The sequence below is a fragment of the Zingiber officinale genome, chromosome 6A (assembly GCF_018446385.1).
Source record: "Zingiber officinale cultivar Zhangliang chromosome 6A, Zo_v1.1, whole genome shotgun sequence".
Classification (NCBI taxonomy): domain Eukaryota; kingdom Viridiplantae; phylum Streptophyta; class Magnoliopsida; order Zingiberales; family Zingiberaceae; genus Zingiber; species Zingiber officinale.
The window spans coordinates 77139020-77211108 of record NC_055997.1 but is presented as its reverse complement, the minus strand read 5'-3'; the positions used below and the strand labels follow the sequence as shown (position 1 = coordinate 77211108).

The 72089-nt window shown below is 41.9% G+C and overlaps 2 protein-coding genes across 2 annotated transcripts; both read left to right on the top strand.

Annotated features, from left to right (window-relative positions):
- Positions 1-31311: 31311 nt before the first annotated feature.
- Positions 31312-32044, top strand: LOC121994088 (GDSL esterase/lipase At5g45910-like). The gene is made up of 2 exons (XM_042548252.1): positions 31312-31598; positions 31688-32044. The coding sequence occupies exons 1-2, from the start codon at positions 31337-31339 to the stop codon at positions 31924-31926; spliced, it is 501 nt and encodes a 166-aa protein (XP_042404186.1). The 5' UTR covers positions 31312-31336; the 3' UTR covers positions 31927-32044.
- Positions 32045-42759: 10715 nt separating this feature from the next.
- LOC121994087 (GDSL esterase/lipase At1g28600-like) lies at positions 42760-43640 on the top strand. Its single transcript, XM_042548251.1, has 3 exons — positions 42760-42901; positions 43016-43289; positions 43383-43640. The coding sequence occupies exons 1-3, from the start codon at positions 42785-42787 to the stop codon at positions 43574-43576; spliced, it is 585 nt and encodes a 194-aa protein (XP_042404185.1). The 5' UTR covers positions 42760-42784; the 3' UTR covers positions 43577-43640.
- Positions 43641-72089: the final 28449 nt, after the last annotated feature.

Genomic DNA, 72089 nt, shown 5'->3' with positions numbered 1-72089 from the left:
TCAGCTTGAAGAAGGATAACATGTCCTCAGATAGCAGCCTGGTCAAATCTAGTCGCCAGCATCTCAGCTGAGCCAAAGCATTTGTGAAAAGGAGATCATTGCTAAAGTCCCCCACATAAGGTACCACAGGGAGGATTCGTTGTCAGTGAGTAGGCCACTCTACAGCAGAAGGAAACTTGAGAAAAAACTACTTATCTTTCCGAGACGGATCAGAGGAGGGGATAGGGCAAAAGAAGGTAGTCCTAGTGCGGGCCTAGAAGCGGAATAAACCTTCACTGTGCTGGCGGGGAGTAAAGAAGTAGTGGAACAGGTGGGCAGACCAGGAAAGTTCGCAAACTTCACACAAGATCACGAAGCCGCACAGAATCTTTATAGAGTTGGGAGTCAGCTGGCCTAGAGAAATTCGGAAATAACGGCTTACGTCGAAAAACAAATGATGAATGGGAAAACGAAGCCCGACCACGACTTGTTCCTTATAAAAAGTAACGTAGCCTGTGGGAGGAGAAGAAGCCTGGTGCTGGGTGGTGGAAATAATGATATGCATGTCTCTGGAGATCTCATAGGTGAAGCGAACATCGTCCAGATCCATACCATCAAAAGTTAAGACTCCGGGAGGATAAATGATGTTAGGGAGGGCCATAGGAAGAACTTAAATGGAAGACAGGAACAAGAGGATAAAGCAGGAGGCAGATGGCACAAGGAATCAGGAGGGCAGAGAAAGCAGAGAGAGAGAATAGAAGAAGTGGACAAAAAGGCTCCATAAGGAAGCAACGGCGACCTATTTATAGCTAATATCCACAAGGATAAAACGGTAAAATCGCCATCTAACGACTCATAATAAAAGTACTTTACAATACGTGTGCAAAAAGGAGCCGCACGATCGTCACAGAAAACGAAGTGCGAAGAAAGAGGCGGGAAACAGTAAGTGGCGCGAAGTACGAGGGTTATCATGAGTTACCTCCGGAAGGAATGATACTATATTACGAAGCGTTGGGGACTCTTACACTGTTTTTGTTTCACCTTTGCAAAGTTTAAGGGGTTGCTAAGTCAAAGGGGTGAACCCCGCTCGGGAGCCAGCTTGGGATACTGAGCGGGTAGAGTTCTAGGGCAGGAGAATTAGTCAGAGCGTCAACGAAACCAAAACAGATCCTAGGTCACGGAAACAAACAGATCGCCTGCCATGGAAGCGAATAGATACCAGGTCACGGGAATGAACGGATCGCGGGTCAGGGGAGCGAATAGATCCCAAGTCGGGAAGCAAGCAGGTCCGCGGTCAGGAAGCAGGAAACAATTCTCAAGAAAAAGACTAGGAGATTTCCTAAAAGACAAAGGACTTCAAATAAAAGTAAGTTTCAAATATCATACATTCTCATACATGAAAGATTTCATATCATGATTGGGGATTCGTGGGAAGCACATCACTTGGGAGAGGAGCCGGAAGCGCCAGAAAGTTCTCGTCTGAGGCGAAGGACGAGAAGGCTTCATCGGGAACTTCTTACATCAGGCACTCCCTGTCCAGGAAGTCAGCTGGGGGGGACAGAGTGAAGAAGTCTTTGCTTAAACAGTTGGCGCACTGCGCCCACGCCTCCGTAGCAGAGCATCCGATCGACAAAATCCCCTATCTTCTTCTAGAACAAGGGAGACTTAATGAAGGAGAGGTTGTAAGCTTCGAGATGCGCGCCTTCGCCTGATATGTACTCCACCAATTCCACCCTCACTTCCTCTGTAGAGGCCAGGGCCAGTGCCTTCTCTTGTTTTAAGGTGGAAGCCTCCGTTTGGGCTTTAAGAAGGTCGGCCTGAAGAGATTTGATGGTGGCCTGATCCCAATCCTGCTGAGCCTTAAAAGTCTTCTCCCGGTCAGCACTGGCAACCAAGTCCACTCGAGCAACCTCCAGGTCTTTTTGTATGATCTTGTTAGATTCCTGGAGTGCCTTCAGGTCTGCAGAAAGAGCGGCTAGTTTGGAGTCCTTCTCCTTCAACTCGTCCGTCATTTGACGACGACGTTGCCCCTCTGAATTCAACTTGGGGCACTGGTCTGTAGGGCCGCTTGCAGCTCTTTTATTTTTTCGGTGGACTCCTGGACTAGGTCCCGGGCAGACTGAGCAGACTCCCCGGCCGCATACAGATAGGAATTTATAAGGTCAAATGGGTCACAGGGAGTCAACGGCAACTCCGATTCTTGAATACGAGCCTTCAGTGACTCGATTTCTCGGAGCAGGTCAGCAGCAAAATGGGTCAGGCACAGGCCACTGGAGCAGACCTGCCCAGTAAAAAGAAGAGGGTCAGAAATAATGTCCAAAAACAATGTTAGAGTCAAGTCGAGAAAAGGGAAACTCACCAATATAATATGTTGGGAAGTTAGATCCGGACTTTCCCACTGAGAGTCGGCACAGAACTGCTTGTTGGCTGATCGCCAAAGGGTGGCTAGGCCACCGTGAAGCTGAATTTTACCACGGACTGGAATGTCACCAGTCTCTACTGAAGTCCCCATCGAATCTGATTCAGCCTCAGAGGGTAGGCCCCAAGAAGAGGTGAAATCCCGTTCGTTTCTCTAAGAGCGTCCCCTGGTGCGTGCAGCTGAAGGGGAGGGGGCGGTTGGAAGGGGTCGCAGAGCTCCCGGGCTGGTCTCCAGCAGAAGGACCGGTCTATTCAGGAGCTAAGACCTGGACGAGAGTAGGGGTCGAGACTTCTGCCACTCGAGGAGACTCCTGAGCAGGAACTCTGAGTGTTGTCACTTGGACTTTGGGAAGCTTGGAAGAAGCCCGCTCAGGCGGGTGAAGAGGAGAAGACTGGGCCGAGGGAGTGACTCTCTTGCATTTACACTGAAGTTGCAAGCGTTTGTCTGGCGGAGGAGAAGGAGCCCTCTCTTCCTCGATGGGATGCAGAGCCAGCCTCAGAAGGGCCCGCTGGCAGAAGTAGTGGAGGGGAGGACTTCGATGATTCCTCTGCGGTTTCATGAGAGGAAGTAGCTGAAGGGGCATCCAGACTCTTTGCAACCTCATCACCCACAGCTTACAGAAGATCACTGGGCATTCTGGCTGATCCCTTTGAGTAAGCCCGAAACATAGCAGCCTCTGCAAAGAAAACAAGAAATACTTCAGTTAGTGAAGTCCGGCAGAAGGAAAAGCAACATCTTACCAAAAGGAGCTCCTATATTTGCTGGAACCGGGCTGAGTCCGAAGAAGTGCAAAAAACCTTCTCGCAATATCACAGAGAGGAGAAGTTAGACTCCTCGTATTTTCTCGGAGGCAGTATGACAAGTAGGATGATGGGTATGGTCACGCAACTCGAAGGGGGAGGGAAGAGCGGAGCGCCATTGGGTCGGCCAGGTCACCAACTTGGACAGCCGGATAAAGAAAAAATGAGACTTCCAACCTTTGTTGGAGGAAGGCATATCAGAGAAAAATTTACATCCGACCCTGGACTGCACCATGAACACGCCAGGCTCGGATCGTTTCAGCGAATAGAAATGATGGAAAAGTTCTACGGTTAGAGGAATCTGGTACACCCTACAGAGGATGACCATGCCGCAGATGGCACGAATAGCGTTCGGTGCAAACTATGAAAGAGGGATCCTAAAGTACTGACTCAAAGAAGAGAAAATGGGATGAAGAAGAAAGCGGAGACCTCCCAAGAGTTGGTCCTTAAAGAAGGTTACAAAGCCCTTGGGAGGTGAAGAAGGGTGCTCAGTCGGTCGGAAGCACGCAGTTGGTAATCAGTCGTAAGGTGCAAGCTTTCCTGAATCTAGGCTAAGTCACTACTGATGTGTGTAGGTTATATACACTTTTATGCATGTCTTGACGCACATCTACTTGTATTTCATTAGCATAATCTATGTTTATTGCACCCTATTTCATTGTAATGTCATACTTCCATTATATTTTATTCGGAGATCTGCTCTTTGCTTGTTTTGATTGTCAGGACACTATTTGGAGCGAAAATGGAGCTAAAACGTACACGGGAACAACTCCGGAAGAAATCCAGCTTGGGTCGTGTATGCCACATGGTCGTGTGGCCATTACATGCTTTGGTCGTGCCAGCACCAGATGTGAAGAAAGGTCATGGCCGTGTGACCCACACGGCCGTGCCATTATCCCCGTGGCCAAGCAGCACATGGCCATGCCAAATGGCATGGCCGTGCCAACTTTCCAGAGGCAAGAAGGCCACGACCGTGTGAATCCACACGGCCGTGTGACCTTGGCAGAGAAGAAGAAGGTCATGGTCGTGTGATCCACACGACCGTGTGACTCAATCCGGGAGGGAGCCGTCTGAGGCCATGTGGATTCCACACGGCCGTGTGACGAAGAACACGGGCCGTTGCCACGCCAAAAATAGAGCTGTGCTGAATTCTGGCAGATTGCAGACCGTTCGTAAAACGGCCATAACTTTGTGCTCCGTTGGAGTTTCAGGTTGTTCTTTATACCAAAACGTAGAAAACTTCAAGATCTACAACTTAGATTCAGGTCTAATAGAGAGAGAGACTTGTATGCCCATGCTAAATGGCACGACCGTGCCTCCCAACCGCGGATTCAACTGGACCTCCGCCTGGACTACAGACCAAACTTTGAACCGCTATAACTTTCGGCTCGGTTGGAGCTAGGGCTCGATCCAAGAATCAGATTGAAGATAATTTCAAGAGATACAACTTTGGTTCAGGGTGAATCACGAGAAAACCTGGTTTAGTGGGTGAAAAACCGATTTACCGGACCCCTTTTTTCCTGATTTTCCTAGGCAGTTTGGAGGAGGTATAAAAGAGTCAAGATCCTCATTCTATGACTCATCTTGGGTTTGGGACTTCGTCCCTCTCCTTGGGGAAGGGTTCTCCCCTTAGAGGGAAACCCTAGAGCTTCATTCTCCTCCATTCCTTGGCGATCCATCCATCTCCGGAGCAAGGAGGCATCCCCAAGACATCGGAATCATCGGCAAGCATCTATTCTTCCCCTTCTTCTCAAATCTAGGGTTATAAGTATATTTTTCTTTATGTTTTGGGACTGTTCTTCCTTAGTAATGGAGTAGATCTCTAGATCTAGGATATAGGAAGTATTTGTGATGTGATAATGATGTAAAACTATGTAGATTTGCCATGTTTTCTATTCAATGACTTGTTGATGCCTTGTTCATGTTTGATATAATGTGTGTGTGAATCTTGTTTATATCTTTTGAATGTTTTATCAAATGGTTGTGTAAAATTATTAATCCCATAGGGGGATACCCTAGATCAATTATTTGAGGGACGTGCGTGACAGACATGCCCGTGTAAGGACAATTTAGGGTATCACCTTGAAAGGAGAAGCAAATCTCCACAAGGAAGTAGGGGATCGGGCATAATCACTATTTCTATTTCTATGTTATTGTATGTTAGTGTGTTTCTATGTTGATTATCCGAGGGACGCACGTGACAGGCAAGCCCGTGTAAGGACAATATAGGAATCATTCCCATTTAGTAGCATAGGACATGGAGTAGGAGATCATGCCGGCTTATCCACTGCAGGGGAGAGTCGGTAATGAATCTAACTTCCTACAAGAGCATGAACATAGAGGATAGGATCTAAGCAATCTATGTAACATCACCTAGCATCACAAGAAAACCGAAATCCTAGAATTCATCATCCACCATCCTCTAAGCTCAATCCCTCTTAAGATCCATTCTCTCTCTTTTCTCTTCTCTTTCTCTTACTCTCTTTTCTCACCAATCATAGGTTTGTCTAGATAAATCCAATGATCATCCAGGTCGGTGTTCTAGATTCTCGCTCCAGTGCGAGTTATAAGTGAGCATGCTCTCACGCCTAATGACCGTCCAGGTCGGTGTTCCAGACTCTTGTCTTAGTGTGAGTTATAAGTGAGCATGCTCTCGTGCCCAACGACCATCTAGGTCGGTGTTCCAGAATCTCGCTCCAGTGCGAGTTATAAGTGAGCATGCTCTCACACCAAACGACTTTCCAGGTCGGTGTCCCAGACTCTTGCCCCAGTGCGAGTTATAAGTGAGCATGCTCTCACGCCCAACGACCTTTCAGGTCGGTGTCCCAGACTCTCACCCCAGTGCAAGTTATAAGTGAGCATCCTCTCACGCCCAACAACCGTCCAGGTCGGTGTCCCAGACTCTCGCCCCAGTGCGAGTTATAAGTGAGCATACTCTCACGCCCAATGACCGTCCAGGTCGGTGTCCCAGACTCTCGCCCTAGTGCGAGTTATAAGTGAGTATGCTCTCACGCCCAACGACCTTCCAGGTCGGTGTCCCTGACTCTCGCCTCAGTACGAGTTATAAGTGAGCATGCTCTCACGCCCAACGACTGTCCAGGTCGGTGTCCCAGACTCTCGCCCCAGTGCGAGTTATAAGTGAGTATGCTCTCACGCCCAACGACCGTTCAGGTCAATGTTCCAGACTCTCACCCCAGTGCGAGTTATAAGTGAGTTTGCCCTGACGACTAATGACTTGCTTTGTTAGTATATTTTACTCTCGCCCTAATGTGAATCCGCAAGTGTACTCTCGTGCTCGACAGATCTGTAGCCATACTTCTATTGTCAATTCGAAATACAAACAGACAAGTCTGTATAAACCACGACTTTCCAGCCCTTCTTCGGTAAGAAAGAGGTATGGTAATTAAATTATTCTTTCTAAGTTATCTCTTCTATCCAATTTTCTTGGGAGCATGCGTCTATGGAACACGATACTATGAGATACAGAGAAGTACAAACCCACAACCTTAGAGGTGAAGAAGACATGGAGTATTATTTAAGCAAAGGTGAAGAACATTTTTCAGTTCACATTATCATTACAAGATCCAGATCTGGAGGCCTGATCCCTCTTTACCAGATGAGCCTGAGCTTAAGCTAGTTCTTCCTTGATAAGTTTGATAGTGTTCTGCAGTTGGCCAATGGTTTCATCCTTTATCCGGTTTTCCTCTTTCAAGAGGGCCACAGTATCTTTGTGTTTCATCTTCAGGTAAATAATATAATGGACCTGGCTCTAAAAGTCTGATTGAGCCTTATGCTTGAGAGCGATTTCAGCTCGAGTTCTGGATTTGACGGCCAACCAGAGGCCTTCCATTTCACGAGTAAGGGAAACTTGAAGATCTTTGCTTTCGGTCATCTCTTGTAAGGCTTCATCTTTCTGGGCCAGTAATTCGGTCAATTGGGCAATCTGTGGATGCAAAGAAGAGGGTTCACCAGATTCCATTGCAGGTGCCATGGAGGCGGGAGTATGAGAAGATAGTTGATTCTATTAACAAGGGGATAGCTTGAAGAAAGTAAGGTGGAAGTATACGCGACTCTTTTATAAGGGAAGAGAAGGGAAAGGGATTACCTCGGAACCTGAGACGACGTTTGGGAAATAGTGTGTCATTTATAAGAAAGTAGTATGATCGAAAATCGAAGAATCAACACACATACAGTAAAGTCCCGCCTATCTTTTAGGAAGGCGAGAAATTCTGAAATAAGATAGCGGGAAAAGGGGTTAGCAAGAGATGCAAAAACCAAGTCAGGTGACAACAGGACTTGGGTCTAGTCAGTCGGACTGAAGCCTCCTTCGACTAGACTTGAGGGGGAGGCTTGTGATACGGTGCATGATCGTGGGGTCAGGGAGATGACGTGGTCGAAAGTCAAGCCCATGGGATAGTCAAAAGTCAAGCTCACACGGCGGTCAGAAATCAAGCTCCCCTAGTGGTCAGAAGTCAAGCCCACCTGGCAGTCAGAAGTCAGGCCTACGTGGAGGTCAAAAGCCCGGCCTACGTGAAGTTCGAAGGGCCTAGCCACAAGATGGTCTGAGTCGGGCACAGGTGGCGTCCCGAGGTTAGGCCTATACAGCGAGTAGGAACTCGGAAGCCAGGATCATAGGCCAGGACTTATAGCCTTATGGCTCAAGACACATAGATCAGCGTGCACAAGTTGGGATGTACTAACCAAGGATATAGGTCAGGACTTATAGCCTTACAGCACAGGATACATGGACCGAAGCGTACAGGTCAAGATGTGCTAACCAAGGATATAGGTCAAGACTTATAGCCTTACGGTTCAAGACACATGGATCAGCGCGCACAGGTCGGGATGTGCTAACCAAGGATATAGGTTAGGACTTATAGCCTTACGACACAGGATACGTAGACCGAAGCATACAACTCGGGATGTGCTAACCAAGGATATAGGTCAGGACTTATAGCCTTACGGCTCAAGACACATGGATCAGCGCGCACAGGTCAGGATGTGCTAACAAAGGATATAGGTTAGGACTTATAGTCTTACAACACAGGATACATGGACCGAAGCATACAAGTCGGGATGTGCTAACCAAGGATATAGGTCAAGAATTATAGCCTTACGGCTCAAGACACATGGATCAACGCGCACAGGTCGGGATGTGCTAACCAAGGATATAGGTCAAGACTTATAGCCTTACGGCACAGGATACATGGACTGAAGCGTACAGGTCGGGATGTGCTAACCAAGGATATAGGTCGGGACTTATAGCCTTACGACTCAAGACACATGGATCAGCGCGCACAGGTCAGGATGTGCTAACCAAGGATATATGTCAGGACTTATAGCCTTACATCTCAAAACACATGGATCAGTGCGCACAGGTCGGGATGTGCCAACCAAGGATACAGGTCAGGACTTATAGCCTTGCGGCACAAGATACATGGACCGAAGCGTATAGGTCGGGATGTGCTAACCAAAGATATGCAGAACAGGATACATGGACCGAAGCGTACAGGTCGGGATGTGCTAACCAAGGATATAGGTTAGGACTTATAGCCTTATGGCTCAAGACACATAGATCAGCGCGCACAGGTCGAGATGTGAAAACCAAGGATACAAGTCAGGACTTATAGACTCATGGCATAAGTACAAAGATCAAAGCATACAGGTCGGGATTCAGGATAAGCGGAAGCATACTGAGACATACAGGTCGGGATTCAGGATAAGCGAAAGCATACTGAGGCATACAGGTCAGGATTTAGGATAAGCGGAAGTAGACTGAGGTGTACAGGTCGGGATTTAGGATAAGCAGAAGCACACTGAGGCATACAGGTCAGTATTTAGGATAAGCGGAAGCAAACTGAGGTGTACAGGTCAGGATTCAGGATAAGTGGAAGCATACTGAGGCATACAGGTCGGGATTCAGGATAAGCGGAAGCAGACTGAGGTGTACAGATCGGGATTCAGGATAAGCAGAACTAGACTAAGGCTTAACAAGTCACAACTTACAAGGTAAGGCGGGTCGGGAGTTCACAAAATAGGACACGCAGGACAGGGATGGGCATACAAGTCTGGAGTTATGAAGCGGCAAACGCGGGTCAGGAAATGTAGGTCTACACCTACAGGTCGAGGCTGGCAGATACAAGGACCCAGTCCAGGGTTAACAGATCGGTGCAGGCAGACACTATATGACAAGCGAGCCAAGGAATCGTAACAACCTGTCAGGGAATAATCACTGCATGTTAGAGAATATGCTAACGGTCTGGTGCTCACCGCCCGTTGATTCCTTCCTAGACCTATAGGAGGGTGCCACGTGTCATTCACCGCCAGACAAAGTCTGACATCTGACATTCTCTGACACCCGTCAGACTCCAGAAGCATCCATTGCAGTATAAAAAGGGATGCTTTGTCCCTTACGCAGGTACGCTCACTCGTCATTTTCATTCTCGTCTTTTACTTTCCGTCCTTTCTCTGTGCTTCTGGGGAAAAAAATACCTGACTTGAGCGTCAGAGGGCTGGCCCGGGGACTTTTTCCCTGGTTTCTGGTCTCTAACGACTCGTGGGCTCGTCCGAGTGTGCGCAGGACCCTCGCTTTGTCATCACCCCTCGTCATCCGCTCGCGTAAGCTTTTCCGGCAGGTGCCAGATTGACCAGGCTTCGCAACAACTTTCCGTCAACCCCCGTGATAGTGCGACCCACCTTCATCCGACTCTGCTTCCGGACGGGATCAAGCAACAATAGGAAAGAATTTATCAAGGACATAATCGAACAACTTCTTTACCAAAGAGCAGTCTTCAAGCATGACACCAAGAGTGGAGAACTTGCTGCTCATGGCGCTAAGTTTACCAGCAAACTCATCTATTATCTCGGTTTCTTTCATCCGGAGGGTGTCGAACTCACTCTTCAACGTCTGCAACCATGCCTTCTTCACTCGATCACTACCAAGATACCTCATCTTGAGCCTGTCCCAGACTTCCTTTGCCGTCTTTTTTTTTTGCGATCTGGAGAAGGATGTCTTCGGGGACACACTGCAAGATGTGTGCATGTGCCTTTTTGTCCTTCTTTGCATCCAGCTGGGCTACTTCTGCTGGCTCCACCGCCTCCTAGACTTCCTAGGCATCAAGAATCGCTTTTGTCTTGATTGCCCACACAATATAATTGTGAGGACTTAGCATTGGATAGGGAAATGGCACTCCGTTGTTCTCCTTCACAGCAGCTTGTGGGACACCCGACATTATTATGGAGTCATGGATTCTTGGGTGTTCAATACTAACTTGGGAGTTCTATACTAACTTTGCTTTGATACCAGATGTTGGCTTAGAAACTGTTGGTATCACACCCAAAGACACGTACACTCACTAATGTGAAAAATGAATAGAGCGAGGAGGAAAATAACTGCTAGAATACTTTCTTACAGTAAGAAAAAAAATGAATTGATTTACTACACATTTCTAGGACTCTTTAAATGCACCACTAACTCATGAAAATAGGAAAGACTAATTCCACTAATTTATCCTATGAAAATAGGAAAGACTAATTCCACTAATTTATCCCATGAAAATAGAAAATCTTATCACCACTACTGCAAGGAAAAAAAATCGTAGCCACTACGTGTCATGTCCGGATTAATATGCTCACAAGTAGAACAATGAAACTCTAGGATAAGAAAACAATGAAACTCTAGGATAAGAACTTAAGACAGGAGAAGGGCACCGGGATCAAATCCACAGGGAACACTCAGAAGGGATACCAATCTTTTTTCAGTCCTGAACCACCTATCGAATGTGCGAGAAAAAAGAAAGGAGAAAAGCGACGTGCTCGAGTGAGAACTCGGATAGGTAAGGATCGAGAAGGCAAGGGATCAAATAGGATATCAAAGAGAGGCTCGAGCGTGGGCCAAATAGGAGATATCTAATATCTAGAGTAGTTCTCAATTGGCATGTTAGACTTGGAAAGAGGTATAGTATCATATGTTAGACCTGGAGTTGGCTGGCTGGCAAGCTAGAGAGTGAATCGCAACAAGTCGTAAATGTAGTTAACTCCTTCCAGATCAATTATCACATTGCGTTGCGTGTCCATTCACTCTACGCCAGTCAAGTTAAATTCAAATAGTTATTCCCGGATGAATATTAATTCAAATCATAAACTGAGGTATTACATGTATATGTTAGTTTATAACTTACGAGGGTGGCTATACCTTCCCTTGCTTCAAGACATGGCAGCAGAGGACCACATCTAACTCTCCACTCTACTTCTTCCTCCTTTCTCACTTTTACATGTCTTCTTTGTTTATATTCTCTGACCTCATGTTTCAATGTCTTCCTCTACTAGATTTGTTCGAGGAAATAAAGGAATCGACCAACTTAAACTCACTTTTAATGCATGTATTGTATCATGTCAACACAGGTATAGGAGAGGATTTTCTGTTTTCATCCCATAATAGGAAAGACAATAATGTGCAACAATCTCATTCATTTTCTAATATGAAAAATATTCTACAAGAAAATTAGTCATCCCACATCTCAACTAAGATCACATTAAAAATTTCATATAAATAAGAGAGTAACTTTAAAATGTATTAAAAAATATCATAACAAAGTATTTATCTTTTTCAGTATTTATGCAATACTGGTCAAAAATAGTGAATTTAGTTAAGCTCACTAAAATAGTATTAATAAATGATTACCATACAATCTCTTATTCCAGCAACTTGAGCAATGTGTCATAGCTCATATCTATAACCCTGAGTATGAACATACACACAAAAAAAACCAAGGCAGGTGTTAGCCATGTGTCGCGACTTTTATCTGAATTTGCATTAGACATTGTGAATTAAGCATTGAAATAATGAATAAGACTATGCTACAGTTATGGTACAAGAAAACTTTTATCATGAATAACCTTCCAATATGTAAGAAATTTATTGAGAGTTATAAGTAAGATTAAGGATAATAGAAATTGAGTGCATGTCTGTCTCCTTAGCATAAAATACACAAGATGAGAGATGTGGAATTAAAATTAAATGTCAGTTTAATCAACTTTTCATGTTCAGAAAACAAACTTAAGGTCAGACTAATTAAAAAATAAACAAAATATGAACTAGTAGAAAGAAACTGGCAAGCAAAATAAAATATATATTAATTCCAGACATGACTTAGTTTAGCCAAGTTTAATAACAAGCATTAAGATCACAAAAATAAATCATTCACCTTAATGTTGTTTAAAGAGTCGACAATTATGATTTTGTTTTTCGATAATGACCTATCAACTTCTGATCTAAATACACTCCTCAGGTTTTTCTCTATTGGCTTATCTACAAATAAAGACAGGAAACATATTAATTAGTTAATAAATTTTTGAATCAAGCACTAGATATTGAAATTTATGATATAGCATAAAGTTAGCATGCACTAAAATTCATAGTTAAGGGTAGACAACACATATAATATTGTCTTGTTATATGGTTGCATGTCAAATAATGAGTACATCATACAAAATCTAAAGTTCTCAGCATCTTTCCTTTTTAGGATATAAATTGCAACAAAAACTATTAGAAAATTAATTTCAAGGAATCATACTAAATAGCAAATACAACACTTCTAAAACCTAAAAATTCATGGCGCAAAAGGGATACCTACGAAGCTTTGGTTCCGAACAAGGTGTAGGGAGGACTCGTATATAATCCTCACCAATGGTTTGGGGTCATCCATGGACTGGATAGTGTTGGCGAGGAAGGCAGTCGTCATCGGCTTACCACTGCAGAGAGGGAAGGAGCGACAAAGGATGGAAGCTTGCATTATGATTGAGAAGAATTTTGGTGGAGATGGAGGTCGACGAGGAAGGAAAAGCCCTTGACCTCGGTGGACGAAGGATGGTGAAACTCTAGTGGTCAACATTGATGGAGCTCTGCTATCTCCCTTCTTCTCCCGTGTCTTCATCTCTACACGATGATCACTATTCCAAATTGACGAACTCCTTGAGTTACTGTAGCTTCTCATTTAAATCTCCCATATCTGAATCAACTGCCATTCTCTAGATCTTAATTAATGGTTGGATTATTTCATATCTAGATCAAAAGGTTTAGATCTGGATCAGTGGTCTTAATCCATTCTATCTTTGAGTTGGATGGACCAGATCTTGATGGGTAACCTAAATTCCTTCATATATTAGATGAATGGTCTAGATCAATCCAAGTTGGTCCTTCTCCTTGATCACCTATAAAATCAATTCCATAAATTAGCACATAATTACTTATAGTGAAAACATGTGTGTGTATATATTGTTAGAGCAATCTAGGTGCCCTAGGTTTTGATGTTTTAGCAAATGTTTAAGTTAGATTTATTATTGTATTTGATATGATTTGTGAGTGTGCAGGATACAGGTACAATAAGGAAAGTTCAAGTGCGATCTTGACAAAGGTGAAAATCCAAGTTGAGTCTTGACAGTGTAAGTCTAAGCATGTAATTTTGACAATGTAAGTCCAAGACTACATTTAGAGGTCGAAACCTTTTCCGGACTTGCATTGATGACAAGTCATCAAGAAGATGAACACGAAGAAAGCTCGTCTGAAATGAGCATCGAGAGTATCGATGAAGGGGGAGCGACAATAGAAGAAAGCAGCAGTTCAAGGGGAGTTACAGACAACGAGATCGACAAGGTAAGTCAAGTACAATCTCTTCCACCTGATAAGTTGTTTAAATGTAATAAATTATTAACTAAAGATTGTTGCAAACGTGAAAAAGAAAATAAAGAGTTGAAATTAATTATAGCTAAATCTTGTCCATTAGAAGAATTTGACAAAGTAAAATTGGAAAATGATATTTTGTAAAAATAAATAAAAAAACTTGAAAAATTATGCATGCTCATATAATACAAGTAGTAGAAAATTTAATGGTCTAAATTGATATTTTTATTACCATAGAGGACAAATTAAAAAAAAATCAGAAATATATATCAAAGAAATTTCTAGTTAACTCAGTTGGAAGAAACCTATATTGGGTTCCAAAGACTTGTCTAAATTAAAATTTAATTAAACTTAGAGCTTTCAGAGAGTATATTAAATATTTAATTTCATTATGAGGCTTTGTCTAGAAGTGGTTGATGATCCAATAACCAAGAAAGCCTAGTGCCTCACCACAGCCTGAAAGCAGATTAATGAAATAAAATGTTTAATTGACTAACTGGTAAAGCATTTAATTATAATTAAAAAATATTTTAAATAGTTACTCATTTTTTAATCTTTTTAAACTTAGAAATTTTAACTTAAAATTTTTTTTATCAGCTTTACTTTTTTCCAAAATTAATTTTTGCAAACTTAAAAAAATATTGATGTCAAAAAAATGTTTACTTAGAATTTTTTTCTAAAATTATTTTAAGTACTATCAAAATAACTTTCAAAAGTTTCAGAGTTTATCAAAATGTTGAAAATCAATTTTTAAAAAAAAAAATCCTTTTTTTTTTTGAAAAATTTAACCCTTAGATTTTTTTGTACCCCAATTTTTATGTGATCAAATGGAGAGAAGGGAAGATTAGGTCTAGGGGGAGGTAGTTATTTCAAATTTCATTTTTTAATTGCAAAATTATTGCTTTTATTTTATGTTGATTTACCCTAACTTAACTTGAATTACTTACATCAAAAAGGAGGAGATTGTTGATACCCCAAGGTTGTTTTGATGTGATCAAATAAGTTAAAGTTAGGTCATGTTGTGTTTAACCCTGTATCTAAGTGTGTAGGAATTTAGGAGTACAGGAAGTCGAGCAAAAGACGCAGCTAGCGAGAAAGACGACATAGGAGAGAGCCGACGAGCTTGGTGTATCTGAGGGACGAGGTACTACGGAAGAGTATGAGAGCGGACGAGAAGGAGGCGAACGGCATTTCCGAGGGACGAGAAGCCGGAGCGGAAGCTTGCTCAAGGAGAAGGCCGGAAGTTGGATTCGGGTGAGCCCTATTCCGGATGGACGAAATCACCCAAGCGAGCAGAGCCAGAGCAGAAGACTCGGAGCGAAGCAGGTGGAGTCGGAGTGGAAAACCTGGATCGAAGCAAGCAGAGCCAGAGCGGAAGGCCCGAACTAGAAAAGGTCAACATAGCTGACTTTCCTAGTCCGGGCACCCAGAATGAAGTTTTATTCGGATCGCATTTGACCGCGATCTGTTACGAAGGAGATAAAATTTTATCACCCTCCAAATGCTTGGAACCCTTCCAAGCGCCCCGACCAAAGCTATAAATACAGCTTTGGTCCAAGAAGCTAATGAACAACAAGTATTCTTGTAACAATATTTGTACGCCTCTAGTTTTCATTTAGCTTCTTCTTTGTGTGTGATCATTGTTGTAAAAAGGTTTCTCCACCTGAAGGAGATATTAGTGTATTATACTTCCTTGGATTAACAACCTCCCCGGTTGTAACTAAGTAAAAACTTCTGTGTCTCTGTCTTTTGATTTCTTTATCATTTCTTATGCAAGTATTTTATTTTAAGTTATAAGTTGAGAAAGGTTCTTTTGTTTCATTTTGTGCATGAGCTATTCAACCCCCCCCCCCTCTAGCCGGCCCCCCAACGGGTCTAACAGTATAAGTTGTGCATCTCCCTACATGATTATCTAGATGAATATGGGCATGAGTGGTGACCATACAGGATGAGTGTCCTAGGATGAGCTCTAGGGAGAGCCCTTCCAAACATAAATGATAAAGGAATATAGATTGATTACGGATAGATAGTTTATGTCCTCCAAAGAGGTACCTCTCTATAGGTCATGAATAAGGACCGAAAGAATATGCTCTAATAAAGGTTGTCACAATTACCTCATGTTGTTATCCATTATGCTACATTAAAGTTCTATTGTGAATTACTTCATGCTTACTATGTTAAAGTTCTATATTACGAATTGCATCATGTTATTACCCATTAGGTTAAGTTGAAGTACTGTTGGGAATTGCTTCATGCTTACCATGCTGAAATTTGATTGTGAATTGTTGCAGGTTTATTATGTTCAAGTTCTGTCCTATGAATTGCCTCATGTTATCTTCCAGTATGCTATGTTGTAGTTCTATAGTGAAATTACATCTGATTTACTACAATGAGGTTCTACTTTGTGAATTTCATCATGTTAAATCCTCAACAATAGGTTGAAGTTTTTATTTCACATGACCATATTTAATGTTATTTGTTCATAACTTTACTTAGACTTGCTCTAGTGGACATTGAAGTTAAGTAGGAGTAGTACCCATTTTCTCTAGAACTGATTTTGTTTTGCTACTCCTATCATTATATCTACTTGTGGAATATGCTTGTTGAGTCCATGGACTCATAACGTTCATGATGCAGGTGGGGAAGATAGCATAACAAATGTGGTAGGAAATGAGGAGGTGGAGTAATTGAGGAGATGAGATGAAGTACATGGCACACTGTCCAGGAAACTCTAAAGCATGTTATGCCCTTTAGTCTTTTGTATTGTCATGTATGAGTTGAAAAAAAAATGAAAAGAATATTTGTTTGATTGCTTCCTTGGTATGTTTGGATTTGAGGTTTATTGCAGTTGCTAGCTTTCCTCCTTTGAAAGTAATATGGGTGTTTCTTGTTGTGGTGTTATGAATAAAAAATATGGTTGTTTTAGCTCACATCTTCAGTTATCACTACATCTGAATGGTCGAGACGGGCATGATGTAAAGTAACTATTGTTGGTGTAATATCCCTCAAGTCAAGGTTGACCTGGTTGACCAAGCTTGAGCCTTGGTTTCGGTTTCGATATTTGAAAATACAAGACTTCGATGATATGGACAAGTGCAGGTGTAGTTGTTCATTTGGGGAGATTATTTGATGTAATTCCCCTCTGATCAGGGTCTGATCAGGTTGATTGTAGAAGAGTCAAGTAGGTCAAGGTTGACCGGATACTTGACTGTGAAAGTCCTGGTGAGTGAAGCCAGGCAGAATGAAAATCCTGGTGAGTGAAGCCAGGTGAAAGACCTAGTGAGTGAAGCTAGGCAGTGAGGAAAATCCTAGTAAGTGAAGCTAGGTGAAAGACCTGGTGAGTGAAGCCAGGCAGAAGAGAAGTCCTAGTGAGTGAAGCTAGGTGAAAGTCCTGGTAAGTGAAGCTAGGCAGAGGAAAATCCTAGTGAGTGAAGCTAGGTGAAAGACCTGGTGAGTGAAGCCAGGCAAAAGAGAAGTCCTAGTGAGTGAAGCTAAGTAGAAGGGAAGTCCTGGTGAGTGAAGCCAGGCACGGGAAAATCCAGATGGGTCAAGGTTGACCAGACATCTGGTAAAAGTCCAAGTAGGTCAAAGGGATTGATCGGATACTTGGCACGAGGAAGAAAAGTCCAAATGGGTCAAAGGGATTGACCGGACACTTGGTGAGGGAGTCCTAGCAGGTCAAGGGTGACCGGATGCTAGGCATGATGAACCAACAGGTCATAGATTGACCGAATGTTGGTTTGGGGGCTTGGGACTTGATTTTGGGCAAAAACCAATGTCCGGATCGATCAGCCGATCGATTGGCTGATGCCCAATCGATCGGCCGATCGATTGGGAAGGTCCCCGTGACAAGCCTCGCGTGGGCAAGTCGCAGAGCGCACAGAACGCCTATGGATCGATCAGCCAATCGATCCAGAGCTCTCAATCGATCAGTGGATCGATTGGGAAATGGCGATGTCGCGCGATAAGTCCTGGATCGATCAGCCGATCGATCCAGGCGTATTCCTGAGAGCACAGAGGCGCTCTGGATCGATCAGTCGATCGATCCAAAGCCTCCCTGATCGATTGGGAGCAATCCAATCGATCGGGATCCGACCGTTGGCGTCGTATTTAGCTGCAGGCGTTTGATTTCTTCGGCAGAACTCATGGCATTCATCTCAGATCTTCACAGCAACTCCACAGCTTCTCCACAAAGTTCAGATCGCCAGTTCTTAAAGGTTCTTAGAGGTTTTCCAAGTCAAGAGGCGGATCTACAGCTGAAGAAGAGAGCTAGGGTTAGGGTTTCCTTGTAAGCTTGTGTTGTATTTTTGTTTCCCTTTCCCTTTTTTCTTGTTGTGTGAACTTGTAGGGCTTCTCCGCCTTCGGTAGTTACTGAAAAGGAGTGTTTATTAGTGGAGGTGTGTGTGAGTGTGTGGATCCTTGGACTAGTCACCTCCTTTGGAGGTGGATACCAAGTAAATCTACTGTTAGCGTTGTGTGTGTTGTTTCTTATATATTTTCGCTGCACATCTTTGAAGAAACAAGCAACGAAGCACACGAAGAACGCGCCGAGCTATTCCCCCCCCCCCCCCCCTCTAGCTACATTTCGGTCCCAACAAGTGGTATCAGAGCAAGGTTGCTCTTCACCGGAATCATCGCCGGAAGGGGCAAATAAAATAAGCAAAGCTAGAGGGTGAAGAAGTTGGAGCAAATTCATCAAAGTCAAAGAATTCACGAAGCTCAACTTCAAGATGCAATTCCAAGATGGACTTGGATTTGACACAAGGGTGGCTCCACCATACGCTTCAACAAGCTTCGATCTTTGGAAATTAAGGATCGAGAATTTCTTAATGGTGGAGATAGAGCAATGGTTTGCTCTCATGGAAGGTTTCGAAGCTCCAAAGAACTCCAAGGGAAAAGTCCTCAAGAAAAGCAAATGGAGCAAAAAGCATATTCATAGGAGCGAGGCAAATGATAAAGTGACCAAGCTTTTGGTCAACTTATTGCCTAACCACATTTGGCTCAAATTGGAGAGTTCAAGGATGCCAAGGAGCTATGGAGAAAATTGGCGTCAATTCATAAGATCCCCTCCACTGCACCAATCCAAGAAGAATCCAAAGAGGGTGACTCATTGGAGAAAGACCAAGAGGATGACTCCGAAGTTGAGAGATGCTCAACTTCCGAAGAAGAAGTCCAAGAAGAAGCTTCATCTTCGAGGGAATGCAATGAAGGGAACAAGGAGGGAGTATACTCCTTATTCCATGTACAAGATGATGAAGCCTCCACCTCTAGGATTGAGGGGGAGCAATTTTTGGTGACACCGGATCAAGAAGAAGGAGAAGTCTCCACTTCTGAGTCAAAAGAAGAAGAGGATGAAGAAGCTTTCACCTCCACAAGTCAAGACAAATCAAATGGAGGAATATCATTATCGAATCAAGAGGAAGCCTCTACATCCACATCACATGGAGGATCAAGTGTCATCCCTACATGTGAAGGTAAAAATATCTCAATTAATAATAAAAATCATATTATATGTTTTGAGTGTAGGGAGAATAGGCACTACAAGAGCAAGTGTCCCAAATTGGCCAAGAAGAAGGGCCAAGTGACACAAAAGGGCAAGGAGAAGTCCAAGGAGGCCATCCCCACAACAAAGAAGAGCAAGGAGCACATTGTGTGCTTCTTGTGCAATCAAAAGAGGCATTACCGAAGTCAATGCCCTAAGGGGAAGAAGGTGGTCAAGGCTCAAGGAGGAAGATCAATCTAAGGGGGGCCTCCAAGATAAAAAGAAAGATAACTTTTATTGAGTCTACCCCTTTAAATTATGGTAAAAAGCATGCTAGTTCTAATTTATATCACTTCAATGCTATTTACCATGAAAATAGGAGGCATGATAAAGTTAAGGAAAATCATGTAGCTTTTCATGCTAAATCCTCTCAACCTAGGTTTAAAATGGTAGATAGGAATTTAGGTAAGAACCCTAAGGATTCTAGGTTTTTGCTTAAGAAAAAAGAAAAATCAAGATTTTAGTGAAAAATCTAAGGTTGAGGAATTATGGAAGGAAAATCAAGTATTAAGGTCAAGACTTGATAAATTAGAGAAGACCCTTAGAAAAATCACAAATGGAACACAAGGGTCTAAGGGTAAAAACCTAGGTTTAGAACAACAAAAGTCATCCAATGTCCATAGAGGTTTGGGATACAGACCTAAGGCTAAGAAGGATGAAATCTCTTACCATAGGGTTCCATACAGTTATGGAACCAACCCTAGGTCTAAGGGTCAAGTCAAAAATACAAGGGAAGTTATCCCTAGGAGTATTTTCTCAACTAAAGTGACTAAGACTTTTAAGAAGTTTAACAAAATCACTAAAAAGGTCACAAGGGAAGAAATCCCTAAGGTTGACCTAGAAAAGGTAACCAAGGCTTCTAAGAAGTCAAACAAGGTCACTAGGAAGGTCACTAGGAAGGTATCTAGGGAAGTTATCCCTAGTGAATACCTAGAGCATCCAAGGAGCACCAATAGGTTTTGGGTTCCTAGGAGCATTTTCTCTACCCCATAGATGGGTTAGAGAGTGTCAACTCTAAGAAGAAGGGTAGTTAACCCAACTTTGAAGAAATTGACACTCAAGAAGCATTTTCAAGGTTATTATTAACTTTTGAAAATGAAATAGATTTATGATTTACTCTTTGAAAGAGTAAAATGTGCCAAATTTGAGAAGTATTGATTTTATTTTTAAATTTCACATATTGGGAAAACATAAGGAAATACCAAGTTGGGATTTTGGTATTTTCATAGTGTTACTCTTGTGAAAGAACGAAATACGCCAACATTTGAGGAATAAGCTTAATTTAAATTGGCATAAGTTAATCAAGAGAACTAGAAATGTCAATTTAGGTTTTGACATTTTCTTGGAGCGTTTAGAGGACAATGTAGGGTTAATTTTTAACTTAGCTAAGGGTTAAGGATACTTAGATAGGTAATCTAGGTATTTTATTCATGATAATTTACCATGCTTTGTTTGCCTATTATATGTCATGGCATCATGATTATTTTTGCATTCATGCCTTATTATGAAAAATACAAAAATATCATGTCATGACATACATACATCATGTAGTCATAGGAAATTTTCTTTTGAAAATTATTTCTTTTTGATGGATGCCATAACATTATCATGAATTATGTTTATTTCCTTAAAAGTAAGGACAAATGGCATTTATCAACAGGTAGTATCAACAAGTGACATCCTAGGTGGATGTTCAATATTAACAAAATGCCTAGATAGATATGCATGATCACTAGATTAGGGCAAAACCAAATTGTACATCTCACAAAGACCTATAAGGTGACTTGTATGTGTTTTAGTGCACAGTAGATACAAGTGAGATGTTAGGATGATGAACAAAACTCAAGATGTTGATTTAGTGCATTTTTTTGAGTTTTTAAATTCATCAAAACACATAGTTATTTGTTTTCCCATCATTGGAAAAGCTAATGTACAAGTCATGTGCATTAAGCCCAAGGAACATGGTGGGATATTGGTTTTGAAAATATTTTTAAAATGATTTTGGAAAACCTTAGTGAAGGCTATCTTTTGATAGTAATCACCATTGAATAGTTAGACACAAACTTGAAGAAAACACTAAAGTTTTTACAAGTTTTCAAGTTTGTGTCAATCTTTGAAAATATGATGTATTTTCATATAAAACTATTTTTTCATGATAAAGTATACCCTAAATAATGTCTACACAAATTTTCACGATTTTTAAAATTTTGTAGAATTTTCTAGGGGTTTCTGAAGTTGACTGAAATGAAATTTCAGCAACTATTAGACCTCAATCGATCACCCGATCGATTGAAGGGTCTCAAATCGATCGGGCGATCGATTGAGAGCAAGCGTCTCACGAACAGAAGCTTCCTGGATCGATCCATCGATCGATCCAGCCCTCTTGAATCGATCAGTGGATCGATTCAGCATGGTCCGATCGATTGGGACTCAACTCCAATCGATCGAAGCTGCTGATTTTGGCTGGGAAAGCCTGATTTCAGCTTTTTGAACCATGGTTAGTCTAGGTAACCATTCCAAAACCCTTAAAAATATATTTGTATACATAAAAAGAGTGTTTTCATGTTGAAAACAAGGATGGATTGGTTGAGGAAGACTAAATTGAAGTTTAGGTTGAGGTTTGATTTCAATAGTGAATTTTTAAACCTCAAACTTATAAATTTGGGTTTCCTAAAGGTTTAGGGACTCCAAGTCATTGTTGGTGCAATGATAAAAATTCACGACCATGTCTTTAGGGGGAGTTACTCTTTAAGGACATGAAAATTATTTTTCATACACCATTGGAAGGTGGTTAACCTTCTTTAGTAAAAATGCTCAAGGTTGGGCATGTGTTAACAATGGAGAGTGGATATCTTCATTGTTTAAGTTAAAAATGCTCAATAATGGGCATTTGCCTACATTGGGGGAAGAATATAGGGTTAAAGGAAAATGAAAGGTATGGGACTTTCATTATCGGGTTGATCACAACGAGTGCAGTTGTGAACAACAGTGACTAACTCTTTAGGGGGAGAGTTTGTTTTGATGTGTGCCCAAAGATGGGGGATGTTTGTGATGTGTGCCAATAGGGGGAGAATGAAGGGTTTAAGTTAGGACTTCATTATCTAAGAGGGAGTTTGCCCTCTTAGGAGGAGAATGAAGGGGTTAACTTATGCCTTCATTACCTAGTGGCATGAAGAAGGTTTAGGCTATGGGATTAGCCTAATTTAAATGAGGTATTGCCAAACATCAAAAAGGGGGAGATTGTTGGTGCAATATCCCTCAGGTCAAGGTTGACCTGGTTGACCAAGCTTGAGCCTTGGTTTGGGTTTCGATGTTTGAAAATACAAGACTTCGATGATATGGACAAGTGCAGGTGTAGTTGTTCATTTGGGGAGATTGTTTGGTGCAATTCCCCTCTGATCAGGGTTTGATCAGGTTGATTGTAGAAGAGTCAAGTAGGTCAAGGTTGATCGGATACTTGACTGTGAAAGTCCTGGTGGGTGAAGCCAGGCAGAAGGAAAATCCTGATGAGTGAAGTCAGGTGAAAACCCTAGTGAGTGAAGCTAGGCAGTGAGGAAAATCCTAGTAAGTGAAGCTAGGTGAAAGACCTGGTGAGTGAAGCCAGGCAGAAGAGAAGTTCTAGTGAGTGAAGCTAGGTGAAAGTCCTGGTAAGTGAAGTCAGACAGAGGAAAATCCTAGTGAGTGAAGCTAGGTGAAAGACCTGGTGAGTGAAGCCAGGCAGAAGAGAAGTCCTAGTGAGTGAAGCTAAGCAAAAGGGAAGTCCTGGTCAGTGAAGTCAGGCACGGGAAAATCCAGATGGGTCAAGGTTGACCAGACATCTGGTGAAAGTCCAAGTAGGTCAAAGGGATTGACCGGATACTCGGCACGAGGAAGAAAAGTCCAAGTGGGTCAAAGGGATTGACCGGACACTTGGTGAGAGAGTCCTAGCAGGTCAAGGGTGACTAAATGCTAGGCATGATGAACCAACAGGTCATGGATTGACCGGATGTTGGTTTGGGGGCTTGGGACTTGGTTTTGGGCAAAAACCAATGTCCGGATCGATCAACCGATTGATTGGCTGATGCCCAATTGATCGACCGATCGATTGGGAAGGTCCCCGCGACAAGCCTCGAGTGAGCAAGTCGCAGAGCGCACAGAACGCCTATGGATCGATCAGCCAATCGATCCAGAGCTCCCAATCGATCAGTGGATCGATTGGGAAATAGCGATGTCGCACGATAAGCCCTGGATCGATCAGCCGATCGATCTAGGCATATTCCTGAGAGCACAGAGGAACTCTGGATCGATCAGTCAATCAATCCAAAGCCTCCCCGATCGATTGGGAGCAATCCAATCGATCGGGATCCAACCGTTGGCGTCGTATTTAGCTGCAGGCGTTCGATTCCTTCAGCAGAACTCACGGCATTCATCTCAGATCTTCACAGCTTCTCCACAAAGTTTAGATCGCCAGTTCTTGAAGGTTCTTGGAGGTTTTCCAAGTCAAGAGGCGGATCTACAGCTGAAGAAGAGAGCTAGGGTTAGGGTTCCCTTGTAAGCTTGTGCTGTATTTTTGTTTCCCTTTCCCTTTCTTCTTGTAGTGTGAACTTGTAGGGCTTCTCCGCCTTCGGTAGTTACCGAAAAGGAGTGTTTATTAGTGGAGGTGTGTGTTAGTGTGTGGATCCTTGGACTAGTCACCTCCTTTGGAGGTGGATACCAAGTAAATCTACTTGTTAGCGTTGTATGTGTTGTTTCTGAACGGGCATGACAGGACAAGCTCCACTCCTAACTACCACTCTCCCTTGAGTGGCCGAATGGGCAGCTAAATATGACTGACAACTAGCTCATACCATAAGGGAGTAATGGTCGATAGCATGCAGTGCGATGATGAGCATGATATAAATAATCATGATACCGACATGATCATTATCAATGTAACATCCCGATCCACATAAGTATCTCCAGTACATGATCTATCAATCACCTAAGTCTATGGATTTGAAAAGATCCAACATGTGTCTACTAATCAACACATATAATAAATAGCAACACCAGAGACGTACGCACCCTACAACATAGGTATAATCATCATAATACCTACAATAGTACATACCAAACCCATGTACGCACCCAATATAGGTTTAATCGACATGATTCATCCGATAGTAATCACCAGACATGTGTGCACACACAATCTAGGTATAATCAACATGTTTTCTCCAATAGTATACATCAGACACGTATGCACACTCAATATTTAAATGGACAGTCAATATGGTAATTCTTATAGCACATACCAATCATATGTATACTCAACATCATATGCATAATCAACATATTTACTCAGTCAACATGATATCCTCTATAGTACATAGTCTACATGTGTACACACAACAAAGTATATATATCTAAAGCCAAGACTATATATGAAATAACTAGATTGTCTATAAGGTCAAGCAAATAAGTATCAAGCAGGATAAAAATGAATAGATTTAAGGTAAACCAACCTAATCCATCAATAAAAAATAACTATGTACTAAGTTCAATGAACTAAATAGGCCAAAAAAAAAGTACCCGCCTTTATTTATCGATCATGCTAAACAATACCCACATCGTGATGCTCACCTCGGATCAAAGTCTTATAATTCCATATTGTACAAATTTAGCTAATCACATATGAATTAAATAGTTAAATTAAAGTTCCAAACCTATTTAGAGTAACTATAATCAAATATAATCATTGATTAACCATCTAAACTAGAGTTAAGTTGGTTTAACCCTAATTAATCCATCATCTTCATTAGATTAGGTTTATATATGCATATTTCTAAAACTCACCCAAATTAACATATTACATTCGGATTCCAATTTCTTATGAATTAATCAAAAATGATAACCCCAATCAGTTAACGATTCCATTTAACACCATCAACCTAATGCATCAATCAACATAGAAATGGATCTACAAAGTTATTCGAAACTAATTGAATTTAATCATCTCAATTCCTTAATCAACCCATTCATTTAATACATGTCTTAAAACAACTAATCACTCATTAACCAAGCTACATATATTACTACCTTAAAAAGAAATCTGATACAAATCCATATCAACCTAACACTATCATCAGCAATCAACCAATCCATCACTGAAATGCAAACTGATCAACATACATAGCTTACATTAATATGGTTGTTCCCCTATTATCTCACAGCCGAAGATCTTACTGTTAGAAAGGGTGGTCGACGCAATGTGATGTTGCAGATCTCCCAGACCAATACCCTAACAAAGCACAATCAACCCATCTACCTATGAGTATTAGACTAAACTACTAATGAATAACCTCTTAACCTAGAGATCTTACCCTCAATTGATCTATAATTTCTATTCAGATCGCTAACACTTGCAAAGATTCTGGTCGAAATAGTGTTGTTTGGTCGGTATAGGGATTCTGACCTACAGCTTCACTTCGGAGCAAAGGGAGAGGTCCGACACTAAACCTAGAGGTAGAGGGTTAGCCAGAGGGGTCCGAAGGTCAAAGCCGAGGCTCACAGATGCGCAACAATAGGTTGATGGCTAGGGCACGACTCTCTGCCCTTGGATGAAGACTACCCTGTGTGGGGTGGCTTGAATGGAACGGAACAAGATGTGGAGGAAGGAGGAGAGTAGCAGCTAGGGGTGTTCATTCGGTTCGGTTCGGATTATTTGGGTTATTCGGTTCGGGTTATTCGGATTTTATAATTTTCTAAATCCAACCAAGAACCAAACCGAATTAGCTATAAACCAAACCGAATTACCCGAAACTAATTCGGGTTATTCGGTTCGGGTACCAATTAACCCAATTTTCTTTTCATTTCAAATTTTCAATCTTCTTCACATAAATAAACTCTTAATAGTTTACATTTATAAATAAATAAGCTCCAAATTTGATAAAATAGTTTCATTCGATATAAGAAAAAAAACTTACACATTCCAAAGATTCCAAAGATTATACTCAAAAAAATTAAAACATATATATTAATTCCTTATTCGGGTTTCGGGCGGGTTATTCGGATGGGGAGTTAAATCCAAAACCAAACCATTAATCAAATTAACATTTCGGGTCAGTTCATTCAACCGACCCGAATTTCATTTAACCAAACCAAATAACCCAAATGTTATTTGGATCAGGCGGGTTAATGGATTGACCCGAATAATGAGCACCCCTAGTAGCAGCCCTCGGTCGGTAGTGGATCAGCCAGCCAGGGGGTTCGACCGGCGGTGAGGGACTTTGTGGCTCTTGCGATGACCCACGGCATCGCCTCCCATGACAACTGTGGCTGCTGTGTCGCTGGCTAGTCTCCCATATTCGGATGGCGATGGCGGCGTGATCCAGCTTGGGCTATCGGAGGAGAAGGGAGGAAAGGGGATAAGGAGGAGCGTGGACCGTGATGGGAGGGAGAAGTGGATAGGGTAGATTAGGGAAATAAAATCTAGATATTTATATTTATACTTAGAATTAACAATTATAACCTCTAGATTAATTAATTCAATCAACTCTCAATTAAGGAATATCTCAAACAAGTCTTCTCTAAATTTAATTGATTCATCCCCTTAAACATTTCATACGGACTTCGTTTAAATTCTAAAAAATTTCTAAAATTTTTTTAAAAATTCCATAAGGTTATTTTTCCAATAACACTTATTATTTAATTTGTTGTATCTTATAGTTGTATCCTAGGAAACAAACATTCATAATAACCTTGAAACATAATAGGAGAAGGACGAGTTTGTTTTAAAGAAACTTCGTCATGCAGACCTAAGCAACTCTTACTTTCATCTAAGGTCTCGGCTCGACATCTCAGTCTCTGCTAGACATCTCTATCTTGGCTGGACATCTTGGTCTCGATTGTATATCTTTATCTTGACTGAACATCTTGGTCTGTGTTGGACAACTCAATCTCGATTAGATATCTCGGTCTCTATTGGACATCTTAGTCTTAGCGGAACATCTCGACCAAGTCTTCCAGGCAATCCAATTTTTCCAAGCAGCTCCTTTTTATTTGCTAGCCTAAGATTATCCGTTTAAATTATCTCAACGATCTAAAATTATATTTTGAGTACATTTCAATTCAACAATTATAACTATCTTTATAATAAAAGGTTGTCCAACAATTGGTTAATAAAGTAAAAGACTAATGAATTCGAAAGAACAAGTTATGTAAAAGAATATAAATGTAGTGTCGTCTCCACACTGAGTAAATAAAGAAAAGAATCAATATTTGAATTTCACTAAGTAGGAATATTCTAAAAGTTGATTTTTGAGTGCTTGTACTTTAAATTCATTCGATAGATAAATCAAAGGAGAAGATTATCCATCTCTGAAATTAGTAGAGCAAAAATTAGACATCTAAATTAGCAAAAAAAAAAAATATGAATGTAATATGAGAGTCGCGAAACGATTAGATTAGGTTAGAAAATGAGATAATTATATGTATATGTGGAGGCGTGGGGCAGCTATAGGGACTCTGGTTTTAAAATATAAATATTGAACACAATTCTAAAATGTGCCATCAGTATTTCAAAACAAAGGGAAATGTTATTCAGCTAAAAAAACATAATTAAGCAAGTTATTTTAGAATGTGAAATGAGTACCGAAAAGTGGTGATTGAAGGTGTAAATCAGGTTGGGTTGGTTGTAACCAAAGTGATGACTAGAGTCTGGAGGTGTAAGTTGGGTTGCCCAATCTAATCTAAGACATGCCTAGTATGATAGTATAGTGTCGTGTTGGATTTGGTATGGTTCGTGCATTGAGTTGGACAATGGCATTGGTAACTCAACCTAGGGTGGCCATCGGAACAAGCCACCTACTACTTGGTTTGACTGAACCCGATTTGAGTTGCATGACCCAATGGGGTTTGGGCCATATTGGGCTTGTCCCAACTTGGTTCACAAGTTGAGCCCCGTATATTAAAAAATATTAAAAATAAAAGTTTTTTAAAATAAAATAAATAATAAAAATTATATATATAATTTTTTTAAAAAAATTTTCCTTTCTATATATTTGTTTTTATTTATTATTTTATTTAAAATTCAAATTTTCTTGGGCTTAGCTGTCTAGCATAAGTGGTTTGGGTTGGACTTGACCCCACACAACACTTAAATTTCAAGTCTAGCATCAGGCATGCTCTATATTGATTAGGGTTGGGTATGTCGGCTAACTCCCATTGTCAAGCTCTGGAAATAAATGGGCTGATCATGCACATGCGTTCCGCCCTATTAACCTATTTTGCCGTGGCAGCTCTGAATCAAATGCATCGCAGGCACATGCGGTGGTAGGAGGCCGAGCTTTTCCAAATAATGAAGATTCGATTCCTATTAAAGCATATCTACGATGCTCAAATTATTGATAATAATGGGGCGTTACGTCACATATCACCTGGGCTTCGGATTTACAATTCTTCGTTTTTAAAATTTTATATTTTAAAATCTTTATTTAATATTTTTATTATCAACTAAAAAATATATCGCCTATTTGATTGTCTTCCATAATTCTCATAATGAAAAATACTCTTTCTATCATTGTAGTCGTATGCAGAATTGGTGTCAATATCAAAAATTTATAAATCAATGGTCCGGATATGCCATATTTTTATTTGACATAATTAATTTCTGTGAAATATTGTAATCTTTAAAATATTTTTTAAAATATATATCACATATATAAGTTTTAAGTTGATCATTAAATTACGAGAATATTAAATTTTAAAAAAATATAAAACTCAACTAATTATATCAATTTATTCTATCAAAAGTTTAAAAAGAGTTTTGTAAATATTAACAAATTACATAAGAAGTAATTACGTATCCATTTCTAAGAACTGACCACGTGGTGTCCACCGTGTAAATATATAATTCATTTTAAGAATATAAATATAACTTTGTTGAAAAAATTAATAATGAATATTTAATCTAAATCATCATCTCTTATACTTTTTACATATTTATATTAAATATATTATATTCGTCGACAATTCACTCAAAATCTAAAAACATGTTTCATAAATAAAAATATTGACTCTAATTTATTAAATAACTCAATTTTGACTACGGGAGAACTGGAAATGACGTTTCGAGGCATATCTACAGCTAGGTGTCATTTATTTGACAGAAGACTACACGTCTCATTGGTCCCTTTATGAATCTTTACCGCCGGATTCGGAGCCAGAACAGTTCAATCAAAATCATGCCAGATACCTTTCCATTGCGTTGGCATAAACCCACTCCTCTGTCCCCCCTCCCCGTCCCATTTTCTGATCCATTTTTATAAATTAAGAGAGGGTCTATAATATAATTGTAGTTAGATCATGGACATGATTCAATCATAATTACTTAGGATCCTTTCCTAAATTCATTATTCCATCCATATTATAATTTAGGTTTGGATGAGCATCTCCTGGAGGCCACCGACGGTGGACAGATGATCGGACTGTCGGATACAGAGTGGGGGCGGCTTTCAGCGTTCATCCAAATTCAAACTATAACCCCAATAAGAAGATGAATCCATAAGAATAAAAATAAATCAGAAAATGCGATCTCCTTGGTTTTTGAATATAAAATCAGTTGTTTTTTTTATATGGGCCCTCTGGCCCTGTGGACAAAGATTAATCAGTTCCAACCTCTCAAATTAATATACTTACATTCTAAGGATATTTATTTTGTCTGAGAGTTATAAGCTCCGCCCACGGTACTAATGTGTTTGTATATATTTATATACTTGTGCATTAATAAAAGAAAATTAATCTCTTCGACAAATTAAAACACCTACAGCTCAGCGTCGCGAGTCATCCACGCCCTCATCTTCATCCACACTTGACTAATTATCAAGTCACATCACCGTAATTTATTGGAACAATATGATTACGTTCATTCTGGACACTAAAATTAATTTATAGCTTTTCGTCAAATAGATAGAGAATAGAAAATTTTTTTCGTCAAGGTAGGTGCCCCATCAAAAATTGATCCGCCTAATTATAAATTTGACATCCTCGTGGAGATCGCATCGACGTAGGGTATTATGTTCAGGCCGCCTAATTTAATTTGCATGCATGCGTGCATGGCTTAATTGGTGGATGCTCAACGTCGTGACCGGCATCCCTTTCACAAACATATCACGAGCAAGTGTGAAGGTTGACGTGCAGACACTGCATGCGCGTCCACATGCCTCTTGATTTTCTCCTATTCCTCGCCTCGCCTCGCCTCGCCGCTACGTTCCACCACAGCTTGCATGGTTCGCGGTACTTTTGGGAGGGGTGAGGGAAGGGAAAAAACAAGAGCTGAAATTTGGAATCCTGTCACAGAAAGTGAGAAAACGAAAAATAGAAAAGTTAAATTTTAACCTGAAATGAAAGAATTTCTTGGATCTTGATTTAGAGTGTAAAGAAGGATAAGAAAATTTTTTAAAAAATTATGTTCTAAATTTATTCATATTTTATTTTATTAATTCTAAAAATTATTATTTTAAATATTATGATGAAAAACACTCATATTGTTCAGAGCGTCGACGCTGACATTGATGTCGACTCTGACATCGACTTTGATGTCGACTCTAACTTCAAAATTGACTTACAAATATTTGAATATATAATTCTTAATCAATAAATATATGCCAGAAGTTTTAAATAAAAATAAGGATAATTTTATAATTTTATATATTTAAGTTTTATTACTTTCATTTTCATCTCAAACACGATAACACATGTTTCATTTTCATGAAACTTCCCTCCCTCCTAATTCCTAAAAAATGAATATAAATACTTTATTTTCTCCCCTCCCTATCTTCCTTTTTGTTAATGAATATTCGTTCACCCTTTTCAAATAGAGGATAGTGAAGGTTTATATATATATATTGTTTACCAGGCGTCTAACGACAGTGGAAGTCGTTAATTTACGACTGAATATGCGTGTTATGGCGACTGCCTACACATTGTCCTGCTTCTTCATACTTCTCTTGGGGCTTCTGCTGCTGCAGGTGCAGGGCCATGCAAGGCGGCACACTTGTTTCTCTGCCATATTCAGCTTCGGCGACTCCCTGCAGGACACCGGCAACTTCGCCCACGCCTTCTTCAACACCACCGTCAGTCGGCCGCCGTGGGGGAATACCTACTTCCACCGCCCCACCGGCCGCTTCTCTGATGGCCGACTCATCATAGACTTTATCGGTGAGTCGAGATCACTGACTTTTGTGCATCGACGACCACGTGAATCTCAATTTGCATGATTAGTTGGTTGATATCTATGTTGCATGCAGCGGAACGCGTTGGGCTGCCGTTGGTGCAGCCCTACCTCGCCGGAGGAGACTTCTCAAAAGGAGCAAACTTCGCCTTCGCCGGAGCGACGGCGTTGAGCCAGAACGATTTGGGCAGGTTTGGGGTGCACACGACTGGGTGGTTGAGGAAGAACACCCTGCACGCCCAAATTAGATGGTTCCAGAAACTCCTCCAGTCCCATTCCTCGTTTCAAGGTAATATTGAATTAATTAGAGATTAATTTCTGTATGAGTTTTCTTTAGCTCGCAATATTGTTTTGTGTTGAAGAAGCTGCAACACATCCTTCAAGTACGTAGTCGATCCTCCTCCTCCTCGTTCCTCTTCCTTCAGTTCTTCATGAGCACTGTGTGTAATTTCTTGTTTCTTGCATGGCAGAGAAATCATATCATTCTCGCTAATCATTGAACTCCCGTTAAAAATATGATTCCATTAAAGTTCAGTTTCGTTTTTAGCTCAATTTTGATGTTTTTATATGCAAGTTTTCCTTCTAATTAATAAGGAATAAATAGGTTATTGAAAGTTCCTTTAATCGAATGACAGGCAAAATCAGCAATTAAATCAGCTTATTTAAGAATAAATTATTTAGAGACCATCTCACGCTTGAATGTTAGTTGGGAGAATGAACTTATTTATAAATTTAGATGGCAGGAATTGACTAGGGAGGAGGACGTGACAGACGTGGACAATAGGAAAAAAAATAGAATATCGAAAAAGACAAATGCATAATTAATATACTGAAGAAAGTTCCTTATCAGAGCATCTTTTTATTTGACAATTCCTTATCCGAATTATCAAAGAAAATAAAAATCTTTTTTATTTATTATCAAAATAATACTTCGTTTCATTTTAAATATACTTTTACTTTTAAAAATATATTTATTTTTAATGCTATTATAACTTCAAGGATATGATAACTACCATAATAAACATACTTAAACTGTATTAGTACTAATGATATTATGTTGCAGTAGTGTTCATTTGATCCTGTCCGAACGCTGAATCAATGGACATTGGGTACGTGGCGCTCTTCGAATGGCTAACGTAGATCTTCGACCGGTCGTGTGGACCTCCGGCGAACCTACAAGGAAATCGGGTCGGGAAGGGGTTCCCGGCGACGATCCTCCGACGCTCAAGTCAGGCAAGTGGAAGAAGAGAGAATGACTCTGAATATGCGAGAATGCGTACCTCAGGCGAAGTGTGAGGCCCTTTATATAGAGCTGTGAAGGGGCTCACGCGCACATATCGAGGTGAATACGTGTCCTCAGCCCATACCTCAGTATGTGCTTGTCAGAAAAGCTTACCTGACACTATACTGCTACAGCCTGAGCACATCTCTGATGGGACAATGGAACCCTCTGTCATAAGATCCTGCGTATGACCTGGTCGTTGAGCATATCCGTTGTCAGAAGCTGTTCCCTTGTCCTTTTGTCTCTTCTTACCTCATGCTGAGCGCCCGGCCGGTCGGCCGTCCCCTCACGTCCGGCCGATCGTATGTGCTGGTCCGCTCGGGAGATTCCTGGTCGTGTGGTCTGTCGACTGTTCACAGTAATGCTACTTTATGCCTTCGGCCGAGTGGGCTCCCCGATCGGCCCGGCAACCCTGTTCCCCATGAGCATCGGAGACCCGACTCTCCGTCGGGTTGTTTGTGCTTCCGCTCGGAACCCGTTCGTCCGACCGGTCTCCCATTCTCCGGTCGGACGTTTGACCCTTTGACTTCCACGTGGCTTTGACTTCCCTCGGAAGGGGGGTCCCTATTCTTATCACCGGATCACTTGCCTCCTCTTCAAGTCCAGTCGAAGGAGGCGATTAGTCCGACTGACTGGACGATTGTTTAGCCGAGCGGCTCATACAAGAAACCACCCCCGCTCGGCCGGTGTGGAGATAAGTACGGCCTCAGTCAATGCCCTATCCCTCGGATCTCCTCGGAATTCGCGCCAATCTCCGTCATTAAGGCCAAGCACGCGCTCTGTGCCTCGATAAGGCGCTTATTAAATGCTCTCCCGTGGTAGAATGCCACGTGACATTGCTGTCAACAGCGTATGGCGGCGGCGCCGCGAGTGATGAGACCGAGGCAGTTCGAAATGAACGGCACGATGCGTGCTCCGATTCTCGTGACCTGGATCCGACGGTGGGGGCCGCTCAGGCTCCACCCTATAAAAGCTTCGCTTTCCTTCCTTCGCCGCATTCTTGCTCTTGCGTGCCTCACAGCTTCTCGCTCTCAGTTCTCCGGCGACCCAGCTCCTTTGCTCTCCGACGATCTTCGGTGTTCTTCCTTCGATCCTCCTCTTCGTTATAAGGTTCTCCTATTTTCTCTCCTTGTTTCTGGTGTTTTCTTTGCATTTCTTTCCCAAGTTTTCATCCTCAGGGTACTGTTTCGTTGCCATCTTCTTCCTTTCATCCTTTTTCGTCTTTTTTGGTTTCGTCTGCTCGTACAATGGCTAGCTCTTCCCAGCCACAAGACCAAGCCCTCGGCCCATGGTATACCACCATGGAGTCGCGCTTCGATCGGCGCGACGCCGACATTCTGATAGATAGTTTTGACATTCCCTCCAACCTTGAAATCATCCTACCCACAGATTCCTCTCGGCCACACAAACCGTCGCGCGGAGCTTTTTGTGTTTTCCGCGACCAGTTTACAGCCGGTCTGCGATTTTCGATCCATCCCTTCTTTGTGGAAGTTTGTAACTTTTTCGGCATTCTGCTCGGAAGCCTAGTCCCCAATACCTTCCGCCTCCTATGCGGCATTGTCGTCTTATTCAAGATCCATAACATTCCCCTCTGACTGGATGTCTTCTATTATTTCTATTATCCTAAACAGTCCAAACCGGGCACTTACATGTTCCAGGCTCGACCCGGCTTGGTTTTCTTCAATAAACTTCCTTCTTCCAATAAGCATTGGAAAGAATTTTACTTTTATATTCGCCTTTCCGAGCGGACCCCCTTCCTAACGAAGTGCCAGATCAGACCACCATCCTCACCAGAGCTCAAAACGTTCAAAACCCGACCGGATTATCTCCACGCCGCCAACATGCTTGCCGGTCTGCGTTTTGACATCAACAAATTCCTTCCAGAAGGGGTTATGTACATATTCGGCTTGAGTCCGATCAGAACACCCCTCCCGAGTGACTTCGGTAAGAATTTTACTTGTACATTTGTCTTACTTGCTAACTGATTTTTTCCTTTTTCCTTTGTAGTGAATATTGTCATGGAGTCGGTGATGGCTGGTATTCTGAAGAGGAAGGTGGCGGCGCTCGAAGTCGCGGCGGCCAAAGAAATGGAGACGCTCGGCATCCAGCCGGTCGGCTCTAATGAGGGGGAGAGCGGGACTAATGCTGGGGAGTCGGCCGCTCAGGCTTCTCTCCCAGAGCAAGCGGCGGGAGCAACTGTTAGCCAAGAGCCTTCCGTCCGGGAGGAAGGCTCTGCTCCAGAAGAGCGGCCTCTTCGACAAAAGAGGCGCCGAGTGGAAACTCCCCTTTGGTCGGCCACATCCGCTGTCCAGCCATCCGAACGGGGCACAACAGTCGCTCGTGGCAAAGCTCCAGAGGTCGAGGTGATTTCGTCCGATCGGACTCCCTCCCAACTCGGCGCGTCTGCGGACCCTCTTGAGGCCGTTCTAGTCAGCGTCCGTCCACCTGCTCCCCGCCAAGTCCAGCGTTCCACCATTTTGTCCCAGTTCTCTACGCCGGCTTTTGATCCTTCTCCGGCTTCCGCCCAGACGACCCCCAGTCGGCGCCGCACCGTCCGGGTCTCCTTGCATCTCCCCACCGAGGAATTAATGCCCGAAGCCGATCGGCCTACCGCGCCCGAGCACACGATCACCTTGAAGGGGCCTCTAGCCGAAATGTGGGCTGACGCCCGGGCGCGTGTGGCGATGATCCCACTCAGCAACTTGTCCAATAGCCACATGCAACAGGTCACTGGGGTAAGTGCATTTTCTTCCTAAGCTTTTTATGCATTCTTTCCGATCGGCCCTTAATAATTTCCGTTTGTGCCAGAGATGGGTGGAGGAAATTGTTGTCTCCAATCGGCTCGCCATGGTGGACGAGGAGCTCAAGAGGCTGAAGGCTACGGGCAGTCCGTCCGGCTCCCAAGGCCCTTCGTACGCCGATCTGCAGAAGGAGCTGAAGAAGACTCAAAATCTTTTGGAGGCTGAACGGAAGAAAACGGCCGACTAGACTCACAATCTGGCTGAACTTGATCGCGTGAATAAATCATTGGATCGCAAGATAAGCCTGGCGACCGAGGGGAAGAACACAGCCATCTCCGATCTGGAGAAGAAGAATGTCGAAGCTCGGGGCTTGAAGCAGAAAGTTAAAGAGCTGATGAACCAACTAGCCAACGAGAAGGTGGCCCGCTCGGCAGAGGCGAATAAGCACAAGGACGAGCTCAAAACTTTGCAGGAGTCCCTCGCTGCCTCCCAAGCGGCCTTTAAAGAATATCAAGAGGCCGAGCTAAGCCGGGTCGCCGCCCTGAGACAGAATTACATCCGCTCGCTTGAATTTTCGGAGAAAGTTTGCGAGCGGATGTACACTGCCTTTGACCTTGTTATGACCGCCACCACAACATATTTGAAGTCTAAGGGTCTTCTTTCCGACTCTGCTCTCATCCCGGCCGCAGATCAAGTGGCGCTCCTCGACAACATCCCGAAGGATCTCTACGATTATCTAGAATAGAAGTTCATATGTAATTCGGCCATTTGGCCAAAGACTATCCTTTTTTTTTTGTAATTAGGTCGCTCGGCCTTGCGGTTTTAAATGCTATCCATTCGCTTGCCTTTTCATTTATTAATCAGTATGTGTGCTAGCCGCTCGGATTACCAGCTACCGTTTGTATTCCCTTAATTCTCCTTGTCATTCGCCTTTCCTCCCATCTTTCTCGTGTTCGAAAGGGATTTTTACGAAGTCTTTTGGATAGCTAGTCCGCTCGGCTGAATATATCCTGTTTTGCAAATGGGATTTCCGTCGGACATTTACGAAGTGCTTTTGGTTAGTTGACCGATCGATCAAATTGACTTACAAAGTCCCTCTTTATGTCTTCTTCCGGCCGGAGGGTTTATAGTCGCCGGCTCGACTCTCGATTTTTAACGTCGGAGCTCGACGGTCTTTCGCTCGGAGGGTTTATAGTCGCCGGCTCGACTCTCGATTTTTAACGTCGAAGCTCGACGGTCTTCCGCTTGGAGGGTTTATAGTCGCCGACTCGACTCTCAATTTTTAACGTCGGAGCTCGACTCTCGATTTTTAACGTCGGAGCTCGACGGTCTTCCGCTTGGAGGGTTTATAGTCGCCGACTCGACTCTCAATTTTTAACGTCGGATCTCGACGGTCTTCCGCTCGGAGGGTTTATAGTCGTCGGCTCGACTCTCGATTTTTAACGTCGGAGCTCGACGGCCTTTTAAGGCTAATTTTGACACTGTCATTCGGCGAAGCTATTTGTCATCCTTATCATTTTGCTTCCTGCATTACAAGGACATGGACGACCCACAACATATATAAAATTACATTTAGCGCACCTCTCATCCAGCTCGGTACGGCTGGAGATGATTCACGCTCCATGGTCGGTCCAGTTGTCGTCCGTCTTCATCCTCCAAATAATAGGCACTTGAGCGGAGCTTCTCGATGACTTTGAAGGGGCCCGCCCAAGGAGCCTCCAGCTTGCCAATGTCACCGACCGGCTTTACTTTCTTCCAGACAAGGTCGCCAACTTGGAATGCTCTAGGGATCACACGCCGGTTGTAGTTCTGCTTCATTCTTTGCCGGTACGCCATCAGCCGGACGGACGCCTTGGCTCGCTCTTCATCGACCAAATCCAGCTCCATGGTCCTCCACTCGGAAACTCGAGGCCCTCCATCCGGTCGACGTGTGCCACCAAAGATACTTGTTCAATCGGCTGCTGGATGACGACCGGCATTATTGAACTTGCGAGTTTGGCTAACTCATATGCCGCCTGGTTTTCCGCTCGGGGTATCTTCTGGATAACGGCTTCTCTGAAATTGGCCTTGATCTTTTCGAAGGCTTCAGCGTAGAGTTTGAGCAGAGCGTTGTTAATCTCAAAAGTTCCAGAGAGCTGTTGAGCGGCCAACTGAGAATCTGAATGCAGCGTCACCCGACCGACCCCCACATGCCGGGCGGCCTGTAAGCCGGCTATAAGGGTCTCATACTCCGCTTCGTTATTTGTAGCTCTGTAATCCAGCCGAACGGAAAAGTGCATCCTTTCTTCTTGGGGAGAGATTAATAGCACGCCAATCCCGCTCCCGAGTTGAGTGGACGATCCGTCCACAAATATTTTCCACATAGCTTCGGGCTCTGGCCTTTGCACTTCGGTGATAAAATCTGCCAAGGACTGTGCCTTTATCGCTGAGCGGGGTTGGTACTGAATATCAAATTCGCTCAACTCCGTTGTCCATTTGATGAGCCGTCCGGACGCTTCTGGATTCAACAGCACTCTTCCCAATGGGCTATTCGTCCGGACGATGATAGTATGTGCCAAGAAATAGGGGCGGAGGCGCCGAGCGGCGAGGATCAAAGCAAAAGCCAGCTTCTCGAGCCCGGTGTAGCGAGATTCTGCGTCCTTTAAAATATGACTTAAGAAATACACGGGTTCTTCTCCGCTCGCCCTCACTAATGCCGAGCCTACTGCTTGCTCAGTTGAAGATAAGTAAATACAGAGCGGCTCCCCCACAGCTGGCTTGGCTAGTACAGGCAGAGAGTTCAAATATGATTTCAGTTCTTCGAACGCCTGATCACACTCTTCATCCCAATGAAACTTGGTAGCCTTGCGCAAGATTTTGAAAAACAGGAGACTCCGATCGGCGGTCTTCGAGATGAATCTAGATAATGCTGTTATCCGACCGGTCAAACGCTGTACTTCCCTTAAATTTCTTGGGGGCGGCATGTCTTGTAATGCTTTCACCTTGCTAGGATTTGCCTCGATGCCCCGCTCGGTCACTATGTAACCCAAGAAACGCCCGCCTTTTGCTCCGAACAGACACTTCTGAGGGTTCAGCTTAACTCCATACTTCCTCAACGTTCGGAAAGTCTCCTCCATGTCTTTAAAGAGATCGGCCGCTTGGACGGACTTGATGAGAATATCATCCACGTACACTTCCAAATTTCGTCCGATCTGCTCCCTGAACACTTTGTTCATCAAGCGTTGGTAAGTTGCTCCCGCGTTCTTCAGTCCGAACGGCATCACATTGTAGCAGTACGTGTCGTCGGCTGTAACGAAGCTAACTTTCTCTTGATCTTCTCGGGCGAGCGGCACTTGATGGTATCCCTGATAGGTGTCGAGCATGCATATCAACTCGCAGCCGCCTGTGGAGTCCACTAGTTGATCGATCCGGAGTAAAGGATAAAAATCTTTTGGGCATGCTTTGTTGAGATCCCGGAAATCGATGCAAACTCTCCACTTGTTGCCCGGCTTGGAGACTAGTACTACGTTCGCCAGCCAGCTCGGAAACTGAACCTCGCGTATGTGGCCGGCCTCCAGGAGATTCTTGACCTCCGCTCGGATTATGGCATTTTGTTCGGCGCTGAAGTCCCTCTTCCTTTGCTTCACCGGCCGAGCGTCCGGTCGGACATGGAGCTCATGCTGCGCTATACTTGGCGAAATCCCGGGCAGCTCATGTGTCGACTAAATGAAGACATCACAGTTTTTCTGGAGACATTTGATCACTTCCTCTTTCTGGCTCGCCTCCAGATCGGCCGCAATGAATGTGGTGGCCTCCGATCGGGTCGGGTGAATCTGCACTTCCTCTTTTTCTTCATAAACCAAAGAGGGAGGTTTTTCGGTTATAGCGTTCACCTCGATCCGTGGCGTCTTCCGGGCGGCATTAGTTTCAGCTCGGACCATCTCGACGTAGCATCGCCGAGCTGCCAGCTGGTCTCCTCGTACTTCTCCCACTTTATCTTCCACCGGGAACTTGATTTTCTGTTGGAAGGTGGAGACGGCCGCTCGGAACTCGCTGAGCGCCGGTCGCCCCAAGATAACGTTGTATGCTGAGGGAGAGTTGACCACGACGAAGTTTGCAGTCCTCATCCTCCTGAGCGGCTCCTCTCCCAGCAAAATAGCCAGTCGGACCTGTCCGACCGGCAGAACTTCATTGCCCGTAAACCCATAGAGGGGGGTTGTCATGGGCAGCAGCTCGACTCGCTCAATTTGTAGTTGGTCGAAGGCCTTTTTGAATATAATATTGACCGAGCTTCCTGTATCAATGAAAACGCGGTGAATAGTGTAGTTGGCTATTACCGCTTTAATGAGGAGAGCGTCGTCATGTGGCACTTCGACTCCCTCCAAGTCCCTGGGCCCGAAACTGATTTCGGGGCCGCTCGTCCGTTCTTGGCTGCAGCCGACCGCATGGATCTGAAGCTGTCTGACGCTCGCCTTCCTTGCTCTATTAGAGTCGCCTCCGGTCGGGCCCCCAGCAATGATGTTGATTTCGCCTCGGGAAGTGTTGCTTCTATTTTCTTCTTCCTGAGCGGACGACCTAGGCAGCTCCCTAGACCTTCGGGGATTGTCCTCACGCCTAGGGGTATGATGCCGCTCGGGCGTCTGTCTCTACCGCCTGTCGGATAGCATTCGATCGGCTTCACGAGGGCGCTGTCACCTGTCGGACGATGGCGATCGACGGTGGCCACCCCGAGGCACGGGGTGGGCGATCAGGGGAAGGCTCCGGCAATCTCTGGTATTATGAGTGTCTGTCCGGTGAAATGAGCAAAACATTGGGGTCCATACCTTCTTCTTAGGTTTGGGTCGCTCGGCAGATACTTCTTGAATGGCGTGGGCTCTTGCATGTTGCTGGGGGCGGGCTGATTCAGCTCGCGGTCCTCTGGGCGGATGATGAGCAATGTGCGGCTTCCGCTCGGAAGGTGGTGGACGCTCGGTTGGAGCTTCCTTCCTCCGGGCCGCCTGGGCTTCCTCCACATTGATATATTCATTAGCCCGGTGTAGCATATGATCGTAGTCTCGGGGCGGCTTCCGAATGAGTGAGCGGAAGAAGTCCCCGTCCACGAGGCCCTGTGTAAATGCATTCATCATCGTTTCTGAGGTGGCCGTTGGAATATCCATGGCCACTCGGTTGAACCGTTGGATATAAGCTCTGAGCGGCTCCCTGGGCTCTTGCTTGATGGCAAATAGGTTGACGCTAGTTTTCTGATAACACTGACTGCTTGTAAAATGGTGGAGGAAGGCCGTGCGGAAGTCCTTGAAACTTGTGATGGATCCGTCCGGCAGTCTTCGAAACCACCGTTGCGTCGATCCCGAGAGAGTGGTAAGGAATACCCGGCACTTTACTCCATCTGTGTATTGATGAAGGGTGGCCGTGTTGTCGAACTTACCCAGATGATCATCCGGGTCGGTGGTTCCGTTGTACTCACCGATTGACGGAGGCACATAGTGCTTTGGCAGTGGGTCCCACAGGATGGCCTCCGAAAATTGACGGTTGACCCGCTCGGGGGAGGCGTCCGCTCGGGGGGCCTTGCCCTTTCTACTGTCTCGTACCGGCACTTCATCCGATGAAGATCCTCGATCCCGATTTACTGCTGCAGCTTCAGGAGGCGTGCGAAATAGGGCCCGAGGAAACGGAACCGTGGCCGCGGGTGCTTCCGCTCAACCTCCCGATCCGGACGTCGCTTGTTGCTCCATCCGCTTGGCTTGCGACTTCTTCCTTTGTTGTTCCACTAGCTTGGCTGCTCTGGTTTCGATCAGAGCATCGAGCTCCTCTGTGGAGAGCATCACCGAGTGCGGTCGTCCAACTTCGTCCATTGCTTCCGATCGGATGCAGGAGCATTCCCACAGATGGCGCCAAATTGATCCTGTCCGAACGCTGGGTACGTGGCGCTCTCCGAATGGCTGACGTAGATCTTCGACCGGTCGTGCGGACCTCCGGCGAACCTGCAAGGAAATCGGGCCGGGAAGGGGTTCCCGGCGACGATCCTCCGATGCTCAAGTCAGGCAAGTAGAAGAAGAGAGAGTACCTCAGGCGAAGTGTGGGGCCCTTTATATAGAGCTGTGAAGGGGCTCACGCGCACATATCGAGGCGAATACGTGTCCTCAGCCCATACCTCAGTATGTGCTTGTCAAAAAAGCTTACCTGACACCATACTGCTACAGTCTGAGCACATCTCTGATGGGACAATGGAACCCTCTGTCATAAGAACCTGCGTATGGCCTGGTCGTTGAGCATATCCGCTGTCAGAAGCTGTTCCCTTGTCCTTTTGTCTCTTCTTACCTCATGCCGAGCGTTTGGCCGGTCGACCGTCCCCTCACGTCCGGCCGGTCGTATGTGCTGGTCCGCTCGGGAGATTCCTGGTCGTGTGCTCTGTCGACTGTTCACAGTAATGCTACTTTATGCTTTCGGCCGAGTGGGCTCCCCGATCGGCCCGGCAACCCTGTTCCCCATGAGCATCGGAGACCCGACTCCCCGTCGGGTTGTTTGTGCTTCTGCTCGGAACCCGTTCATCCGACCGGTCTCCCATTCTCCGGTCGGACGTTTGACCCTTTGACTTCCACGTGACTTTGATTTTCCTCGAAAGGGGGATCCCTGTTCTTACCACCGGATCAATAACTACAACATAAAGAATTTTTTTGTAATCATCACTATTTAATATTATATTATAAGACTATAACTAGTCAATATTATATTATAGTAGCTGCTATAATATAACAATTTTTTTTTTTATCAATATTAGCTAATATTATATTAAACAAGTTACCATATTATGACAGTTAATACTATATAGTTGTAATATATAGTTACATAATCATAATTACTATGACTATGTAATCATAGTGGTTATTCTCAATAACAAAAAAATATTTTAATAATAAATAAAATGAGGATGTCTTTTTTTACTTAGCCTAATAATTTAATTAACACCTTATTCCTTTAAAAACTCCATTTTTCCAAAATTATCCTTTTGTGGAAAATTTCCAATCATGAACAATTCTACGTAAATGATTAATTGTATCTAAAATATACTCATACTTAACATTAACTATGTTTATCTTCTTGTTCGACAATATATTAATATTAATATATATAATAATTTGCAGATCCCAACTTCTTGGAGAGCTCCCTGTTCATGGTAGGGGAGATCGGAGGGAATGACTACAACGCAGCTCTCCATCAGGATCTGCCATATCACAAACTCATAAGGATCGTCCCCCGTGTAATTCACGCCATCTCCTCCACTATCACTGTAATTCCACTCTCTCTTAACTATAATTATAATGATAATTAATTAATTTAATTTCTACACTAATCACTTAGATAATTAAATTGCTGCACTAATTAATAATCTGACGACGGACAGAGGTTGATCGGAATGGGTGCAAAAACGTTGGTGGTCCCCGGAAACCTGCCCATCGGCTGTATCCCGGCGTGGCTCCGGCAGTATCGCCGGGACGACCCCAGCGACTACGACAGCAACGGTTGTCTTCTATGGCTGAACCGGTTCTCCGAGTACCACAACGACCGCTTGACGGCTCAATTGAACCGTCTCTCTCGAGTATACCCCAACGTTACCATCGCGTACGCTGATTATTTCGGGGCCGGGATGCGGATGTTCTCCGACCAACGCCGGTTCGGTATGTGCATATATGTATAGTTAATTAAGTGAGCCAAACCGAGGTTCGACCGGATCGAGTTGTGTTTCACGTGAATGCGTATGGTTTGTGCAGGCATCAGCGAACCTTTTGTTGCTTGTTGCGGAGCCGACGGGCATGGGTGTGAGTCGACCGGACCGGTTTGCAAAAACCCGGAGAAATACGCTTCGTGGGAGGGGTTCCACCCGACGGAGGCAACTTACAAGGCCATTTACGAAGGTTTGGTCGACGGACCATTTGCGATTCCTTTACTGACGAAAAAATATTGATATCAGCGAGCACAATATTTCAAGTGTATTATAATAATACTCGTCAATGATTCAAAATAATGAGTGCATGGAGTGACTTGATATATTTGTATTGTAATCAATCACAACTATAATTGATTATATTTTCTTATCTATTATCTTTGCAAGCTTTATAAATAGACTAGTTAGTCTAGGCTAATTATAATAAATAAGAAATAATTATCCTTCTCTTTATTTACCTATTTTTTCTATTCCTATGTCTATGTAATTTTGTGTTATGTATTTCAACATAGTATCATAACCCTATTTCTCTGAGTTTCATCTGATTCATTATCACTATCTTTTTGTTAGACCAATAAGATTTATATATCTTCATAATAATATGATATTATTCACTTTGGACTCATGAATTTATTTTTTGGATTCTATCTAAAAGTCTTAGACTAATGAAAATATCTTTCATCTTATAATTAATTCATGGTCTTCTCCATGTATTAATGGTCTTCTCCGTGTATTTTTTGAATTTCTCATCTAAGAGTTTTTTGGAGTATAGCTCATATTCATGTGCCTGATGAAGCAAAAAACAAACTGGAAGATAAAAGTAAGAAGTTTATTTTTATTGACTATGATACTAACTCAAAAGGGTATAAGTTATACGATCCAAATATTAGGAAGACAATCATCAGTCGGGATATCATATTTAATGAAGAAGAAGAAGAATGGAATTGAAAATCTCAAAATGTAGATTACAACTTCTTCCCGTACTTTGAAGAAGAAGATGTGGAGCAACTAAGGGTGGAGGAAACAAGAGAGGAGCCTACTACTCCACTAGTAACACCAACATTAAGGTGGTGTTTGGTTCTCTCTTAGGAATCGGAATGGGAATGAGTATCATAGTGTTGTGGAATAAGAATAGGTATGAGCTTGAGTTTCATTCTTAAAATTAATGTTTGGTTAGCTGAATATTTCCAATCAGAATGAACCTAAATTTCATTTTTTTACCCTTAGAGGAAAATCAGAGAACAAATTAAATGAGAGAGAAAGTTGAATGTGAAAGAAACATATAATAAGAGAGAATGATGAGAGAGAAAGTCTGATGAGAGAGAAAGTGATATGGAAAAAATGAAGAGAGGGAAAATGTGATGCGAGAAAATGAGGAGAGAGAGCGTGATAGGAGAAATTGAGAAGAAAAAAAATATGATGAGAGAGAAAGTGTGCTAAAAGAGAAAGAGTGATGAGAAAGAAATGAATAGAGAGAAAGTATAATGAGAGATTGAGGAGAAAGAAAGTATGATGAGAAAGTGTGATGAGAGAGAATGTGTGATGGGAAAAAAATAAAGAGAGAAAAGTGTGATGAGAGAAAATAAGGAGAGAGTGTGTGATTGAAGAGAAAAAAAGAGAGAATGTGTGATGAGAGAAAATGTGGAGAGAGAGTATGGTAAGAGAGATCGAGGAGTGAGAAAGTATGATTAGAAAAATGAGAGAATGAAGAGAGAGAAAATAAGGAGAGATAATGTGATGGGAGAGAATACATAGAGAAAATGGTATAAATTGTGTGATGAGAGAGAATGAGGAGAGAGAAAATATATTGAGAGAGAAAGTGTGATGATAGAATGAGGAGAGAGAAAGTATGATGAGAGAAAATAAGGAGAGAGAGTGAAATGAAAGAAAAATTGAATAAATATACTAAGGGTATTTTCATCCAAAACTTAATTCTCATTCTCATTCCATCAAAACCCAAGGGAGAGGATGAGTTTCATCCATACCCAAGTTTTTGGATTTCATTCCAAAATATTGATTCCATTTCCATAACTAAATACAAGATTTGGGAATGAATCTATTCCCTCATTCTCAAATCCCTAAACCAAACATCACCTAAGTACTCAAGAAACTTCATTTGCATCAACTTCAAGTAAAAATTCAAGTAAAAGCGTACCACGCTTTAAAAGCTTACAGGAAATTTATGAGGTAATTGAAAATCAAGATAATATTACTCTGTTTTGTTTCTTTGCAGAATGTGAACCTATAGTTTTCCAAGAAGCTATAAAGAGCAAAAAGTGGAAAGATACGATGGATGAAGAAATCAATGCGATTAAGAAGAATGATACATGGGAGTTAACACCACTTCCTGAAGGGCATAAGACAACCAAGATTCTAGTTGATAATAAAGTCTTTCATGCATGATAGAAGAAAGCACATTGATACGTGTTATCATTATATCAGATAGTGCATTACAAGAAAAGAGGTGCAAGTAGGATATATAAAATCTCAAGATCAAGTTGATGATATTTTTACCAACTCTCTTATATTTGAAAACTTTATCAAGATGTGAAATTACTTGGAGTGTAAAATCAAGTTTAAGAGGTGGTGTTAAAATTAAATTTGATTTTCGATAAAAATAATAATAAATTAATATGGAGTTAGTGGATAGAGATAGAATTTGATGAGATGATAATCTTGATAAGAATAAAAGTTCGTGAAGATAGAATTTGATGAGGTGATAATTTTGATAAGGACAAGAGTTTATGGAGATAGAATAAAAAAAATAAAATTTAGATTCAATATATATGAGATTAGTATTTATCCAATAAATTTATAAATATATATTTTTTTTAATGAATGAAGAAAGGTAAGTTGTTTTATTTTATCCTCCTCTTTTACGAGAGAGTGAATTCTTCTCCGAGGAGGTTTTCCCCATCCGTCACCTAGCGCGGATCCTCTGGACCCGTTCTGCCCTGGTCCCCCCCCGGACCACGAAGTCCATATAAATTGATGGATCACGTGTCGCTCACGTGCAGATCCCGCGCAGAAACGCAGAAACGCAGAACGCGCAGAAACGCAGACGCGAAGCCCTAACCTCACCTCTCGCGATCCCACACCTCCGCCGGCGGACCGTCGCCATCCTCTCGCCCTCAGAAATGCTCCTCCTGTGATCTCCCTGAGCAAAACCCAGCCGGCGACACCTTCGTCGGCGATGACCAGTGCTCGCACCACGTAGAAAACGCAGCACTGCCTCCTCCGAGCCAGTTCTCCTACTCCTCCGCAGAAAACACATCAGGCGACGAAATCCATATAGTTTCAGATCTGCCTACTCCTCCTCTGCAGATCTGCCTCCTCCGAGCCCTCGCCCTGTCTCAAGATCCTCAACCTCTGCCGCCGTTAGGGCTAAATTACGGTACTGTTTCACCCTAATCCCATCCTTAGATTTGGTTGCCTATAGTTTCATATTGTCATTCTAGCTTGTTGTCTTCTTCTTCTTCAAGGTTAATTAAAATGCAAATTTTGGTACTGCTCAAATGCAAATTTTGGTACTGCTGCCCCTTTAGCTACACGTTTAAATATGTTGAACTATCAAGTATCGATTGAATTGCTTAATTTATGTTTCCCATTTATGCTTAATTTGTGTTTCCCATTTTAAAAATAATATCGATTGAATGTTGTCCATTAAATCTAATTGATCAATTTGTAAATACGAACATTGTTAATGGTCACATTCTCAAAGAAGATAATTTTCTTTAGACCAGATGGTGACTTCCAGACACCCATAACTATACTATAGAGCTAATTTATCACTGTTCTTTTAGTCCTAAAATATAATTTTAAAAAAATTATTTTTTTTTGTAGGATCAAAGTAATTATCATGGATGGTGAATCTACGAGTTGTCGTCGTTTGAATTTTGAAGGAAATGAAGATAGTTGGGAAGGTGACTTTGATATTATTAATGAAGGTAATAAGATTCATCTTTGGGAATGTATTGAGCTTCAATATATCGAATTTTCCTTTTTAGACATTTTTATTTATTTGTGTGTTGTTATAGGCTTGAACATTGAAACAAATTTGGATATACCACAAATGGGGCTAGAATTTGAAACAGAAAAAGATACATATCAATTTTATTTGGCATATGCTAAAAATGTTGGATTTGGCATAAGGAGAGGTAAAACCCATATGGATAAATCGGTAAATTACTTGATAGGGTTTTTTATTGTTGTGCCCAAGGTAAAAGAGGAAAAGACAAACGAGATCTTTATATTAAAGTAAGTCATGATGAAACAAGGTTTGGTTGTGAGGCTAAAATGAAGATTAGTATTCGGAAAAAAAACCAAGTTTACTGTGGTGCAATTTGTTAAAGAGCATAATCATTATCTCTCAAGTCCAAACAAAACACAATTCTATAGAAGTCATAGAAATATATCTTCTTCTGCAGCGATACAGATTGATATGACAAGTGATGTGGGAATCCCCCCAAAAGCATCTCATAATCTTATGGTGAGACAAGTAGGTGGGAGGGAGAATCTAGGATTTATTCCTGAGGATTACAAAAACTACTTGCGATCCAAAAGAACAATAAACATGAGAGTTGGGGATACAGGGGGTGTATTGGAGTATTTGCAGAAAATGCAGTTTGATGATCCGAATTTTTTTTATGCTATTCAAGTTGATAAAGATGATTTGATTACTAATATTTTTTGGTCTGATGCTAAGATGAGAGCTGATTATGCTAATTTTGGAGATGTTGTTTGCTTTGACACCACCTACAGAAAGAACAGTGAAGGTCGACCAATTGCGTTGTTTGTAGGTGTTAATCATCATAAACAATTCATACTTTTTGGTGCAGCTTTATTATATGATGAAACTAGTTTAACTTTTGAGTGGTTGTTTGATACATTAACTAGAGCTATGGGTGAGAAAAAACCAACTACTATTCTTACAAATCAAGATGCAGCAATGGCAAAAGCATTAGCTTCCAGATGGCCTGAAACACATCATCGTTTGTGCATTTGGCACATTTATCAAAATGCCGCCATACATTTGAGTCGAGTTTTTTCTCAGTTTAGAGACTTTCCTAAAGATTTTGCCTCATATATATATATATGATTTTGATGAAGAGGAAGATTTTATTTCAGCATGAAACATAATGTTAGCAAAGTATGCACTTGAAAATAATGATTGGTTGAGGCGCATGTACAATATCAAGGAAAAATGGGCTTTGGTATATGGACGACAAATGTTTTGCACGGATTTGACTACAACCCAAAGAAGTGAGAGCATGAATAGTATTGTGAAAAAGTATGTCACTTATAAACATAAGTGTTTAGACTTCTTCAATCACTTCTAAAGACTCCTTGATGATCATCGATATGAAGAATTAAAAGCTGATTTCAGATCAAATATAACTGTTCCATATTTAATGTTTCCAATTGAGATTTTAAAGCATGCTAGTGGAATTTATACTCCTGAGGCATACAAGTGTTTTCAACAGGAGTGGTGCCTATCTCATGATTCTAGTCTAGAGATTGTTGAGGATGTTGATACATTTACAAAATATAAAGTGACTCCTCACAAAAAGAGAAATCATCATATAGTTACACTTGATAAGAAGTGTGAAAAATTTGAGTGCAGCTGTAGAAAATTTGAATTTACTGGAATTTTATGTTCTCATATTCTAAAAATATTTACATGGAAAAATATCATGAAGATCCCTAGTGAGTATGTATTGAAAAGGTGGACAAGAAAAGCAAAAATTGGATATTTTGAAGTTAATGATTCAATGGCCAATAATGCTAGTTTGGATCCAAAATTAATTCAAAACATGCGATACAAAGAGTTGTGTGGGTTGAATGTTCAATTGGTTACCAAGGCAGCGGAAAGGGATGATACTTACAAGTTTGTTAAAGATGCTATGTTGAGTTTGTGTAAGATGGTGGATGATAAGTTACAAGTTAATGAATCAAATGTCCAACAATCAAATGTGAGCCAAGCATCATGGGAATTTGATTATGGTGAAGGGAACTCTACTGGAGTGAAAGGGATTAAAATGAAGAAAAAAACGGTGTCAAGTAAGAGGTTGAAAGGTGGGTTAGAGAAGATTTCAAGGAAAAGAAAAGCAACGAGGAAAACAAACCAAGCTTCAACAATTGTAATGGTTTCTATTCCATAACTTCACAAATTTTGTTTATTTGGTATTATTTGTTGGTAAATTTGAATAACTTAAATAATTCTATTTTTTTTATAGCACAGGGTGCAGATCAAACTATTTCCAGCATGGCCAACATACAATATGACCAGATCAATCATCAAGTTGGTGTTTGTTTTACTTATATTAATCTAAGATAATTTATGTTATAACTATTTAAGATTGTATTTTATTTTTTTGTTTTAGCCTATAAATTCTGTGCAAACAATTGGTAGCTCTATTGGTAGTTTCAATATGACTGAGCCACCATTATTGGCATCACAACTTTCTCAGGTATATATACATTTTAGTAACAATAGAACTTGTTAAAAAAATGACTGATTAAAATTTTGCTAACTGATTTGGTTGAGTCACTTGTATATTTTGCTTAGTGTCTTGTGAAATTAGCAAAGTATGGTTTACAAATCTTTAACTAACAATCTTGTTTGGTTTCACATAGGCCTTTAATAGTAGTACATGTTTGCTGATCTTGTATGGTTTTCACAGGCCTGATGTGAACTTTTGTTAACTTTCTGACTCTGTAACATGTTAACTTCTGCCTAATCTATCTTTTGTTTACTATTATAGGTACAATTCCCATTTGTGCAGTTTGTTGGACCACCTCCTGCGGCCTCCTCTCCTTAGACATCAACGATCTCGTATGTGTCTATATCTATTTATATGTGCACTTAAAATGGTAGTTAATCTATTGATATGATTTCCTTTATTGACAGGTTCCAAATGCTTTGGGAGTCTCAAAAGAAAGACAATGCTGAAATTGAACTCTTACATAACTTTCTAAATTGTTGCATCCCCCTTTTGGCAATGGAGATGTGTTTACTTTTTGTTGGAAAAATATTATTAGCTATATTTGATGATTCCTGATGTATCCTGATTTGATGATTCCTGATGTATCCTGGCTTTATATATATATATAATATAGCTATATTTGAAGAATGTAATGGACTATTCTGAGTAAGAAATATTGCACAAGAATTGGTATTGTAAGATTTGTTTTTTCACTATGTGCATAAATCTTCTATAAGTTTTGTGTTTTCACTATGTGCAGTTGTATGTGGGAAGGGTCATTTCTGGAATGTAATAGCTGCAACTTGCTCCTTGTTGATTGGAAGGTTAGAGCAAGCTAGGCCATATACGATAGTTTTGGACTAATCGATGAGGTTAATTGCCCTGAATTATTGCTTCATATGTTTGTTTGATGACTAAGAGGGTACCTGTACACCTCATATATATTTCAAGTATGGATTTATGCTAGTTGAGTGTATTATGTAACCATGAAACAAGACCAACTCACCTGATCATTTGTTTAGTAAAAAGGTTGGTGTAGCATTTCCATTTGATGCTTGAATGCTGAATTAAAAATAAAGTGTGATATCACATAATTAATTAATGGTTATGTCTAGTATAACTTTTTCATCTATGATGCATGAATGTTAGATTAGAAATAAAGTATGTTTCCACATAATAATTTGTACTAATGGCTTTGAATGAACCGAATTATGTTAGGGGTATCTTTTCTGAATTTCTTGAATGCTCCTTTACCTGTTTCGCCCTGAGCTCCATATATCCCGTTACCAGTTAGTGTTACATTCATATGGGTTGCGTATTTGCTTCATCCTTACTTGCATAGCCATTTGATTTAAATTGTTACTAACATGTTTACTTGCTGATTTGAAATGTGTATGAACAAGTTATGTTCCTTTTTGTTGTTGTGTGGATACCATGCTCTTAGTAAAGCTTAGTGGGTTTATGTACACTTGGTAACCAAAACATCATGTTTAAAACACCTAATGGGTGAGAGGTTAACTCGGCATATGCCTAGCTATAGGAAATAGTTAATACCATGTTTAGGATAACGTTTTAGTCAATGGTGCCCAAGGGTTTAATTAAAAATGAAAATGAATTGTGCCTCTATGTCATCTCCTATACAAATTACCATGCTTGAGCTGTGTTATACGTAATAGTTCTAAATGTTATGACGGAAATTCTTGCTGCTATACATCAATGTATATAAGGTTAGATGTGATTGAATGGAATGGTCAAAAAGTAGAAATTGAAATGTCATGATTATGTTTTGGAAAATCTAAGGAAAATAGAGATAGAGAAGAATTTAAAATACCCTTGAAATCCTAGCAAGGTTAGTTGGTGTTGGTTGCTGAGGAACATGCTAGTAGTACACTAGAAATATAAAGAAGATTGTCCAATATAGATTTAAGGAAGGGAGGGAGCAAGCTGTGGACTGCAAATTAGTTTGCTTAGAATCAGTCACGCCTTCATTTTACGTGGCAACAGCAAATTAGCCCCAGCAAATTAACCGTTCAATCCTTTCCATCCTTATTCAATGATGCTTTGTTCGATATTTTTTTTTTACCGTGCATAGATTTTTAAGATGATATAGTTCGACATATTGCTCTACACTTATCCAATCAAAACTACTGAGAACCTTTGCTGAAAACAACTTAAGAATATTATGCCAAGAACCAAACAAACAAACAACTCAAAAACCTACCTCAGTCCTCTCCAGGAATGATAGGCTTCCAAGCCAACAATTTTACTAAAATACAACCGACACTCCACAAGTAAATTCCCACACTGTAGTTTGTGGCTCTCAAGAACAACTCTGGGGCTCGATACCAAAGAGTTATTATCCTACTAGTCATAGGATGCTACTAACTGAGCCAAGTCTCATTAGTAAGGTTCATAACTCCAAGTTAACAAATGCATAACGAATCACTATAACAAGTATAACAGAACTAGTTCACTTTGTATAACAAAACAAGTTACATCACTTAGAGTTACATCAAAATGTCAAGTTACATTACAAAATAAGTTACATCAACCACATCCCCATCATCATAATCCAACTACATACAACTACACTAATAGCAACTCTAAATTTCCTATTCAATAAACGTATTTCGTCATTAAACTACATAATTATATGATTGTTGTTCCCATCATCCAGAACATCATTATATTCAACAGGACCCTCATAGCTAACACTTTTCTCCAATTCACTAATATGCAACATTAATTTTTTATTATTCCTCTTCAACTCATTAATAATTGTCTTACTTCTCTCTGACGGTTCTGGGTCATGCCATAAGAAAAAGTCACATCCTCTTTTCTAAATTTCAAATAAATTTAATCAAAACTCAATAATTAAGAAACTCACAACACCATGTTCGTATAATGAAAACTTACTCTAAAATTTGGACATGAAAAAAATCGCCGTCCTGGGTTAGATTCCGTCCATGAAGTCTGGAGAATAGTTCGTAACCCACAATAACATAATATATGGGGAGCTTCACATTGCTCGTCGTTCATGCGTTGTCGAGTGAAAGATGATGCTGATGAAGAGCCGGTTGCCATGATATTTCTTTCGTTTTACCTAAACAACAACAATTAATGAAAAAGACATAAATTTGACTAAAGCATACAAATTTCGACGGAAAAATTAACAACAGTCCCCAACATACTTAAAATGTCTCAATTCTGTCAAAGAATTACAGCGCTCATAAAAACTTCCACTTTCTCCCATGTCATGTAATCTACAAGTGAGCACATAGCACACTCAACTAAACAAATGATCAGGTGAGTTGGTCTTGTTTCATGGTTACATAACACACTCAACTAGCATAAATCCATACTTGAAATATGAGGTGTACAGATACCCTCTTAGTCATCAAACAAACATATGAAGCAATAATCCAGGGGCATGAAATTACTTTTAAGCTTTGTCTAAACTTTGCAAACACATTAATAACAAATTTTATTGTACAGCGTGTATAAGATGACACCAAAGATGTTTAGACTTTCATCAAGCAAAGACAACAAGCTAGAACTTCAATCTAAAACTATAGATTGTACAAACCAAAGAAAGATTGGAAGGATCCCAAAAATTGATAACCCAATTACATGTGACTTGAGTTTACAAATAAGCATAAATAGGAAACACAAATTAAGCAATTCAATCGATACTTGATAGTTCAACATATTTAAATGTGTAGCTAAAGGGGCAGCAGTACCAAAATTTGCATTTGAGCAGTACCAAAATTTGCATTTTAATTAACCTTGAAGAAGAAGACAACAAGCTAGAATGGCAATCTGAAACTATAGACAACCAAATCTGAGGATGGGATTAGGGTGAAACAATACCGCAATTTAGCCCTAACGGCGGCAGAGGTTGAGGATCTTGAGACAGGGCGAGGGATCGGAGGAGGCAAATCTGCGGAGGAGTAGGCAGATCTGAAACTATATGGATTTCGTCGCCTGATGCATTTTCTGCGGAGGAGTAGGAGAACTAGCTCAGAGGAGGCAGTGCTGCGTTTTTTGCGTGGTGCGAGCACTGGGTTGTCGCCGACAGAGGTGTCGCTGGCTGGGTTTTGCTTAGGGAGATCACAAGAGGAGTGTTTCTGAGGGCGAGAGGATGGCGACGGTCCGCCGGCGGAGGTGTGGGATGGCGAGAGGTGAGGTTAGGGCTTCGCGTCTGCATTTCTGTGTATTTTGCGTTTCTGCGCGGGATCTGCACGTGAGCGACACGTGATCCATTGATCCATCAATTTATATGGACTTTGTGGTCCGGGGGGATCAGGACAGAACGGGTCCAGAGGATCCGCGCTGTCTGTCACCACTTGTCTTGAAATAAGACTTGAAGTAGCACACGTACTCCATGAATGAAATAAACATGCATTCAGTAAATAAATCGCTGCTACTCCAGGAATTTGATCCCAAGGATTTTATGCCACTACATAAAATCCCATTATCCATAGTATCTAAATATTTACACAACCAAATAGTACCTAGAAAAGCATGCAATAAACAATTGCACTGTGAAAGTAATTGAGCAAATAATAAGTTAGCATTCCTTATCTGTACTAACTCCCTGACAAGGGCTTTCATTCCAATGATGCAAGCAGAATCACACGTCAAATCCGGATTAGACAACTGTGAAAGAACACCACGCCCTCAAATAACCTATTTTTTATACCCTAATTTAAGTCCTAAGAAAATTACTTTTCCTTCGCTACCCTTTCCGTAAACATACAGGTTAAAAGAAAAATGATTAATTAATAGATTGTCATTAAAAAAAACTTCACGCTTGATGGTCTAGGTGATGAAGAACCTTCCATCGCCGCTGCCATGAGCAGAGCCGAAATCTCCTCAAAATTAATTCTTTCGATCCGAGAAAGTCCCATCGATCTCCTCTCGTTCCAGCAAACCATAATCCCCCAAGAAGAGATACCGAACCGAGCCCTCTTGGCCAATTGGCTATGAAGCAGCGGTTCCAACGCCGGAATAGGAACCGTTCCCGGATTTTTTTTGGTTCCAATAAAAAAAAAAGGGATGGGCAATCAAGGGAAGTAAATGTGCATGAGGTAATGACTCCTTTGGCGGCTGCACCGGCGGAGAGAATGAATAAACAAGAAAAAATAATTTGATGAATTCGATCGTGGGTTGACCATTTCCAGTCACCACCACCCTTGGATGCAGCCTTTGTGCGGCAATTGCGGAGGAGATATTAGAATTTCAACATCCTGTGGTGATGAAAAATCAATAAATCTGCACGAAGATGCTTAGGTTGGACAGTTCAAGAAGATCATAGGAGTAGTTGATGTTGTTCTTTGGTTTTCATGTGCTTCACCCATCTCTACGCTTCAACTAGGATTTCTCATAAGCTTCCTCAAATCAGCTTATGAAATAGTAATCGATCACTAAGAAGTCGTTGCAAGAAAGTCGGCTACAAGGATCAACTCCAGGGAAGTCTGCTACCACCAAAGAAAGTAAACATGAGATTTGAAAGGGAGATAAGATTAGTCTTAGTGTTGTCCCTCCGATGTTGAAGTAAAAATACTCTAATTCAAAAATGAGAGTCAGATCAAATCCCATGGAATTTACTTTTGTTGGCTTTCATCAAGTCTGATCAATTTCTTCAAATCGGCTTATGAAATAATAATTGATGGCTGAGAAGTCAAATATTGAGAAGTTGAATGCAAAGAAGTCAGCTGTAGGGAAGTTGGATGCAGAGAAATCGACTCCAAAGAAGTTGGCTGTAGAGAAATCGGATGCAAAGAAGTTGGCTCCAAGGAAGTCGGCTACAGGGAACTCGACTATCACTGAAGAGAGCGAACACGAGATTAGATGGGAAGCCTAGGCTTCCCTTGGTGTTACTCCTCTAACATTCAAGTTAGAGAGTAAGTAATAATTAAAAAATAATGAAAATAAAAGTAACAATTATAAGTATACAATCTTACTATTTTACCGTTACCAGTCGACTGGTCCTTGCACCAGTTGACTGGTGCCCGCACCAGTTCACTGGTGCCAGCCCAACGACTCTCTCAACGGCTCCCTACCAATCGACTGTTACAGTGCACCAGTCGTCTATTACAGTATACCAGTCGACTGCTACAGTATCGTTAACTGCTGCAGTGCCCGTTGATAGTTACAGTGCCCCGTTGATTGCAATAGTACCTCTCGAGATTTTTCCCTGAGTACAATATCTCATGCATTCGTACCCTCACGACTCACTTGACTCTTCTTTGTGTTGGGACCAATTATGTAGCTAGAGGGGGGGGTGAATAGCTCGGCACGCTCCTCGTGCTCTTCGTTGCTTGTTTCTTCAAAGATATGCAGTGGAAATACAAGAAACAACACATACAACGCTAACACAACGGATTTACTTGGTATCCACCTCAAGAAGAGGTGACTAATCCAAGGATCCACACACTCACGCACCCTCCACTATGTAAACACTTCTTTTCGGTAACTACCGAAGGCAGAGAAGCCTTACAACTGTAAAATACCGAAAATAGGCAAATATTAATAAGGGAATTTTTGGAAATTATTCGGATCTCGTATGCACGAGTTAACGGGGATAAGATTTGGGTTCCAGGAAAGCCTGTTTAGGCTACCCCATTTAAATGAGGAAAAGTTGAATTTCTTAATTCCTTTTCTTTATTTATTTTTCCTTTTCTTTATTTTCTTTACTTCCTCTCCTCCTCGCCGAAAACCCCTGCACGCCCGAGCCTTCTTCCCCCGCGCGAACCCGAGCCCTAACCGGCGCTCACGGCGGTTTCCTCCACTTCCTCTTCTCGGTTTCCTCCTCTTCTCTTACATCTTCTCCTCTGCCGACGCCGAGCATCAGCCACAAGAGCTCCGGCGGCTTCGCTCTCTGCCCTAGCCGACCCCTTCATTTGCCGGCGATCTTCCTGAGTCGAGCATCACGCCGGCAGCCGACCTATTGCCTTTGCCCTAGCTTGGATCATGAGCCCTCTCCGCCGCTGAGATCAGGAATGCGCCGGCGACGCACGGAGCAGCGCCTTTTCCTTGGAGTCCCAGCGCCGATACTCACCCGGTGCCCTAGCCGACGCCTTCTCCCCTTCACCGACGCGGATCCAGCCGAGCCTTAGTGCCGGCTGCCACCACTGTGTCTTGTCGACGCCGCCAGCCTTGTGCTCTAACGCCGGTCACCGCGACTCCTCCTCTTGTGGGTTTGCGACACAGCCGCCTTGCTTCTGTCTTAGCCTCCAGCCGTCGGTTCTGTGTGATCTTGGAGGTCACGGATTGGTGTGGTTTGGTTGGGAAGGGACTGTTGATACAAAGTTGGGATTTAGGTATGAAATATTGGGCTTCAATTTGATTCATCTTGCAATCTTGAGATGTTGATGCAGTGTATTAGCATAACATGTGTTGTTTGGGCAGTAACTTTGTGATCCCCAGTAGCGGCTCTGATCTTGTTTCAGCAGCCAACATCTTTGATTTTGGATCAACAGTGATACATACGAATTGAGGTAAGGAGTAGGGATTTGATGCATGATGTAGAGGATTGTTAGATTTGGTAAATACATTGAATTAGGTTGGAATTGGATTATTATGATGATGAATCTGAAATAGGTTTATGGGTTGATATTGGAAATAAGGATGAACTTATTATTTAATTGGATTAGAATTAATTTGGCTAATTTTGTGGCATGATAGAATTAACTAAATTAAATATTGTGACACAGGATTTTGACACGAGACGAGTATCTCGGAGTCAGATTGGACCTTTCTATTTATGGAGGCGGGTACTTTTGACTTATGTCATTTGATATACATAGTAGTGAATTTAACAAGTTGCATTAATTATGTCCTTTATTTGTTTCGGTTAGTCACTACCCAATATCTGATACATGATTGATTGATTGCTTGATTTGCATCCCATGTATACTTTATTTGTTTATACATGCTTATAGGGGGTAGTGATATACCATGCTTCACCATGTTCAGGACCTAGGTTTTTATACCTTCTGTGTACCTTTGATTCGATAGGATTCGTTGACCTAGGGTGCACTTTTCTATATATATGGATTAGGTCAGGATGTTTTTATGGTTATTGCCATGCACCATTTGCATGATTACATGTTGTGCGATAGTCCGCTCCATTATTGTTGAGCACATCGCCAGTTACATGGATCTGCACACACCATCACTCATGGGTTAGTGGTCGATTCAGGCAGAGTGTGTTGCAGCAGGGACTCTATTAGGCACCGTTGGTCCGCTCATGGGTAGTGTGACACAACGTGTTATCCGGCAGGGATTCCTCCCCGTCACTGTGTACCGGGAGATGAGAGCATTGCGCTACCCCATTTATGATTTGGGGTAGGAGGATAGGTGTACTCCGACAGCATCCCGTCCACTCGGTCACTCATCAGGAGTAGTGACGACAGAGTGTACGGTTGTCACAGCCCTACCCACTCGGCCTCACTATTGTGTGTGAGATGATCGACTGGCGTCAGGGGTGACCAGGACGCATCATTGGCATCATATGCATGATGTATTTATTGCTTGTGTTTGTGTTTGCTGCATTTATATGCTGCATATTATTTGGATACCTATGTTTGACATGCATACAAGATTCCTATACCACTCGGACTATTTGACCTTATACTCAGGTCCTGGTTAGTACAGTTTCTCTCCTGTTTACTTCAGATGCATATTTTTATCTTTCTTATATCAGGAGACTGTACGCATGATTAGTGCTAGGTGTTATTTCCCTACCTTGTATATCAATTGTACCTGCTGAGTGTTGGACTCACCCTGCCTCCATTGTTGATATTTTCAGGTTGATGCTGTCAAGAGAGAGTTCCAGTTGCTGGTCCATGCAGACCTCGAGGATATGATTGGTTTTTTTTTTGTTTCTTTTCTGTTCTAGACTGTTTTGAATTATTCTACTTATGGACATTGTATGGATTTTATTATGTCGATGGATTTAGATTTGGATTTATTCTACTACATGCCTGCCTGGACGGCAGAAGAGGTGAGTTCATCGGATTTGAGCTTTACGAGTGTAGTGGAGTAGGGTTGATTTCGAGTCAGGGTATTATCTTTCTGTTTACTTATATAAACTGCGTGGTGATGGTTTATTTTGTTGTTATTATTCCAGCCGCATGTGGCTGAGGTATTTAGTGCTTGTAGAAAAGTTTCAGATTGTCCACCGTACAGGGGAGATGCTGCCGAAATTTTCTCGAATAGGGACTCCTCTGGGGCGTGACAATTTAGTGGTATCAGAGCACAGTTATACGATCTTTTGTTTTCGTATTTTGGATGTTTGGGATAACCTGATACCAATTTATTTACTTGGTATCAGAGCGCCAAGTTTGGCGATACTTGTTGGATTTTTGTATTTTGGATTTTCGAGATTTATCTGATACCAATTTATTGGTATCAGAGCAAGTTATGGATACCTGCTTTTGGTGTTCTGGATTTTTGGATGTCTATTTCGGTTTATACAGATTTCCATTATGGTTATGTTTCGGATTTATATGGATTTCCGGCGATTTTCTCGTTCAGAATTTTGAGGTCAGAAGTTGGGGACTGGACAGCGATGGAACATCTCCAGATGGCAAATAGGTATGATGTTTATTTTATGATAGTTAGGACATCTATTAGCACTTTATCTTTATTACCTGTCTGGTTGTTGTAGCCATATTACATGTGATGGGTTAGCCTCTGATCTTGGTCGACCCTAATAGAAATCAAGGATTATTGTCTCTGGTGATTTTTCATATCATACCATCAGTAGTTTTAGCTTCTGTTACTACTATTAGGAGATGGAGGCACATATCAGCCTCTGCTATTATAAGCTGGGTAATGGATGATACCTATATATTCCTGTGGACTTAGCCAGTAGAGTTTTTATACTCGTATCTTTTGGTTATTAGGGTATCCGATACGATGAAAATTTGTCATTGGAGAGTTATCATGTTTGATCATTGTTGAGAATGATCTGAGGTTGAGAAATATTGGGAGATCTGATATTGTGATGTGTTGATTTCTAATGATTTATGAGAGTAAATGTTATGTGGTTGTTTGATGATCTATTAGTGGATAAATATTTTGATGATCTATTATTTGGGTTGTTGTTGATAGTGACATTGTGAGTGTCATGTATGGTATTTACATGTTTGATGTTTATAGTTGGTGATCAGATTATAAATCGGGTGCTAGAGAGTTTATGGTTTAGAGTGCCTATGAGATTTTAATAAATTTGGTTAGTTGTTGTTAGTTAACAGGATGATAAAATTGGTGTTTACTTCCTCTGATATTGGACTATGTTGATAAATAATGATTTGATGTTTTGAATGTTAACTTGCTCTCATGGGGAGTAGAGACTTATTCATCTGATATTGTGTGGGCTGATATTTTTGAGGATAAAAAAAATGAGAGTGTCTTGATGTTTTTGAATTCTGACTTTATCTTTTGGGTGGTATACCTTTATACATATGATTATTGTGGGTTTCTAGTAGATTATACCCGAGTGGTTAGACATACATGTCTGATTGTTTATTGGAGGTATTTGTCAATTAAAAAAAAAACTATATTGTGGAATGTGTACATATGTTTGAGTGTTTTATTGGATGTATCTTATCGATCTAATCTGAGTTGTGATATGTGCAGATGTGTTGGGTGTAATATTTGAGGTATCTTGTTTATTATATGATTGTTTTGAGAGTAAACTCGTGTTGATTATGATTTATTGGAAGTATTACGTTGATTATACTCTTGGCATAAGTGTACATATGTCATGTGAGTGTTGTTGAGGTGTATTGTTGATTATACCTATGTTGATATATGCACACGGGTTTGATAGGTATTGTTGGAGGTATCACACTGATTTATACCTGTGCTATGAGTGTGTTTGGTGTGTACAAATTGGAGGATTATGTCGATTATACATATGTTGTGTGTGCATGTGTATCAGGTGTATGGTGGGTAGCATCATGATGATTCTACCTATGTTGAATGTAGAATGCTGAGTGTCTACATTATGTTATTGGTTGTATAACCTTGTCAACTAATTCTCCTATTAGTGGGTGACCAACCCACTAGGATGATGATAGAGTTGACTATGGATTTGATATGTTTACTAGGTTGTTTATACCTTTGGCTGCCTACAGTGATATGTGGTTGAGTGATCTCGTGCAGCCTCTAGTTGGATAGTTAGGTGCCTTGGACACTTATGGATCGTTTGTGGTGGAGCGGAGTTCCCACATATAGATATTTCGGATTGCTTGTAGCGGAGCATTGCTCCCATATCTATTGCAGATACATGTTATAGATTATTTGTAGTGGAGTGTTACTCCTACATATAGAGGATTTCTTGGGGTAGAGCGTTGCTCCCACATATGTGGTATTTTCTGTGATGGAGCGTTGCTCTCACACTGGAGGATCTATTCTTTGGTGATTTATATCGTTGGTGATCAGATCTGTTTATTGTCGAGGATCTTATGGATTGGGAATGTCGGTGATACGGACATTATGTGTCTTGGTTTTACCATTAGGGCTTGCGGAGCCTTAGATGTTTTCATGGACTAGATGATTTGGGTATCCCTAGGATATTGGATCAGAATTCGTTATCGTTATTGACGACGTGGTGTTTTATTCCTGATCTGAGGTGTATCACGCACATTATCTTTGCATAGTTCTAGAGATGTTTCGATGGAAACGTCTAGATGTGAAGATCAGTAGTGTGTATTTTGATTGTCTTCTGTGAGATGTTTGAGACACACGGTCACCAGTAGGAGTATACCGTGGTTTCATAGGAGATCGAGGTTGTTACCGTTGGAAGTAGACGGAGTCTATAGAAGAGGCTCGCAACTTCCTTTGTTTGGCTCGATATTTCCGGAGATACGTTGAGAGTTTCTCTCGGATAGTTATGTCACTGACACGCCTGACCTGAAAAGGCGTGAAGTTCACTTGGACTGAAGATGACAAGACCAGTTTTTAGGAGCTGAAGCGGAGACTAGTGTCGGCTCCGATTTTGAATTTTGCCTTCTGGAGAGGACGGATATGTCCTCTGCACCGACGCATCTATTCAGGGTTTGAGTGCTGTTCTGATGCAGCACGATATGGTAGTCTCCTATGCTTCTCGTCGATTGAAGGAACATGAGAAGAACTACCCTGTACATGATCTGGAGCAAGTCGTCATTATTTTTGCCATGAAGATTTGGCGATATTATTTATATGGCGTTACATTTGAGATTCTCACTGACCATAAGAGTCTCAAATATCTGTTTACTTGGAAGGAACTTAATCTCCGACAGAGGAGATGGATGGAGTTCCTGAAGGATTTTTTATTGTACCATTAGCTATCACCCGGGGAAAGCTAATGTGGTTGCCGATGCGCTTAGCAGGAAGTCCGGAGGGACTTTAGCTTGCCACCGAGTTGTGGTCACGGACTTGATTTAAGGTTTCTCCGGTTTGGGCCTTGAGGGGTAAGGACAGATAGAGTATGGTACTCTGGTTACCATGGTTGCTCAGTCGTCGATCAGGACGAGGATCCGAGAGCCCTAGGCTGCTGATCAGTATTTGCAGTTTATTTGCAGCCAGATAGCTTCCGGCAACAGACTGAGTTCACACGAGACGAGGAAGGTGTTATACACTTCCGAGGCAGATTATGCGTACTTCAGTCTCGTCCAGTCTTACAGGAGCTACTTCAGGAGGCTCATCGCTCTCGATTTGCGATCCATCCAGGCGGGACCCGTATGTATCGAGACTTGAGGCGTTCCTACTGGTGGAACGACATGAAGAAAGACATCGCAGATTTCGTAGCTAGATGTCTTGTCTGTCAGCAGGTGAAGGCTGAACACCAGAGACCTGCAGGGTTACTTCAGCGGATTCCTATTCCTGAGTGGAAGTGGGATCACATTACCATGGACTTGTGGTAGGGTTGCTGAGGACACGACGAGGCCATGACGCGATTTGGGTAATCGTTGATCGATTAACCAAATTCGCGCACTTCTTAGCGATCCGGAGGACTGATTTCCTGGATTGATTGGTAGATCTGTTTTGCCGGGAGATCATCAGATCACGTGATGTTCCGTTGACTATTACTTCGGATAGAGACCCCCAGTTCATGTCTCGTTTCTGGCAGAGTCTGCAGCAGGCCTTGGGCATGCAGCTCCGATTTAGTACAGCCTTCCATCCATAGACAGATGGACAGTCAGAGCGGACCATTCAGACTTTAGAGGACCTGCTGAGGTCATGTGTTATGGATTACGGAGGCAGTTGGGAGGACCATCTTCCGTTAGTAGAGTTTGCTTACAACAACAGCTTTCATTCGGCTATTCAGATGACACCGTTTGAGGCGTTGTATGGTAGACCTTGTCGGACACCCGTCCTCTGGGATGAGGTTGGAGAGGCCCAGTTGTTGGGACCTCATAGAGTTCAGCAGGATGCAGAGTTGGTCCGTACTATCAGGCGGAGGATGTCAGAGGCGCAGGATCGCCAGAAGAGTTATGCTGATCGGAGACGCAAACCACTAGAGTTCTCTGTTGGCGACCATGTATTTCTACGAGTTTCACCCACAAAAGGGGTGAAGAGATTTGTCCTCAGAGGTAAGCTAGCTCCGCGGTATATTGGCCCTTTCGAGATTTTGGAGAGGATCGGAGCGGTAGCTTACCGGTTGGCACTACCACCGTCCCTGTCAGGCGTACACGATGTATTTCACGTATCGATGCTGAGGAGATACGTGCCCGACCCAACGCATGTGCTGGCGGATATTCCAGTTCCAGTTCAGCCTGACATTACATATGAGGAGGTTCCGGTACGGATTCTCGACCGGAAAGAGCGTCAGTTGCGGAACAAGACTATCCGGCTGGTTGAAGTCGGATGGCAGCATCATTCGGATGAGGAGGCTACTTGGGAGCTCGAGAATACTATTCGAGCTCGATATCCCCATCTTTTCACTTGAGGTATGTGATTTATTTACCGTTCAGCATTTTTACTCTATAGCTGTTGTTAGTTCTTGCTGATGGTAGATAACGAAATTTGGGGACCAAATTTTTATTAGTGGGGGAGAATGTAAAATACCGAAAATAGGCGAATATTAATAAGGGAATTTTTCGGAATTTTTGGAAATTTTTCGGAGCTCGTATGGACGAGTTAACGGGGATAAGATTTGGGTTCCAGGAAAGCCTGTTTAGGCTACCCCATTTAAATGAGGAAAAGTTGAATTTCTTAATTCCTTTTCTTTATTTTTTTTCCTTTTCTTTATTTTCTTTACTTCCTCTCCTCCTCGCCGAAAACCCCTGCACGCCCGAGCCTTCTTCCCCCGCGCGAACCCGAGCCCTAACCGGCGCTCACGGCGGTTTCCTCCTCTTCTCTTACATCTTCTCCTCTGCCGACGCCGAGCATCAGCCACAAGAGCTCCGGCGGCTTCGCTCTCTGCCCTAGCCGACCCCTTCATTTGCCGGCGATCTTCCTGAGTCGAGCATCACGCCGGCAGCCGACCTATTGCCTTTGCCCTAGCTTGGATCGCGAGCCCTCTCCGCCGCTGAGATCAGGAATGCGCCGGCGACGCACGGAGCAGCGCCTTTTCCTTGGAGTCCCAGCGCCGATACTCACCCGGTGCCCTAGCCGACGCCTTCTCCCCTTCACCGACGCGGATCCAGCCGAGCCTTAGTGCCGGCTGCCACCACTGTGTCTTGTCGACGCCGCCAGCCTTGTGCTCTAACGCCGGTCACCGCGACTCCTCCTCTTGTGGGTTTGCGACACAGCCGCCTTGCTTCTGTCTTAGCCTCCAGCCGTCGGTTCTGTGTGATCTTGGAGGTCACGGATTGGTGTGGTTTGGTTGGGAAGGGACTGTTGATACAAAGTTGGGATTTAGGTATGAAATATTGGGCTTCAATTTGATTCATCTTGCAATCTTGAGATGTTGATGCAGTGTATTAGCATAACATGTGTTGTTTGGGCAGTAACTTTGTGATCCCCAGCAATGACTCTGATCTTGTTTCAGCAGCCAACATCTTTGATTTTGGATCAACAGTGATACATACGAATTGAGGTAAGGAGTAGGGATTTGATGCATGATGTAGAGGATTGTTAGATTTGGTAAATACATTGAATTAGGTTGGAATTGGATTATTATGATGATGAATCTGAAATAGGTTTATGGGTTGATATTGGAATTAAGGATGAACTTATTATTTAATTGGATTAGAATTTAATTTGGCTAATTTTGTGGCATGATAGAATTAACTAAATTAAATATTGTGACACAGGATTTTGACACGAGACGAGTATCTCGAAGTCAGATTGGACCTTTCTATTTATGGAGGCGGGTACTTTTGACTTATGTCATTTGATATACATAGTAGTGAATTTAACAAGTTGCATTAATTATGTCCTTTATTTGTTTCGGTTAGTCACTACCCAATATCTGATACATGATTGATTGATTGCTTGATTTGCATCCCATGTATACTTTATTTGTTTATACATGCTTATAGGGGGTAGTGATATACCATGCTTCACCATGTTCAGGACCTAGGTTTTTATACCTTCTGTGTACCTTTGATTCGATAGGATTCGTTGACCTAGGGTGCACTTTTCTATATATATGGATTAGGTCAGGATGTTTTTATGGTTATTGCCATGCACCATTTGCATGATTGCATGCTGTGCGATAGTCCGCTCCATTATTGTTGAGCACATCGCCAGTTACATGGATCTGCACACACCACCACTCATGGGTTAGTGGTCGATTCAGGCAGAGTGTGTAACGACCCAATTTTCCCCATTTCAAGTTTTAAAAGTCCATAAAAATATTTGGAAATACTTTTAAAATGTTCTAGAGATTTTTAGGAATTTTTAGAGTATTTTTACGTAATTTTTGGAGGTCGTTTAGTATTTTTTTAAAACAAAAGAAGTTTAGGCAAAAATCGTTGAAAGCGAGATTCGAACCCACGACCCCGGGTCGGACTGACCCAAGCCAAAACTGGCCTGACCAGCTGAGCTACAAGAGTTTTATTAACCATATAAGGGAAGAGTTAAGTTATAGCATAGTTTTGGATTTAACCTTAATATATTAAAGGGAATTAGGTTTTGATTTTCCAAAACCCAAAACAATTTCTCCCGAAATTGTTTCTCCCCTTCTCCCTCGCGACGGCGCCCTCTCCCTCGGCGGAAACGAAGAAGAAGCTAGGTTGTTGGGTCTCCGGCGCCGGCGAAGCTTTCTTCCGGCCAGCCCTCACCCGTGGGTGGTAATCCCGACAGAGAAGAGCTCGCGGGCACAAGAAGAAGCCGGAAAATCCGCAAACCCGAGCCCTCCGAAAACCCTAAGAGCCTTCTCCTTCCTCTTCTCGGTTGTAAGTCCAAGAACGCTCAGTAAGTACTACTCACCTGCGGTAGGAGTTGCTCCGAGCTTCGATTTGTTTTCCTTGCTTCGGTTTTTGCCGTGCCGAGTAGTTCCGAGCTTCGATTGGTTTTTCCTTGCTTCCATTGCAATTCGGGTTTGGTTTTGAGGTTGTTGCCGTGAGCCTCAAATGGGAACAAAGGAAGGAAAGATGGTATAGGTTAGGGATTTTAGTTCCTTGCTTTGGAACCTACTGTGACCGGATATGGTTGCTAGAAATATAGGTTCTTTTTTTTAGTTCAATTGCTACTGTAAAGATTGTTTAAGGAATGTTTAATTCCAAAGTTTTCTCCTTTGGAGGTTGCTGGAATTTTTGGTTTTCTTCCATAGCAGATGGAGAGCATGAAGATATGTTGTTATTACCTCTTTAGTTTCTAGTAGCAAATTTAATGATTTAGCGTGAAGAATTTATATACAAACATGTACAGAACTGAGCATGTGATTTTAGATTCAATTTCATTGCTATATGAGGAATAAGAACAATTTTATTAGATTGTTTTGTTTAGAGCTTTAGTTACTGCCGTGGCACTACAGATAGTTGCAACAAGTTTTGATTTCTGTTGCCTTGTGAGAGTATGAGTTTTCTTTACAACAAGTTTATACAGATTTTAAGCTTCAGTAAGTTTTAGTGATGATAAGCATGTGTATAGATTTAGCGTGTTTTTGTGCATGAAGAATTTATATGCATGTTATCTTAAAGTATGTAGCTTGAGATTTATGTGCCATTTAATTTAAGCATGCAGAATTAGACTTTTCTATGCTACTACCATGTTTAGAAAGTCCAAGTTAGCTTCCTTTTGCTTTATTTCTAGCATGACTAGAAAGTTTAAAGTAGTATGTTTTTGCCTAGTTTTACAGCATGTTTAGAAGCACTGAAGTAGCATTCTATGCCCTGTTTTTACAGCATGTTTAGAAGTATTAAAGTAGCATTCTTTGCCTATTTTTACAGCATGTTTAGAAGCCCTAAAGTAGCATTCTATGCCATGTTTTTATAGCATGATTAGTGAGATTAGATTAGCTTTCTTTGCTCTTATCGCAACATGTTTTAAAAGTTCAAACTAGTTCTCTTTTGCTCTATTCTAGAGCATGATTAGTAAGTTCAGATGTGCTTTCTTTTCCTTTATTTTATAGCATGCTTAGAGAGTTCAGATTTGCTTACCTTTGCTTTATTTTATAACATGCTTAGGGAGTTCAGATTGGCTTTCCTTTGTGTTATTTTTATATAGCATGCTTGGTTAGTTGTAAGCCTATACTTGTTAGATACATCTAAAGGATTTTAATAAGCTCTAATAAAGGATTATAAGAAGTATGAGTAAAGGAAAAGACTAAAGTCTAGTTAAAAAGGAAGATAACAAGTAAGTAAAGCAAGAGGCTAGTACCCGACATCCAAGAGCTTGTCGTTAAACAAATCCAGGTGACCATTTCCGAGGTCTTGGCCCTGGTAGACCGAGGTCTGCTCTTTTAGGATTGGTGGCTCGCAACCCCAACCTATTAGGGAACGCGCATGAGTTGGTACTAGGCCTGGGCCCAAGAAAAGAAAACCAAAGTAAAGAGAAGTAAAGAAGTAAAGAAAGAAAGAAAGAAAGAAAGAAGAAGAAAGTAAAAGATAGAAATTAAAAGATTAATTTCTAACACAAGGATACAAGAAATGAAATAAGTTCCAAGCTTAGAATAAATAAGAATGGTTAGTTTCTTTAATTCTAAGTTTACATAGTTAGTTTCTTGTTATTCTGCTTGATACTGAGTATGATTTGTATCTAGTTCATTTTCTGTATACCATGAGCATATGCAGATAGTTTTAGTATTTCAGTTTCAGTACTTATGCATTTCATTTATGCATTTCGAGTTTTGTGAGATAGATTAGTACTTACTAAGCGTTTTCGCTTATAGATCTCTTCTTTTTCCTCCTACCGCAGATAAAGGAAAAGCTAAGATATGAAGGGAGACTACAGGATGGTGGTGGTGATGAAGGTGTGTGATGTTTGGACTGTGGAGAGATCCAGGATTAGCTGACAAACCTGTTAAGACCTTCTATTTAATTCTTTTAGATTGCCTTAAGTGTTATTTTGAGTTGAGATTGTATTTAAGTTATTCCGCACTTGTATGTAGTTCACTTGTATTATTCGTGGAGTGATGTAGTTGGTTGCTTACTAGAGTAGTTTCTTTCTTTTACTGTTGATTTATTACTGCGTGGTTATGAATAAAATGTGTTCCAGCCGCCTGTGGCTGTGTATATATTGTTTGTATTATGGATTTGGTCACCGGTACAGGGGAGACTCTGTCGAAATTTTTCGGTAGGAATTCCTCTGAACCGTGATAAATCTAACTGACTCTAATAATAGCGTCAGTGACACTAGTAAGTAGAGTATAGATAGGTAATGGTCGCCCTTAGAGAGTAGTAGTAAGAAGGGTGGTCGTTACAGAGTGTGTTGCAGCAGGGACTCTGTTAGGCACCGTTGGTCCGCTCATGGGTAGTGTGACACAACGTGTTATCCGGCAGGGATTCCTCCCCGTCACTGTGTACCAGGAGATGAGAGCATTGCGCTCCCCCATTTATGATTTGGGGTAGGAGGATAGGTGTACTCCGACAGCATCCCGTCCACTCGGTCACTCATCAGGAGTAGTGACGACAGAGTGTACGGTTGTCACAACCCTACCCACTCGGCCTCACTATTGTGTGTGAGATGATCGACTGGCGTCAGGGGTGACTAGGACGCATCATTGGCATCATATGCATGATGCATTTATTGCTTGTGTTTGTGTTTGCTGCATTTATATGTTGCATATTGTTTGGATACCTATGTTTGACATGCATACAGGATTCCTATACCACTCGGACTGTTTGACCTTATACTCAAGTCCTGGTTAGTACAGTTTCTCTCCTGTTTACTTCAGATGCATATTTTTATCTTTCTTATATCAGGAGACTGTACGCATGATTAGTGCTAGGTGTTATTTCCCTACCTTGTATATCAATTGTACCTGCTGAGTGTTGGACTCACCCCGCCTCCATTGTTGATATTTTCAGGTTGATGCTGTCAGGAGAGAGTTCCAGTTGCTGGTCCCTGCAGACCTCGAGGATATGATTGGTTTTCTTTTGGTTTCTTTTCTGTTCTAGACTGTTTTGAACTTGTTATGTTTTGAATTATTCTACTTATGGACATTGTATGGATTTTATTATGTCGATGGATTTAGATTTGGATTTATTATACTACATGCCTGCCTGGACGGTGGAAGAGGTGAGTTCATCGGATTTGAGCTTTACGAGTGTAGTGGAGTAGGGTTGATTTCGAGTCAGGATATTATCTTTCTGTTTACTTATATAAACTGCGTGGTGATGGTTTATTTTGTTGTTATTATTCCAGCCGCATGTGGCTGAGGTATTTAGTGCTTGTAGAAAAGTTTCAGATTGTCCACCGTACAGGGGAGATGCTGCCGAAATTTTCTCGGATAGGGACTCCTCTGGGGCATGACAACAACACTCTCAATACAAGAAGAAAGCAAGGGAAAACAAATACAAGAAATATCTTACAAGATATGCAATGAAAGCCCTAACCCTAGCTTTTTCTTTTTGCTGTAACTTGCCTCTTGACTTGGACGGTCCTCCAAGATCCTTCAAGAACTGGCGTGAGAGTGGAGAAGAAGGCTATGGAGAACTGCTGTGTAGAAGAGAATCGAAGCCGTGGAAGTTCTATTGAGAGAGACGCTCGCCAACTGCTATATTCTGTGCCAACAGTCAAATCCCGATCGATTGGATTGCTCCCAATCGATCGGGGAGGCTTTGGATCGATCGATTGATCGATCCAGAGCGCCTCTGTGCTCTCGAGAATTGCCTGGATCGATCAACTGATCGATCCAGGGCTTATCGTACGAATCACACCTCCCAATCGATCGGAGGCTCCCAATCGATTGACTGATCGATTGGGAGGCTTTCTGTTCACGCGACAGTTCTCCCCAATCGATCCACCGATTGATTGGGAGAAGGCTTGTCGCGGGGACTCTCCCAATCGATCGTCCGATCGATTGGGAATGAGCCAATCGATCGGCTGATCGATCCAACCCTTGTTTTGCCCAAAAATAAGTCCAAAGACCCCTAAACCAACATCCGGTCAACCATTACCTGTTGGTACATCATGCCTAGCATCCGGTCACCCTCGACCTGCTAGAACTCCCTCAACAAGTGTCCGGTCAATCCCTTTTACCCACTTGGACTTTTCTCCTCGTGCTAAGTGTTTGGTCATCCTTAACCCACTTGGACTTATCTTATCGTGACAAGTGTCCGGTCATCCTTGACCCACTTGGACTTATCTTCACCAGATGTCCGATCAACCTTGATCCACCTGGATTTCCCGTTCCAAGTATTCGATCAATCCCTTTGACCTACTTGGGCTTCCCAACACCAGATGACTGATCAAACTTGATCCATCTGAATTTCCTGTACCTGGCTTCACTCACCAGGACTTTCCATTAGGGATGGCAACGGGGCGGGACGGGGGCGGGTTTGTCATTCCCATCCCCGCCCCGTTCTCATTTTTTCGGGTTCGGGGATTCCCCGAACCCGAACCCACGAGTTCGGGGATTCCCCATCCCCGCCCCATTTCTAAATTTAATTTATATTATTATTATTATTTAATAATAATTATTAATGATAATATTAATATTAATATCAATATCAATAATATTATTATTAATAATATTTTCAAAAATTTTAATATTAATATTAACACTATTATTAATATTTTTTAAAAAAATCATATTATTATTTATTAATATTAATAATAATAATATTCGGGGCGGGTTCGGGGATGGGGATAGTATTCCCATACCTGCCCCAAACCCGCCCCATCCCCGAAAAATCGGGGATCCCGATCCCCATTTCGGGTTTTCCCCGCGGGGCCCCAAACCCGCGGGGAAAATTGTCATCCCTACTTTCCATCCTACCTAGCTTCACTCACTAGGTCTTTCACCTGGCTTCACTCACTAGGATTTACCAGCTGCCCGACTTCACTCACCGGGACTTTCACCTAACTTCACTCACCAGGATTTTCCTTCTGTCTAACTTCACTCACCAGGACTTTCCTTCTGCCTGGCTTCACTCACCAGGACTTTCCATACTATCTGGCTTTACTCACCAGGTCTTTCACCTAACTTCACTCACTAGGATTTTCCAGTCAAGTATCCAGTCAACCTTGACCTACTTGTCTCTCCTTCACAATCTAACCATATGAATAATTTCACTTGCAATCTCCATGTCTTGTCTCCATGTATTATCAAACATCGAAACCCAAACATCAAGACTCGAGCTTGACCCAATTCAAGCTCAGTCAACCAGGTCAACCTTGACCTAGGGAATATTGTACCAACAATCTCTCCCTTTTGATGTTTAACAATACCACTTGTAAGTTGGGGTAATCCCATAGCCTCAACTCCTTTCATGCCAATATGAGAATGATGGTTTCCTTCATTCTCCTCCTTTTCTAGAGGGCAAACTCCCTCTTTAGGTAATGAAGGCCTAATTTAACCACACATTCTCCCCCTATTGGCACATATCAAAAACTCTCCCCTTGAAGAGTTATCCAACGTTATTGACAACTTCACTCGTTGTTCACAACACAATAACAAAGGTCTCATACCCTTCATTGTCACCAATTGCTCATCCGTGAGCAAACACCACATAAATAATGAAGATATCCACTCTCCATTATAGTCAAATGTCCAACCTTGAGCATTTTCGCTAAAGAAGGTTAACCACCTTCCAATGTGTATGAAAAATAAATTTTCATGTCCTTAAAGAGTAACTCCCCCTAAATACATGCACGTAACTTCTGTCATTGCACCAACAATGACTTGGAATCCCTAAACCTTTAGGAAACCCAAATTT

Bases quoted from the DNA above. Each gene is read 5' to 3' on its own strand.
- LOC121994088 (XM_042548252.1), top strand. From the start codon at position 31,337: ATGCGTGTTATGGCGACTGCCTACACATTGTCCTGCTTCTTCATACTT. The intron at 31,599-31,687 runs GTGAGTCGAGAT...TGTTGCATGCAG, and splicing joins ACTCATCATAGACTTTATCG to CGGAACGCGTTGGGCTGCCG.
- LOC121994087 (XM_042548251.1), top strand. From the start codon at position 42,785: ATGGTAGGGGAGATCGGAGGGAATGACTACAACGCAGCTCTCCATCAG. The intron at 42,902-43,015 runs GTAATTCCACTC...GACGACGGACAG, and splicing joins CCATCTCCTCCACTATCACT to AGGTTGATCGGAATGGGTGC. The intron at 43,290-43,382 runs GTATGTGCATAT...TGGTTTGTGCAG, and splicing joins CTCCGACCAACGCCGGTTCG to GCATCAGCGAACCTTTTGTT.